The sequence below is a fragment of the Gobius niger genome (genome assembly GCF_951799975.1).
Source record: "Gobius niger genome assembly, chromosome: 22".
Classification (NCBI taxonomy): Eukaryota; Metazoa; Chordata; class Actinopteri; order Gobiiformes; family Gobiidae; genus Gobius; species Gobius niger.
The window spans coordinates 10,305,745-10,375,713 of NC_136873.1; the positions used below are offsets into that span (position 1 = coordinate 10,305,745).

General features: G+C 38.2%; 1 protein-coding gene across 2 annotated transcripts; it reads left to right on the plus strand.

Annotated features, from left to right (window-relative positions):
- Nucleotides 1-5,391: 5,391 nt before the first annotated feature.
- On the plus strand, nt 5,392-53,047 carry chst11 (carbohydrate (chondroitin 4) sulfotransferase 11; the record flags this gene model as incomplete). Of its 2 annotated transcripts, none has more annotated exons than XM_079581025.1 (4): nt 5,392-5,538; nt 35,799-35,884; nt 49,312-49,541; nt 52,420-53,047. In XM_079581025.1, exons 1-4 carry the CDS (start codon nt 5,421-5,423, stop codon nt 53,045-53,047), a joined length of 1,062 nt encoding a protein of 353 aa, XP_079437151.1. In that variant the 5' UTR covers nt 5,392-5,420. The 2 variants fall into 2 exon arrangements, with proteins under 2 accessions (XP_079437151.1, XP_079437152.1); XM_079581026.1 differs by having other exon boundaries at nt 5,392-5,523.
- Nucleotides 53,048-69,969: the final 16,922 nt, after the last annotated feature.

The following is a 69,969-nucleotide window of genomic DNA, read 5'->3' on the forward strand; positions in this document are numbered from 1 at the left end:
GGGACATAGACCAAGTCAGGACATGTTAAAACTGATATTATGGCCCCGCCCTTAACGCCACAGGAAGTCGGCCATCTTGGTCCTTGATCCCTGATCTGCGGGTTTTCAATCCAAAGCCTCACATTTCGGTCCAAATTTCAATCCCGCTGTTGTTTGATCTCAACTGTTGTCGTCAGTTGTTACTTTTTTATCTTATTTATTTTAATATTATTTATGCATGCAGCTTTAAGGCTCATTTTTACAAAAATCCTGTTGTATATGTTTTATGTTGCTCGTCTGCACTGAGAGAAATTCCAGGTTTGTGAACCTCAAACGATGGCAATAAAAACTATTCTGAACGTGATTTTCTCCATGAAACTTATTTTACTGACAATTAGTTTCTTCTTATCATCTTATTATCAGAGACAAAACGTTCCTGGTTTAGCCTGAAGCCGAAATAAATGACAGGAGCTGAATCTGCTGCTGCGGCTGTTAGCTTTACGTTAGCTTTATGTTAGCTCTCTGTTAGCTCTACTTCATCTCTCTGTTAGCTTTATGTTAGCTTTATGCCAGCTCTCTGTTAGCTTTACTTTAGTTTTACTTTAGCTCTCTGTTAGCTTTATGCTAGATCTCTGTTGGCTTGCTTTAGCTTCCTGCCAGCATTACTTTAGCTCTATGTTAGCTTTATGTTAGCTTTGCTTAAGCTCTCTGTTAGCTCTACTTTATCTCTCTGTTAGCTTTATGTTAGCTTTGCTTAAGCTCTCTGTTAGCTCTACTTTATCTCTCTGTTAGCTTTATGTTAGCTTTGCTTAAGCTCTCTGTTAGCTCTACTTTATCTCTCTGTTAGCTTTACATTAGTTTACTTCAACTGTTAGCTTTACATTAGCTTTGCTTTAGCTCTTTGTCAACTTTAGGTTAGCTTTACTTTAGCTCTCTGTTAGCTTTATGCTAGATCTCTGTTAGCTTGCTTTAGCTTCCTGCTAGCTTTACTTTAGCTCCATGTTAGCTTTATTTTAGCGCTCTGTTAGCTTTACCGTAGCTTTCTGTTAGCTTTCTGTGAGCTTTACGTTAGCTCTCTTTTAGCTTTACGTTAGCTTTCTGTTAGCTTTACTTTAGCTTTTTATGTTAGCTTTACTTTAGCTTTCTGTTAGCTTTACGTTAGCTCTCTTTTAGCTTTATGTTAGCTCTCTGTTAGCTTTACGTTAGCTCTCTGTTAGCTTTACGTTAGCTCTCTTAAGCTAACAGAGTACTGTTGTGCATTTTCATCCTCGTTTTCATCTCATTTTTGTTGCAACTTCTTTTCAAAAACCTTTAGATTTGGGTAAAGCCGCTCTGGTAAACATGTGCTCTGTTCAGGTGGGGGTTAAGGGGTGAAAGCACTTCTTCTCCTGATGCGACGTCAGTAGAAACATCTCACTCATCTGTCTGGAATCTCTATCATTACATGGATGCAATTACACAACTCCTCCACTAGAGGGAGGTGGCGCCTTTTATACCGTCTGGTGGCGCTTTCTTGAGTTACACATCACACTCATGCCCTTCATATTGAAATGTTTTTGTCACTTTTCCGTTGCTCATTTGTGGCTCATTTTTGATGCTATTTTGACACTTTTTTCAAGAAGCTTTTAGTTTTGGTTAAAGACAAACTGCAGAAAATGTGCTCGGTTCAGGCGGGGATTTAACCTCTTAACTCCCGCCTGAACCGAGAGGAGCTTTTTCCTCACGTCGTCAGATTATTTTTTTTTCCATCATTTTTTTGTTGGGCATTCAACTCATTTTTGTAAGTTTTTTGTCATTTTTTGTCACATTTTTGTCATTTTTTTGGTCGATTTTTAATCAAATTTTTGTTCTTTTTTTCATCAGTTTTTTATCAGATTTTTGTGAAATTTTTGTAATTTTTTTCGTCCATTTTTTATCACATTTTTGTCATTTTTTTGTCTTTTTTTGTCATTTTTTGTCAATTTTTTGTCCTTTTATTGTCAGTTTTTATTCCAATTTTAGTCCTTTTTTTGGTCATTTTTTAAATCAATTTTTTGACATTTTTTTTTCCTTTTGTGTCAATTTTTTTGCATTTGTTTGTCATTTTTTGTCATTTTTTGATCAAATTTTTGTTCTTTGTTTCATCAGTTTTTTATCACATTTTTGTCATTTTTTTGCCATTTTTTGTGAAATTTTGGTAATTTTTTTGTCACATTTTTGTCATTTTTTTGACACATTTCCATCATTGTTTTCGTCTCAGTTTTGTCTCTATTTTCTCACCTTTTCTCCAGAAGCTTTTGGACTGGGGTAAAGCCAAACTGCAGAAAATGTGCTCGGTTCAGGCGGGAGTTAAGGGGTTAAGAGGTTAATAATAGTCATAATAAAACACTTATCTCATACACAAACACTTTCACCTGTAATCTGTAAAAACTCTTCCTCCTCCTCCTCCTCCTCTTCAGATCAAAGTGTTTAACGTGAGTCTCCTTAAACCCATTCATCAGCGCCACATCTGGACTGAGCCACTCTCTGCTCTGCGCGGGGGGGGTTTTCTCTCTGAGCCCCCCCTCGTGTGCGGCGCGTAATGGTCCGCTCCGCTCCTGCCCGTGGACCTGCAGACCGGAGCCGCCGCACGTGCAGGCCCGCGCGCAGACGCCCGGCTCACCAGCATCTGTGGGGAACAGTGACGGCTGGTCCATTATGGGCTCCTATCAAATCTGCAAGTAAAAAAAATCACAAATAAAAAGTTTTGAGTTTAGCAAAATCATGACTGTCTGTACAGCTGTTTTACACTGAGGGAGGGGGGCGGAGGTGAAGTGGCGTGTCATTTTGTCTGCCTGGTTCATCTTGTTGTAACAGCATCATAAATGTGTAGTTTTGTGCTTGGGGCGGGAGGAACAGCGCCCACGAAATCTAACCAATGGCGCTCTGCTATGGTATAAAAACGTCACTGCATATCATTAATTCAACCAGGGGCGGACTGGGACTGAAAAACAGCCCTGGGCTCTGACCAGCCCCAAATGAGCGTAATTGACACTTCCACAAATACATATTTTAACCTCTGACACCCCGCCTTAACATTAACGAGTGCATTTTCCCCAGTTCGGCTTTTTATTATTATTTTTTGGATCGGCATCATCAGCAAAAAGAGCGGGAAAGGCGGTCGTAGAAACAGAAGCAAAATCATTCATATAAATAATAAATAATATTGGTCCCAAAATTGAACCTTGTGGTGCACCAGACTCCACGGAATTCCTTTTAAATTCAGGTTTTTTTATTCTGGGCTTTACCCAAAATTTGGGTAAAAGGAAAAAAGTGACAAAAAATGACAAAAAAAATACAAAAAATGTGATAAAAAATTGACGAAAAATGACAAAAACGTGACGAAAAAATCGCAAAAATGTGACAAAAAAAATTACAAAAATATAATTTTAGCCAATTTTTAATCCATTTTTTTGACAATTTTTTATCATTTTTTTTTTTTTTTTTTTTGTCATTTTTTGTCACATTTTTGCAATTTTTCGTCAATTTTTTGTCCATTTCTTTTCAATTTTTTCGTCACTTTTTTGTCACATTTTTGTGATCGGCTTCATCAGCAAAAAGAGCGGGAAAGGTGGTCGTAGAAACAGAAGCAACACCATTAATATAAATAATAAATAATATTGGTCCCAAAATTGAACCTTGTGGTGCACCATACTCCACGGAATTCCTTTTAGATTCATGTTGTACTGGGCTTTACCCAAATCTAAAAGCTTCTCGACTGGAGATCAACAATGTAACGCCTCAGTTGAAAGCTAAGACCTACAAAAGTGACGGAAACTTTTCGTCACGTCGCCACATTTTTGTCACATTTTTGTTGTTTTTAAAAAAAAAATTCTATCATTTTTTACTGGGTTTTTCTCACGTTTTTGTTGACTTTTCATCCTGTTTTTCTCGCTCTTTTGATGCTTTTCTGTTTAGCTTTTAGATTTGGGTAAAGCTCGGTTAAGGCGGGACTGGTGGCCCCTCTGTGCTCTTCCAGAACGGACACATGGCCAGTCCGCCCCTGAATTCAACCAATCAGAGACGTGCAATAACAAATCTCCGATGGGCGAAACTCATGGACTTGGGACTTTCTTCCGTCAGAAGTCACGTCTAAACTGACTTTCCTGGAGGTAGCATGACGATGCTAACTAGCTCGTCTGCTTTAGCTGCTGCTCGTTTATCTCACACTTTGGGACAAACCCTCGCTGACCTAGACACTCATGTCCCAGGACGTGGACATTTGATGGAGAGAAGATTCAGGACCATGAGGAGGAGCAACGACAGGAGATGCAGGAGAACGTCAACAGAGGAGGAGCTCCAGGTGCTACAGGAGGAGGAGGATTCTTGTCTATGCGTGAGCTGCACATTATTTCTGAGCGGATCATTTGTCTGACGGTTTATACAGGTTTAAACCTGTGGCTCTGAGGCTCATAATGAAACCACAGCAGGTCTGGGACTAAAACTGTCCATGAAATCAAAGAGGAAACACCTCCTGCCTTTGTTCTGGTTCTGTTGGTACAAAACACAAATATGTACAGTGACGATCTTTACACTTTTATTTCATTTAGTCAGAAAAAATATTTTCCAAAAGCATTAATTCATTCCTTGCTCCTTTTATTTTTTGTCTTTTTTTTTGTCACATTTTTTCACATTTTTTGTCACTTTTTGTCATTTTTTTTGTAATTTTTCGTCACTTTTTTGTGACATTTTGTGTCATTTTGTGTCTTTTTTGTGTCTTTTTTTGTGCATTTTTTCGTCTTTTTTGCTGGATTTTTGTCTTTTTTTTAATTTTATTTTTGACATTTTTTTGCTGGATTTTCGCCATTTTTTTTCTTTATTTTTGTCATTTTTTATTTTTATTTTTTTGTCATTTTTTGCTGTTTTTTTGTCATTTTTCCTGCTGAATTTTTGTCTTTTTTTTTGCTGGATTTTTGTCTTTTTTGTTGCGTTTACTTCCTCATTCTCTTCTCGTTTTTTATCTCTGTTTTCTAGAACCTTTCAGATTTGTAGAACTTGGAGAAAACACGTCCAGGCGGGAGGTAAGAGGTTAAAAAAAGCCCCTCCTCCTCTTATGGCACGCGGAGGTTTGCGTAAAACCTGCGTCCCTGAATCCGCAGCTGCTCCAGTCTGCAGCCCCTCCCTCTCCCCCCCCCCCTCTCTCTCTCTCTCTCTGACACGCGCGCGCACTCGCCACCGTATCCTCCTCCTCCTCCTCTTCCTCCGTCTGCTCCTCCACACTCCCTCCCCTCAGTCCCTCTCCTCTCCCCGGCCAGAGCCACTCACCAGCGGCGCCTCTCCACCTCACCTCCCGCCGCCTGCCGCCTGCTCTGCGCTCCCGGGGCCTCGGCTGTGAGCTCCTCCGCAGACCGCGCTCTCCTCCCCCCGCCCTGGACTCTGGACTTTACCCCCCCCTCCCCTCTCTGTCCCCGGACCCGCGGACCATGAAGCAGCCGCTGGCGGAGCTGATGAGGATGAGCCGGATTTGCCGCATGGTTCTCGCCACTTGCCTGGGGTCGTTCGTGCTCGTCATCTTTTACTTCCAAAGTATGTTCCAGCCAGGTAGGGTCTCGCGCTCCTCTTCCTCCTCCTCCTCCTCCTCCTCCTCCTCCTCTCCGCTTTGTTCTTGCGGGTGCCACGCTGACGCACTGGCACGCGGGCACGGACGGGGATGGAGCGGGGTCTTGTTGCGCTTTTGTGACGCGTGTGTTTCCCTCTGACTCTGGTGTTTGATGGAGGTTTGAGGCGCTGCAGGGGAAGTGAGGGATGTGGAGAATCAGTTAGAAACTTGTGCCGAACATTAGAGACAGAAATGTGTTGTGAGTTTTCATTTTTGTCTCATTTTGAGTTAGTTTTTGTGACATTTTTGTGACATTTTTGTCACTTTATGGTTCAGTTTTTTGTCACTTTTTGTTGAATTTTTGTTGAATTTTTGTCGAATTTTTGTTGAATTTTTGTCGAATTTTTGTTGAATTTTTGTTGATTTTTTGTTGAATTTTTGTTGAATTTTTGTTGAATTTTTGTCTTTTTTTTGTTGATTTTTTGTCACATTTTTGTTGAATTTTTGTCTTTTTTTGTCTTTTTTTGTCTTTTTTTGTCTTTTTTTGTTGAATTTTTGTTACATTTTGTTGATTTTTTGTTGATTTTTTGTTGAATTTTTGTTGATTTTTTGTTGGATTTTTGTTGAATTTTTGTTGAATTTTTGTTGAATTTTTGTTGATTTTTTGTTGAATTTTTGTCTTTTTTTTGTTGATTTTTTGTCACATTTTTGTTGAATTTTTGTCTTTTTTTGTCTTTTTTTGTCTTTTTTTGTCTTTTTTTGTTGAATTTTTGTTACATTTTGTTGATTTTTTGTTGATTTTTTGTTGAATTTTTGTTGATTTTTTGTTGGATTTTTGTTGAATTTTTGTTGAATTTTTGTTGAATTTTTGTTGATTTTTTGTTGAATTTTTGTCTTTTTTTTGTTGATTTTTTGTCACATTTTTGTTGAATTTTTGTCTTTTTTTTGTCTTTTTTTGTTGAATTTTTGTTGAATTTTTGTTGAATTTTTGTCTTTTTTTTGTTGATTTTTTGTCACATTTTTGTTGAATTTTTGTCTTTTTTTGTCTTTTTTTGTTGAATTTTTGTTGAATTTTTGTCATTTTTTTGTTGAATTTTTGTCACATTTTTTTGAATTTTTGTCATTTTTTTGTTGAATTTTTGTCTTTTTTTGTTGATTTTTTGTCGATTTTTTGTCACATTTTTGTCGAATTTTTGTCACATTTTCTTGATTTTTTGTCACATTTTGTCGAATTTTTGTCACATTTTGTTGATTTTCTGTCACATTTTGTTGGATGTGTGTGTTTCCCTCTGTCCCTCAGGTTTACACTGACTCTGGTTTTTCATGTCGGTGTGGAGGCGCTGCAGGTGAAGTGATGAATGCTGGGAAATCATTTAGAAACTTGTGCTGAACATTAGATACACATAAACATGAGACAGAAATGGCTTGTGTGAAGTCAGTCCCGCCAGAGTGTTCGACTCACTGCAAACTTCTGTCATGTTTTACCACTTCGTTTGAGGTTTTGATCATTGATTGGTCATTGGCTCAAGTCCTGGTCTGATCTTTGTTCAGGTCTTGGTCTGGTTCTTAGTTGTGGTCTTGGACCGGTCTTGGTTTGGGTCTTGGTCTTTGCTTAGTTTTAGTTTGGGTCATGGTTTGGGTCTTGGTTTTAGTCTGGTTTAGTCTTTATGATGAAGATGTGACAAAAACGTGAGAAAACTTAGACAAAAAAACTGACAAAAAATGGACAAATATATTTATGATGAAAAAGTGGCAAAAATTTGATAAAAAAATGACAAAAAAATTATGAAAAAATGACAAAAAATATGACAAAAATGGACAAAAAATATGACAAAAATGGACAAAGAAAATTATGAAAAAGTACCAAAAAATGTGACAAAAAATTACGAAAAGTTGATGAAAAAGTGGCAAAAATGTGACTATTTGACAAAAAATATACAAAAAAGTTACAGAAATGAGTTGAAAACCACCCAAAAAATGATGGGAAATAAATCTGATGACGTGAGAAAAAATATCCATTTAGATTCAAAGAGTCAAATGAGGCGTTACACTGGCCTACAGGATTTGGGTAAAGCTGAACTGGAGAAAATGTGCTCGGTTCAGGCGGGAGTTAAGGGGTTAAAGAGCCGTTTCAAAGATCTGACTCTTTTATTCAGCCTGTTCTTCACTGAGTCTGAGCTGGAGCTAACGGGCTCTGACTGTGGAAGGATAAAGAGAGCGCCGGTGTGAACGCAGGACTTTGAAGTTCTCAGCGTTAGATTAAAAGGCTTCGACTCGGAGCTGCTTTTACAAAGAGAATCTTTAATTTCTGACTCCAGACACGTCGAGCCGTTCAGAGTCAGAGCGAGAGAACGAACGTCACGGCCTTTTCCACAAACTCCGGACTCGTGGAAACATCGGCAATTTTAGACATTTTTCCATAGTTGTTTATTTGTTTATTTGAGCAGTAAAGACCCTTTCGCTGCTGACATCATCGGTGACATCATCTGGAGACAGGAAGTGATCAAGAGAAATAAGACTATAAAAAATAAAATAAAAAGATTTAAAAAAAAAAATAATAATAATAAGAATTAAAACAAAAATAAATAAAAAATAAATAAAAAAATCAATAAATAAAAAAAATAAAATAAAATAAAATAAAAATTCAATAAAAAATTCAATAAAAAATAAATAAATAAATTAAAAAATCAATAAAAAATCAATAAAAAAATAAAAAAATAAAAAAAAATAAAATAAAAAAAAAATCAATAAAAAAATCAATAAATTTTTTAAAAAATCAATAAAAAAAATAAAAAAATAAAAAAAATCAATACAAAATCAATTAAAAAATCAATAAAAAAATCAATACAAAAAAGAAAAAATCAATAAAAAATCAATAAAAAAATCAACAAAAAATCAATAAAAAAATCAACAAAAAATCAATAAAAAAATCAATACAAATCAATAAAAAATTAAATCAATAAAAAAATCAATAAAAAATTAAATTAAATAAAAAATCAATAAAAAGAAAAAAAATCAATAAAAAAAAAAAGAAGAAATAAGATTAAACTAAAACTAGCGATTATAAATGTAAAACTACAACTAAACACGTGGTCCTGTTGTGGCTTAAGGTGTCAGAACAAGAGGAATGACATTTGAGACGATAAAACAAAGTTCATCTGACGTTTCCAACAACGGTTAGACATTTGTTTATCGTTACTATGACAACAGCTACAATGGCAATAGATCGGACACTCGCTTCCCGCCTCCAGCCGAGCCCAGAACGTTTACAGATGAGTAAAATCGATACATTCTGCTCAGAAGCCGGTCTGAAGCAAGAAGCTCATGAACGCTGACGCCCAAACTCAATGCAATAAAAGGTTAAAGGTTACTGTACAGAGTAAATACGTTTTTGTTCATAAGGATCAGTGAGTTTGTCTTGAAGCTAAAGGCTAACACTCATTTCATGCATTATCCTCGATCCTACTGCTCCCCCTAGTGGCATCTCTTCTTCTCTGTACCTTTCAGAAATCTTTTGTTTGTATTGATGTTTAAACCAGTGGATGTCCCGGTCTGTTCTGAAGAGATAAGTGACTGAATGAAGGAGTTATTATCTCTAATGTGATCATGAGCTCGACCTCCTCAGAGCTCAGCGTCCCGGGTCTAAAGCGCAGGTTCCCGGGGGAGCGTTCAGCGTCTGTGGAGAGTTTAATCATTTATTACGGTGCAGAGTCGTATATACTCGGATAAATCGACCCACAGCTCCGAGCTCGGGGGAGTCGGGCTCCACACGCTCCACACGGGAGGGAACTGTTCATTTCCCTCTGTTTAGTTCATAAAATTGTTTCTGTTTTTATGACTCGATGCTTAGAGTGTAATACAGTTAATAAATGAGAGCAACATCCGGGAACTCTTTGCTGAGCAGCGCCCCCTTTTGGAGGAATGCAGAGTTATAAATTGCATTGCTGTGTATGTGGAAACCGGATCATTTCTCTTTCTCTGGGGATAAAATATTCCAAACCGGTGCCAGAACCTCCAGAACGTTCTTGATCACAGACACATAGACTCACTGTCAGAGGACGACTGGAAGCATCTGTCAGGGCTGAAGTATAAAAAAGACCAAACTCAGAGACAGTGGAAAATTTATGGATGAATACGAGTCAGGAAGGCGTCAAATTCATTTTCGTTTAGGAGATTTCTTACAAAAGCTGCATTTCTCCCATAGAGCTGTATTGGCCCCGCCCATAGAGCTGTATTGGCCCCGCCCATAGAGCTGTACTGGCCCCGCCCATAGAGCTGTACTGGCCCCGCCCATAGAGCTGTATTGGCCCCGCCCTCCACCTGACATTATGACATCATCACATTATAAATCGTGAACTCAACATAAATGTCCCAAAAGTAAATAAAAAAAATCAAACAATAAAAACAATAATAATAATAATGAATAAATAAAAATAAATACATAAATAAATAAATATGAATGAATGGATTAATGAATGAATAAATATATAAATAAACATAAATAAATATATAAAAATAAATAAATAGATGAATAAATGAATAAATAAATACATAAATAACAAAATAAAAAATAAAATAAATAAAAATAAACATATATAAAAATAAAAAAATAAAAATAAAAAAAAATAAACATAAATAAATAAACATAAAAAAATAAAAAATAAAAAATAAAAAATATAAATATATATATATATATAAATATAAATAAATCAATCAATAAAAATACATAAATTAATAAATAAAATAATATAATAATAACAAAATAAAAATAATAATAATAATAATAAAACAAAAAACAAAAAAACCATAAAAAACATGTTCCCCTGATCCTGATCGTATCCACATTACTCTGATCCTCCTGATCCTCCATGTTGACGGTTACCATAGTGACCACCCTGACTCTCCCCGTCGCCATGGGCTCTTTCTCAGGCTGATGATGGAAACTTTGAGCAGGTCTGGATCCGCTCACAGACTAAGTGTTTTAACAGGAGCTCACAGGCCCGTCTGCTTCTCAGGCTCCTCTGGATGTTTGTGGCTCAGAAAGCAGAGCCGGGGGGAGGAGGGGGGGGGGTTTATCCACAAACACTCTTACTCCAGTTCAGCTTTACCCAAATCTAAATCCAAATTTAGTTTGTATAATTTTTTAACACATTATCGTTATTATTTTTGTCATTTTTTGCTCACTTTTTCAACACTTTTTTTCTCACTTTTTTGTTTATTTTTCGTCGCTTTTTTGTCCATTTTTAACAATTTTTTGTCCCTTTTGTAAAACATTTTTGTTTAAATTTTGTCACTTTTTTGGGTAATTTTTTAACACATTTTTGTCACTTTTTTGGTCACTTTTTTAACACTTCTTTGTTGCTTTTTTGTCTTTTTTTTGGTCATTTTTTTGTTTATTTTTTGTCACTTTTTGACATATTTTTGTTATTTTTTTTTTTTTTTAATTGTTTAAATTTTGTCACTTTTTTTGTAATTTTTTGTCACTTTTTTTTAACACATTTTTGTCCCTTTTTGCCATATTGTTTTGCTCCGTTTACATCAGGACGATCTGAACCTTCCAAACCAGTGAAGAAGAAACAACCAGGAAGTGACGTCACCAACGGCTCATTCATAAAAACTATAAAACCTCACAATGAACAGAGATAACCAGATATAACCAGATATAACCAGATATAACCAGATATAACCAGATATAACCAGATAGAACCAGATAGAACCAGATAGAACCAGATAGAACCAGATAAAACCAGATAAAACCAGATAGAACCAGATAGAACCAGATAGAACCAGATAGAACCAGAGCACAGGAGTCAAGTCTTTGCAGAAGCTGAAACATGAACTCTGAGAAACTAAACGTTCACTTTCTTCCCCTCTGAGCCTCGTAATTACAGAGATCTGACCCACAAACCCACAGAGCTCCAGCCCCCCCCTCAGGCCCCCCCAGGCCCCCCCAGAATCAGCTGACTCTGTGGGGCAGGGAAGGCAAACAGAAAAGGTGGCGTGGAAGTGTGAGATATTTGGGCCGCGCCCCTTTGGCCGGCGTCATGGCGACCAGTGTGGCTTCAGTGAAGGAAAACTGACCACAGACGTTTGGACCGAGCCCGTTTTAGCCACGAGGAGGAGGAGCCTCTAAAGCCGAGGGAGGCGGAGTCTGAAACCTCACGACCTCGCCTCAGTTTCTCTAAAGCCGAGGGAGGCGGAGTCTCGAACCTCACGACCTCGCCTCAGTTTCTCTAAAGCCGAGGGAGGCGGAGTCTCAGACCTCACGACCTCGCCTCAGTTTCTCTAAAGCACACAGTGGAATCACACAGCTGTCGTCGGGAACACATTTTTCTCGAGTATTTTGTTAAAAAATGATACAAATCAAGCTAAAATTAAACAAAAAAGTGACAAAAAAGCGACAAAAATGTGTTAAAAAATGACCAAAAAATGACTAAAAAGTGTTTAAAAAATGACAAAAAATGACAAAAATATGTTAAAAAAAAAGTTAAAAAAATGACAAAAATATGTAGAAAAAATTACAAAAAGCAACAATCATGTGTTAAAAAAAGACAAAAATTTGTAAAAAAAAAAGCAAAAAAATGTTTAAAAAATGACCAAAAAAGCGACAAAAGTGTTGAAAAAGTGACAAAAAAATTACAAAAAAGTGACAAAATCTTTTTAAAAAATGACCAAAAAATAACAAAAATGTGTCAAAAAAAAGGCAAAAAAGTGACAAAAAATAAACAAAACAAAGTGACAAAATTGTGTTAAAAAATGATACAAATAAAAAAAAAAAAACAGGTTGTAGCTTTAGCCTCGGCGTGTTTAGTCCTGACTCTGGGAGCTCCACACGGCTCTGATGGCCGTGTATTGACCTGTGACCTCTGACCCCGGTGTGGTCGGTGACTCTGTTTGGCAGCTGTGTTTGAAATGCCTTTCCTGAGCCCAGGCATTCGGATCATCCATAAAGGAACGGAATCCTCTGTCCACACTGCATTTCACACATTCTAACATGGACTTAACCTCTTACCACCAAAACCAAATGCATTCTGTCTTTTTATTTCCCTTATGTGTTTTTGTCACTTTTTTATGGTACTTTTGTTGTTTTTTGCTGGATTATCGTCACTTTTTGTTGCTCTTTTGTCACTTTTTTCATTTTTTTGCTGGATTTTTGTCAATTTTTTGCTGGATTTTTGTCACTTTTTTGCTGGATTTTTGTCATTTTTTTGCTGGATTTTTGTCATTTTTTTTTACTGGATTTTTATCACTTTTTTGCTGGATTTTTATCACTTTTTTCCTGGATTTTTGTCTTTTTTTGCTGGATTTTTGTCACTTTTTTGCTGGATTTTTGTCACTTTTTTGCTGGATTTTTATCACTTTTTTATTGGATTTTTATCACTTTTTTGCTGGATTTTTATCACTTTTTTGCTGGATTTTTGTCACTTTATTATTGGATTTTTATCACTTTTTTGCTGGATTTTTATCACTTTTTTCCTGGATTTTTGTCACTTTTTTGCTGGATTTTTATCACTTTTTTATTGGATTTTTATCACTTTTTTGCTGGATTTTTATCACTTTTTTGCTGGATTTTTATCACTTTTTTGCTGGATTTTTATCACTTTTTTCCTGGATTTTTATCACTTTATTATTGGATTTTTATCACTTTTTTGCTGGATTTTTATCACTTTTTTCCTGGATTTTTGTCACTTTTTTGCTGGATTTTTGTCACTTTTTTATTGGATTTTTATCACTTTTTTGCTGGATTTTTATCACTTTTTTGCTGGATTTTTATCACTTTTTTACTGGATTTTTATCACTTTTTTGCTGGATTTTTATCACTTTTTTGCTGGATTTTTGTCACTTTTTTATTGGATTTTTATCACTTTTTTGCTGGATTTTTATCACTTTTTTGCTGGATTTTTATCACTTTTTTACTGGATTTTTATCACTTTTTTGATGGATTTTTGTCACTTTTTTTCTGGATTTTTATCACTTTTTTGCTGGATTTTTATCACTTTTTTACTGGATTTTTATCACTTTTTTGATGGATTTTTGTCACTTTTTTTCTGGATTTCTGTCACTTTTTTGAATAAACCTCCATATGGACCCGATTTAGCCTTGACTTTATTTATAGTTGATAAATAAGTTCATATTTCACCAGAAAACGACTAAAAAGAGTGAAAGATTGTGCTTCTCAAAATAGTTTTTTCAATGTTTTGGTCCATTCCTGTCCAATAAGGAAGTGACACAGACACAAGCTCCTGTATAACGGTGTCTAACGTGTGGTGTGAGCTTCAGGACGTGTGTGATTCCAGCGTTTCCTCCCGTTAGATCCACGTCTGTGTAATCATCCTCCGTCTGAGCGTGTCATTATCTCCGTCTGCTGCAGCTCCAGCGCCGGAAGCAAAACTCACACCACAAATATGATCAAGAGTCTTTCCTTCCACAGAGTTTCCCCGACTGCGGGACAGTCGGGTCTGTTTAGTTTGGTACATTGTGGATTTCATGAATAGAGGCTTTGACAAACATGTGCCTTTGGTTTAGTTCATGAACTCATCCTCAAGCAGCGTCACTTCAGCTCTTACCCCCCGCCTGAACCTCTTAACCCCCGCCTGAACCAAATGCATTCTGTCCTCTGTGGCTGTTATAGAGGCCTGTGAAAGCTAAGACCCACAAAACCGATCTTTTTCCCCCACATTGTTTTGTATGTTTTATTTTTTTATTTTTTTCATTTTTTTTGACATTTTTGTTGAATCAGTTTTTGGTTGAGCTTTTTGTCACTTTTTAGTTGAATTTTTGTTGAATTTTTGTTGAATTTTTGTCACTTTTTTGTTGAATTTTTGTTGATTTTTTGTTGAATTTTTGTCACTTTTTTGTTGAATTTTTGCCACATTTTTGTTATTTTTTTGGTGAATTTTTCTCATTTTTTCGTTGAATTTTTGTCACATTTTTGTTGAATTTTTGTCACTTTTTTGTTGAATTTTTGTCACATTTTTATTGATTTTTTGTCACGTTTTGTTGAATTTTTCTCATTTTTTTGTCACTTTTTGTTGATTTTTTGTTGAATTTTTGTCACTTTTTTGTTGAATTTTTGTTGATTTTTTGTTGATTTTTTGTCACGTTTTTGTTGAATTTTTCTCATTTTTTTGTCACTTTTTGTTGATTTTTTGTTGAATTTTTGTCACTTTTTGTTGAATTTTTGTTGAATTTTTGTCACATTTTTGTTGGATTTTTGTTGAATTTTTGTTGAATTTATCCCTTTTTTTGTTGATTTTTTCTCATTTTTTTTTGAATTTTTGTCACATTTTTGTTGCGTTTACATCCTTGTTTTCTTCTCATTTTTTGTGGCTGTTTTGGTGCAGCTTTTTGATTAGGGTAAAGCCAAACTGGAGAAAATGTTCAGGTGGGAGTGAAGAGGTTAAGCTGTATATGATAAGAAAAATGAACAAATAAATATCCTACACCACATTCACAGCCAAGGGATTAATCGATTAATCATAAAAATAGATACAAAATAATGGTTAGTTGCAGCTCTAGATATAGATACATATATATAGATACATATATATAGATACATATATATAGATACATATATATATAGTACATATCGCGATACACTTGAAGTAAAGAAGCGCGTCCTCCATGTGTTTTAAATGTAAACCTGACGCTCTGGAGGCGCCGGACGCGTTTGGTGTGAACGCAGCGATATAAATACACCGAATGGTTGTTTTGCTGTGGGCTAAAAGCATTAAAATACCAGGATGTGCCTCTGAATATGCACTTATTATATTCAGGGTGATTAACTGGAAACATAAATGAGTCCTGGTGTTCTGAATGTGACAGCTTGAGGACTCGGTTTTTTAACTTGTGTTGTTTGTGGCTCGATGTTGTCACGTGAAGACACAGATTTGGAAGTGTCTGACTCTCTAAACCTTTCCAAATCTGCTCCAATGCTTTTCCCTGGATTTGGTTCGAGGCATAGCTTTTTCATCGCTCTTTAGTCCAGGTTCTGTCACTTGTTTGTTGTGTTGTTGTTCATTTTGTCCTTTAGCCTCTTAACTCCCACCTGAACATGTTTTCTCCAAAGTCTCCAAATCTAAAATCTTCTACAAAGCATGGAGTAAAACACGTGGAGAAAATGAGGATGTAAACGCAACAAAAAGCGACAAAAATGTGACAGAAAAAAATTGCAAAAAAAACAGAAAAAAAGTGACAAAAATCCAGCAAAAAAATGACAAAAGTCCTGCAAAAATGTGGCAAAAATCCAGTAAAAAAAAGGAAAAAAGTGACAAAAATCCAGCAGAAAAATGACAAAAATCCAGTAAAAAAATGACAAAAATCCAGTAAAAAAATGACAAAAATCCAGCCAAAAAAAGAGGGAAAAAATGACAAAAATCCAGAAAAAAATGACAAAAATCCAGCAAAAAAATGACAAAAATCCACAAAAAAGTGACAAAAATCCACAAAAAAGTGACAAAAATCCCCCCCCCAAAAAAAAATCCAGCAAAAAAAAGAAAAAAAAGTGACAAAAATCCAACAAAAAAACGATAAAAAATCCAGTAAAAAAGTGAAAAAAAATCTGATAAAAAGATTAAAAAAAAGACAAAAATCCAGCAAAAAAAAGTGTCACAAATCCAGCAAAAAAAATTATAAAAATCCGACAAAAAAATGACAAAAATCAGACAAAAAAGTGAAAAAAATCAGACAAAAAAATGACAAAAATCCACCAAAAAAGTAATAAAAAAGTGACGAAAATACATAAGGGAAATAAAGGGTGACGACAAAGAGGAGAGAGTGCATTTGGTTGTGGCGGGTGGTGAGAGGTTAAGCTCTTCACCCCCACCTGAACCAAGCACATGAAAAACCTGACTCTGGCTCGACCCTGATGATTCAGCCTCACACTGACTGTAGGACCTCACGTCTGCTCTTCTCCCTGAGCCGTGACATCATGCTCACGCCTCACACCTGTTAAAGTCAGCAACAACGGCGCTCCGCGGTGTTTGAAGTAAAAATAGTCTGTGGCCGACGCCCACTCGCGGCTCCGCAGACGTTTAGTCACTGAAGGAAGAACCGCAGGTCTGTGTTTAGATCCACCTCCGTCTGCTCGAGTGGAAAACACTGAAGAGGAACCGAGGAAACGTTTACCTGCAGACTAAAATGCAGCAAAAAGTAACAAAAATAGAACAAAAAAGTAACAAAAATATGACAAAAATATGACAAAAATATGACAAGATAATGACAAAAATATGACAAAAATATGACAAAAATATGACAAAAATATGACAAGATAATGACAAAAATATGACAAAAATATGACAAAAATATGACAAAAATATGACAAGATAATGACAAAAATATGACAAAAATATGACAAAAATATGACAAAAATATGACAAAAATATGACAAAAAAGTAACAAAAATATGACAAAAAAGTAACAAAAATATGACAAAAAAGTCACAAAAAAGTAACTAAAATATGACAAAAAAGTAACAAAAATTGGACAAAAATTGGACAAAAATATAAAAAGAAAAACACAAAAATTGGACAAAAATTGGACAAAAAAGTCACAAAAATTGGACAAAAAAGTCACAAAAAATAAAAGAAAAAAAAACGTTTACCTTCAGACTAAAATGCACCAAAAAGTCGGCTGTGGCTGAGACAGAGCAGGTCAGTGAGGGCGTCTGGACCAGGTGAAATCATGTCTTTTTCCTAAAGCGGAGGAGCTTTTTTTAAACGCTTTTCTGCTTTAACGTTTTAGTTTTGAATCAGGTTTTGTCGCGTTTTTTGTTTCTTCACCTTCATTAAGAAAAAATAAACACAGTTGAATCATAAACGTTTTCATTATATTCCAGCATTTTAACACATTGAGCGCCAACAATCCAGACCATTTTCCATGATGTTTGTAGCACCGCAGTGTATTCTGTGTTACATCTGTGGACACAGGATGTGGCTGGTTTGAAAGCTGAGACTCTCAGCTCTACGTAGGTGGAAACAGTTTAGTTCTAAGTGCCTCGGTTCCTGAGAAATCTGAGCTAAACAGAGGTTTGGATCAAAGCACTGATACTGTGTTTAATGAAGGGCTCTCTTTTCTGAACTCCTCCCCTCTCCTCTCTTTAAGACTTTAACAGGATGTTTCTCAGTCGTCCTTGGACCGATTTAAACCATTTAAAAACTCAGAACAGAAGTCCCGGTTTAGTCTCTCCTCTGCCTCTTCTGCGGCTCTGACGTTTGCTTTAACGCAGGATCCGGAGATGCATCCTCTTCTCGTCGCCATGGAAACAGCATCCGTCGCCAAAAACCCCCGTCCCACGCGTGACGGGGGAGGAGGCGCCGGGACAGACGTGTTTGTGAGACTGAGATCTGTTTCTTACCTGAGCGTAGACGAGTTCATGTGTAACTGTGTGGTCTTCACGCGTGCGCTCAGTCACGATGTTCATTCAGCCTCTCCTCCTCCTCTGGGTGAAAGGGGACTATGTTGTGAGGCGGAGTCATGTTTTGTTTAAAATGGTGGTTTGTTCCTTTAAGAGAAAGGTGTGAAAATAGCAAGGAAAACGAGGAGGAAAACGGAACAAAAATGACGAAAAACGTTGTGAAAACATGACAAAAATGCAAGAAAAAAGTGGCAAAAGTAGAACAAAAATATGACAAAAATATAAAAAAAACACGAAAAAAGCAACAAAAAAGTGACAAAAATATGACAAAAAATGACAAAAATATGATAAAAATATGATAAAAATATGACTAAAATATAAGCAAAAAAGTAACAAAAATATGACAAATATATGACAAAAATATGACAAAAAAGTGACAAAAAAATGACAAGAAAATGACAAAAAAATGACAAAAAAAAATGACAAAAATATGATAAAAATATGACAAAAATATGACAAAAAAGTGACAAAAAAATGACAAAAAAATGACAAAAATATGACAAAAAAGTGACAAAAAAGTGACAAAAATATGACAAAAAAATGACAAAAAAGTGACAAAAATATGACAAAAAAGTGACAAAAATGCAGCAAAAAAATGACAAAAAAATGACAAAAATATGACAAAAAAGTGACAAAAAAGTGACCAAAAAGTGACAAAAAAGTGACAAAAAAATGACAAAAAAATGACAAAAATGTGACAAAAAAGTGACAAAAAAGTGACAAAAAAATGACAAAAAAATGACAAAAAAATGACAAAAATATGACAAAAAAGTCACAAAAATGCAAGAAAAAAGTGACTAAAGTGCAGCAAAAATGGGACAAAAACACCCATTTAAAACAAAACAACTGCCAACTATAAATATATTTAAAACATACATAGTTATTGTATTTCATTAAAATGCATCAACATTTACACAACTGCTTGATTTTTCAGTTTTCTCTAACGGAAAAAAAGAGTGTTAAACATCCAAATGATTTATAGTAGTAGTAGCAGTAGCAGTAGTAGTAGCAGTAGTAGTAAAAGTAGCAGTAGTAGTAGCAGTAGTAGTAGTATCTGGTCTGGAGCGTGGCTTGTGGAGCAGCTGTGGTGATCATGCTTTTACTTCTGCTCTGGCTGACTCGGCTTTTTCCCACCGCCCTGTGACAAACATCAACAAACGTTACGTAACTCTGGCTCCAGCATCACTGGTGCATTATGGGGGTTTTGCGAGGGTCAAAGGTTAAAGCGAGACGCTGCAGGTGAAAAACGACCAAACTCTCCCCATATATGTCAGAGGGAAAAATACTCCAAAACCTGACGGTGCTGTTTTTGTTTATCAGCCTGTCAATCAAGCCCGTGAGCGCAGGACGTCCCGCCTTTTTGCCCTTTTAAGGAACAGTAGGAGGAGACAGAGCGGCCATGAAGGTTCACACAGGACTCTGAATGAGACTCATTTTGTTTAATTTTTGTCACATTTTTGTTGAATTTTTATCATTTTTTGTTGAATTTTTGTCATTTTTTGTTGAATTTTTGTATAATTTTTATTGAATTTTTGTCACATTTTTGTTGAATTTTGATCATTTTTTTGTTGAATTTTGAACATTTTTTTGTTGAATTTTTATCATTTTTTGTTGAATTTTTATCATTTTTTTGTTGAATTTTTATCATTTTTTGTTGAATTTTTATCATTTTTTTGTTGAATTTGTATCATTTTTTTGTTGAATTTGTATCATTTTTTGTTGAATTTTTATCATTTTTTTGTTGAATTTTTATCATTTTTTGTTGAATTTTTATCATTTTTTTGTTGAATTTGTATCATTTTTTTGTTGAATTTGTATCATTTTTTGTTGAATTTTTATCATTTTTTTTGTTGAATTTTTATCAATTTTTTGTTGAATTTTTATCATTTTTTTGTTGAATTTTCGTCACATTTTTGTTGAATTTTCGTCACATTTTTGTTGAATTTTTTTCACATTTTTGTTGAATTTTTGTTGAATTTTTTTCACATTTTTGTTGAATTTTTGTTGAATTTTTTTCACATTTTTATTAAATTTTTGTTGAATTTTTTTCACATTTTTGTTGAATTTTTGTTGAATTTTTGTCACATTTTTATTAAATTTTTGTCACATTTTAATTGATTTTTTGTCACATTTTTATTAAATTTTTGTCACATTTTTATTGAATTTTTGTCACATTTTTATTAAATTTTTGTCACATTTTTATTGAATTTTTGTCACATTTTTATTACATTTTTGTCACATTTTTATTGAATTTTTATCATTTTTTTGTTGAATTTTCGTCACATTTTTATTGAATTTTTTTCACATTTTTGTCGAATTTTTGTCACATTTTTATAAAATTTTCGTCACATTTTTATTGAATTTTGTCACATTTTTATTGAATTTTTGTCACATTTTTTGTTGAATTATTTCAAAGTGCAGCAAAAAGAGTCAGAAATGTAGAAAAAAGTGAGAGAAACAGATCAGTTATGTTGGTCTTTACCCTGAAGGCTGTGAGCTTTAGGATTTGGGTAAAGCTGGAGGTCATGTGCTCAGTGAGATGTTCAAATGCCCTGCCTTTCACGATCCGACTCACGCTTCACCAGGAAAAGTTATTCCTGGACGTCTAAATCCGCACTTTCTAATAAAAGGCCAGATTCACTTTCCTGTGATTATCCGCCCAGAAACCGAGCGAGCGAGCGCCGGCGGGAGGGCTGGGCCTAAATTACAGGACGCCGCGGGTTTGTGGCGGCCATGTTGGAGCTGCCAGAGCGCCGGCGTCTGTCATTAGGGCGGGCAGAGGGCGGGGAACTGACCCACTGTTTAGGCCTGACAGATATTACAGGGGGAGGATTCAGGATGTGTGTGTTAACCAGCAGGGGGCAGCGCTACAGTTTTAACCACTAGGACCAAACACTGACACACAAATACACCTTTAACCTCTTAACTCCCACCTCAACATGTTTTCTCCTGTTCTCCAAATCTAAAAGCTTCTGCAAAACAGAGAAAAAAACGAGAAGAAATGAGGATGTAAACAAAAAAAGCGACAAAAATGACAAAAACTCAAGAAAAAATGACTAAAATCCAGCAAAAAAAAGACAAAAATCCACCAAAAAAAATATAAAAATCCACAAAAAAAAAAAAAAAAATCCACAAAAAGAAAGACAAAAATCCAGCGAAAAAAAGACAAAAATCCAGCGAAAAAATTATAAAAATCCACAAAAAAATGACTAAAATCCACAAAAAAAAAAAAAATCCACCAAAAAAAAAAAAAAATCCACAAAAAAAAGACAAAAATCCAGCGAAAAAGTGACAAAAATCCAGCAAAAAAATGACAAAAATCCAGCGAAATAATTATAAAAATCCACAAAAAAAATGACTAAAATCCAAAAAAAAAAAAAAAATCCACAAAAAAAAAAAGACAAAAATCCAGCGAAAAAGTGACAAAAATCCAGCAAAAAAAAGACAAAAATCCAGCAAAAAAAAGACAAAAATCCAGCAAAAAAAAGACAAAAATCGAGCAAAAAAGTGACAAAAATCCAGCAAAAAAGTGACAAAAATCCAGCAAAAAAAGATTAAAATCCAGCAAAAAAGTGACAAAAATCCAGCAAAAAAAGATTAAAATCCAGCAAAAAAGTGACAAAAATCCAGCAAAAAAGTGACAAAAATCCACCAAAAAATATATAAAAATCCAGCAAAAAAAAGACAAAAATCCAGCAAAAAAGTGACAAAAATGCAGCAAAAAAATATAAAAATCCAGCAAAAAAAGTGACAGAAGAGCAGCAAAAAAGTATTAAAAAAGTGACAAAAATACATAAAGGAAATAAAAAGTGACAACAATCGTTATTAGTTGTATTTCTAACCTTAGAATACAATGCTTTCAAAGCTGCTTCATAATAAAATGTACCTCTGGGCTCACAACACGTGAAAGCAAAATAGAAAACAAATGGTTTAGCATCAAAGTAAAAAAACAAAAAGCAGCGCAGTGCAGGCCGTGCGCTCGTTACGTGGTAGTTTCATTTTTAACGGAGTGAGGAAAATGGATTTGATCACGAGTTTATGAGCAGAAGCAAAGGCTGTGCAGGTTATGGATAATATAACGTAGTCATTGTGGCACTGATGAGCGAGTTCTTCTTTCCCTCATGTGTGTGTGTTGGGATAGTGTTGCTAGTTGTCATTGTGTTGCTAGTTGCTGTAGAGGTCGGCTCTATGGGAGGAGCTTCATCCTTCTCTATGGCTTCTCTAAATGAGATGTAAATGAGCCCCTCCCTCGGCAGAGAGCTGGGATCAAAACTTCACAATCTGTTCTCTCCACTTCCCTCTTCAGTTTCCCCCTGAGCGCTTCACTCTCAGGTCTGAGGAGGAACCCTGACTCTCCGACGAGGCGCGAGCCGCTCGATCGATGCCGTTTCTCTTTCTCCCCCGTCAGCTGTTTCAACACTCCATTCCAGAAAAACAATCGATCCAACAGTCGGTCCGAGCACATGTTCTCCAGTTTCTCAATAAAAGTGTCAAAAACGTCCGTAGGAGCGACTAAAGCGGAACAAAAACCCCAGAGAAAACCAGCCCTGGAGTTTTGTAGCAACACATTTCTCTTCTTCTGTACTGGCCGTCTCTCAGGAGGAACGTTACTTTTAAAAGTAACTCGTTAGTTCACTCGTTACTCCTTTGGGAAAGTAGTTTGGGCGGTTTTCAACTCATTTTTGTAACTTTTTTGTAATTTTTTTGTCAAATAGTACATTCTTTGGCACTTTTTGTCATATGTTCATCATTTTTTCATCATTTTTTTGTCAATTTATTGTGACATTTTTGCCACTTTTTCATCATTTTGAGGGACTATTCATGATGATGATGATGAAGTCGAAGCTGCTTCTCAGGTTTGAGTCAGTCCTGGGTCAGTGTTTACAGCAGGAACTCTTCTCGGCGCTGGGAACAAACAATAATAATAATAACAACTAGATAATTTTGCGGAATTGTAGGCTACTGCTGCAGAAATGGCAAAAATTGCAAAACATTGTGGAAAAAATTCATAATTGCGGAATAGTGCTTTTATTGTGAAAATCCCTATTTTGTTGCAGAATCTGTAAAAAGTGTTGAAATTGCAGAAACTCTTGACATTGTATAAAGTCTTAACATTGTATAAAGTGTTTAAATCACTCACAGACTTCACTGTATCAGAAATCCTATTCAAATGAATGGGCAGAATTCCCTATACAAATCAATGGCAGAATTCCCAAGCCTGTAGAAAAAAACTGGAAAACTGCAGAACTCTATTTTTTTCTGAAAACTGACAAGTTGTGGAACCTGAACAAGCACAAACTGCAGAAATTGCAAAAAAAAAAGGAAAATGTTGCGGAAAAACATCAATTTGCGGAAGCCCCATTATAAGTCAATGGGAAAAATCGGCTGCATTGAGTGTCCAGAAAAGCACTGTATAAAACCTGAACACATGCGCCCTCATCGTTTCCCGTGTTTAAAGCCCAGTGTCCACACGGCGCTGCCCTGAACCGGCCGTGGGTCAACACCGGGGCGGCGCCCGGACGTCACGAGCACAAAGAGCTCTTCATGGACGTGTTTGAGCAGAGCGGGAAGAGCCATGAGGGGGATGTGGAGACGAGCTGCAGAGATGTGGAGGAATAAAGACCTTATGTCATGATCAGCAACATCTGCAGTCACAGGTTCAACCTCTGTGTGTCTTGTGTGAACATTCCCCCTGTTTGGCTTCACTCAAATCTAGAAGCTTCTTTAAATAAAGCGTCAAAACAGCGACAAATCGAGGAGGAAATGCAAAAAGAAGTGAGAAAAAAGTGATGGCTTAGAGGAAGAAGGTCCTGCTGTACAGATGTGCCTCAGTGACTTTTCCGTCAGAGGAAACTGAAAAATCAAGCAGTTGTGTAAATGTTGATGCGCTTTAATTAAATAAATATGTATGTTTTAAATATATTGATAGTTGGCAGTTTTTTTTTTTTTAATGGGTGTTTTTGTCCCATTTGTGCTGCACTTTAGTCACTTCTTTCTTGCATTTTTGTGATTTTTTGGTCATATTTTTGTTACTTTTTTGTCATATTTTTGTTACTTTTTTGTCATATTTTTGTCACTTTTTAGTCATATTTTTGTCACTTTTTTGTCATATTTTTGTCACTTTTTAGTCATATTTTTGTCACTTTTTTGTCATATTTTTGTCACTTTTTTGTCATATTTTTGTAACTTTTTTGTCATATTTTTGTCACTTTTTTGTCATATTTTTGTTTGTTGAATTTTTGTCACATTTTTGTTGAGTTTTTGTCACATTTTTGTCACATTTTTTGTTCTGGTTCTGTCACGTTTTTGTGGCCTTTTCGTGGCTTTATTGTTGTGTTTTTGTTGCCTTTTCATCACATTTTTTGTCACTTTTTTAACGCTTTTTCCGGCACATTTTTGTTTTGTTTTCATCCTCTTTTCTTGTTGCTATTTTGATGCTTTTCTTTTTAGCTTTTTAGATTTGGGTAAAGCTCGGTTGAGGCGGGACCGGTGGCCCTTATCTCATTGGCAATATTACTTTCTTATTTCAAAGGAGATGTGCTAATGTAGCGATAGAGAATACCATCTGACACTTCCTGCTGGATTTATGTGAATAAACGGGTCTGTGCCTCCTCTAGTTTTGCTGTAATATATTCCAGTTATGTTAAATTCTTTATTAAAAATACTTTGTACGAATAACAACGGGCCTGATTTCCTGGAGGTTTTATTATTCTCTCCGGAGCGAAGTCTTGTGTGGTTGTACGGCAGCAGAGGCTTCAGAGAACGCAGAATAAAACATGAGGGTTCATGTTCAATAAAGAAGGAGCCGGAGCAGAGGCGGCTTTGGAGAGACTGGACTTTAGAGAGACTGGACTTTAGAGAGACTGGACTTTAGAGAGACTGGACTTTAGAGAGACTGGACTTTAGAGAGACTGGACTTTAGAGAGACTGGACTTTGAGAGACTGTAAAGTGTTTTCTTTGTCCTTTTGTTGTTAAAGGAAGTTTCTTTGTCGTTTCTCCTCAAACAAATGATATAAATGAAAAATAAAAGGAAGGAAAAGGAACATTATGAGTCTGTTTGTGGTTCTAGATGACACATTTTAGTAAAGGTTTTGAAAACCAGCATCCTTTTGTTACGGGACCTGGCACTAACTGGAACAGTAACCAATAAACTAACTCAAGAATCTCATTTTTCCCAAATCAAAAAGCTTCTTGAATAAAGTGAATTGAAATGTGACAAAAGCTAAATAAAACAGTCATCAGTTTTTTTTTTGTGACACATTTTTTATCAATTTTTTGTCAATTTTGTCACATTTTTCATCACATTTTTTTTTACATTTTTTGTCATTTTTTTCACATTTTTTTCACATTTTTTTCACATTTTTATCATTTTTTTGGTCACATTTTTTGTCATTTTTTATCAATTTTTAGTCATTTTTTTCACATTATTTGTCATTTTTTGTCACATTTTTTGTCACATTTTTTTGTCAATTTTTTTATCTTTTTTGTCATTTTTTCGTCACTTTTTTGTCACATCTTCATCATTGTTTTCGTCTCAGTTTTGTCGCTATTTTCTCACCTTTTTCCAGAAGCTTTTGGATTGGGGTAAAGCCAAACTGGAGAAAATGTGCTCAGTTCAGGTGGGAGTTAAGGGGTTAAGGAAACACTGTTGTTGCTAACTGTCCAGCGCTAACTGGAACATACAGTAACCAATAAACCAATTCAAGAATCTAATTTTTCCCAAATCAAAAAGCTTCTTGAAAAAAAAAAGCAATAGAAATGTGACAAAATCTAAATAAAACAGTGCCTGAGATGTTAATAAAGAGTGTTCCCTTTAAACAGTCCCTCCCTTTAATTGAAAGTATCTGGAGCTGATGTAGCGATTAGCGACGGGCGCTAACGGCTCCATTAAAGCTAACTTTAGCGCCGGTTCTCGTGAGGGTAATTGGAAAGGACATAAAACGAGATTGCAGCGTTTTTTACGAGCCTCGTGTCGGATCGAAGTCGAAAATAAATAAATAAACAAACACAGGAAGCAAAACAATTAGCGAAGTCGATGCTACGGTGGCGAGAGGAGCAAATAAAAGCTATAGGCGGTTAGAGGAGTACCTGAGAGTGATCTACTTTTGTACCGTGGTTAATACTAACTCTCTCCCATTCATTCTCAATGGTAAATATGGATGCAGTACGCTGTTTGGCCACCAGCGTCAAATTGGGGCGCTGTTTCACTCCTTTCGCAGAGTTAACCTCTTAACTCCCGCCTGAACCGAGAGCATTTTCTCCAGTTTAGCTTTGCACAAATCCTGTAGGCCAGTGTAACGCCTCATTTGAAAGCTAAGATCTACAAAACTCATCTGAATGTCACATTTTTGTCACTTTTTTGTCACTTTTTTGGTCAATTTTTTATCAAATTTTGTCATTTTTTTGTCATTTTTTGTCACATTTCTGTCATTTTTTTGTACATTTTTTATCAAATTTTTGTCATATTTTGTAATTTTTTTGTCACATTTTTAATCAATTTTTTGTCAATTTTTTTTGTCATTTTTTGTCATTTTTTTGTTTCTTTTTTTGTCATTTTTTGTCACATTTTTTGTCTTTTTTTAATCAATTTTTTGTCATTTTTTGCTACATTTTTTGTTTCATTTTTTGTCATTTTTTCTCACATGTTTTGTCATTTTTTTGTGTCATTTTTGTCATTTTTTGTGTCATTTTTTCGTCATTTTTTTGTCATTTTTTCCTAATTTTTTTGTCTTTTTTAATCATTTTTTGGTCATTTTTTGTCACTTTTTTGTTTCATTTTTTGCCATTTTTTCGTCCCTTTTATTCAAAGTTTTCTCACTTTTTTCTCACATTTCCATCATTGTTTTCGTCTCAGTTTTGTTGCTATTTTCTCACCTTTTTCCAGAAGCTTTTGGATTGGGGTAAAGCCAAACTGGAGAAAATGTGCTCGGTTCAGGTGGGAGTTAAGGGGTTAAGGAAACACTGTTGTTGTTTTACGTTTTGCACTGTATTGCTACAATAGTTGATTTTTTATTACTGAAACTAGACTTTTACCATAGTTAATGTCAGTTGTAGTGTGATTTTTGCATAGGTAGAATCAAATACAAATGTTTATAGAAAGATAGAATAAAGTAAGTATTGTTATTTTGTAGCTTTTTTGTCATTTTTTGTGTCACATTTTTGTCAAACTTTTTGTCTTTTTTTTAATTTTATTTATTTTTTTGGTCACATTTTTGTCACATTTTTTGTCTTTTGTTTATCAATTTTTTGTCATTTTTCGTCAGATTTTTCATCACTTTTTTGTCATTTTTTTGTCACATTTTTGTCATTTTTTCGTCACTTTTTTGTCATTTTTTTGTCACATTTTTATCAATTTCTTGTCATTTTTTGTCACATTTTTGTCATTTTTTCATCACTTTTTTGTCACATTTTTATCAATTTTCTTGTCATTTTGTGTCACATTTTTTGTCTTTTTTAATCAATTTTTTGTCATTTTTTTCATATTTTTTCATCACTTTTTTGTCAAAGTTTTCTCACTTTTTTGTCACATCTTCATCACTGTTTTCATCTCTGATTTTGTTTTTACCATAGTTAGTGTCTGTTGTAGTGTGATTTTTGCACAGGTAGAATCAAATACAAATGTTTACCCAAAGATAGAATAAAGTAAGTATTGTTATTTTGTAGCTTTTTTGTCATTTTTTTAAATCAATTTTTTGTCATTTTTTTGTCACATTTTTGTCAAAGTTTTAGTCTTTTTTTTTTGTCATTTTTCGTCACTTTTTTGTCATTTTTTGTCACATTTTTATCAATTTCTTGTCATTTGTTTGTCACATTTTTTGTCTTTTGTTTATCAATTTTTTGTCATTTTTCGTCAGATTTTTTGTCACTTTTTTGTCCATTTTTTATCTTTTTTTGTCATTTTTTGTCAAATTTTTTGTCAATTTCTTGTCATTTTTTCATCACTTTTTTGTCATTTTTTGTCACATTATTTGTCTTTTTTTAATCAATTTTTTGTAATTTTTTTCATATTTTTTGTCACATTTTTGTCATTTTTTCGTCACTTTTTTGTCAATGATTACCTGCAGTTACATGTGCTGCAGTGTCGTGTCTGAACCTTTAAGCCTGACTCTGTGTGTATAAAGTGTGTGTATAAAGTGTGTGTGTATAAAGTGTGTGTGTATAAAGTGTGTGTGCTTCGAGGGCCTGATTGAGCGCATTCAAACGGAGGCTGGTCCTTTGATATTTCGTAGGAGTCTCTGGAGGATGTTCTGTCACTGTTCCCTGGAGCGCTGGAGCTGCCGGGGCGGAGGCGGAGGAGTTTTTTATTCTGTCAAGACGATAAAGGCGACAATAGTTTCAAAATGCAGGCAGTGTTTGCCTACGGGGCCGACTTTCAGCAAAGCAGAGCGACGCGATGGAGCCAGGTTTAAAGTGACAGTAAATGATTGTGAAAGGTTTGTTTCAGAGGGATTTGGGATCTGATCAGACACTTTTCCTCCATGTTCTTTAACCCCTTAACTCCCACTTGGACCGAGAGCATTTTCTACAGAGTGGCTTTACCCCAATGCAAAAGCTTCTGGAAAAAAGGTGGGGAAATAGAGACAGAACTGAGACGAAAACGATGATGGAAATGTGAGAAAAAAGTGAGAAAACATTGACAAAAAATGACAAAAAATCTGACAAAAAAGTGACAAAAAATTGATGAAAAAGTGGCAAAAATGTGACAAAAATTTGATAAAAACTTGACAAAAAAAATACTAAAATGTGACAAAAAATGACAAAAATGTGATAAAAAAAATGACAAAAAATGTGACAAAAAATGTGACAAAAAAGTGACGAAAAATTGATGAAAAAGTGGCAAAAATGTCACAAAAATGTCACAAGAAATTGACACAAAAGTGTCGAAAAAATGACAAAAAAATGACAAAAAAATGACAAAAAAATGACAAAAAAAGGACAAAAAAAGGACAAAAAAAGGACAAAAATGTCACAAAAATTTGACCAAAAAATTACAAAAATGTGATAAAAAAATGACAAAAAATGTGACAAAAAAGTGACAAAAATGTGAGAAAAAATTGACGATTTAAAAAAAAAAAAATTGACAAAAAATGATTTAAAAAAATGACAAAAATGTGACGATAAATTGATGAAAAAGTGGCAAAAATGTCATAAAAATGTCACAAGAAATTGACAAAAAATTGACGGAAAAAATTAAAAAATGTGACAAAAAAATGACAAAAATGAGTTGAATACCCTAAAAAAAAAATGATGGAAAAAAAATCTGATGACGTGAGGAAAAAGATCCTCTCGGTTCAGGCGGGAGTTAAGAGGTTAATAACTCCGTTCACAGCCTTGTTGATCCTCCACATGTAGCGTGTATGGTTATGTCGGCTCTCAGTCGTACAGGAGTTGTCCATCTTCAGTGAAGCTGTAGATCACATCCGGCCCGCGAGATGATTCAGTCCGGCCCACAACTTGTAGAGTATAAATTCCTGAGAATGTCAAAAAAAAATTGACAAAAATCCAGCAAAAAAATAACAAAAATCCAGGAAAAAAATAACAAAAATCCAGGAAAAAAGACAAAAATCCAGCAAAAAAAAAAAAGACCAAAATCCAGGAAAAAAATGTCAAAAAGCCAGAAGAAAAAAAAGAAAAAAATCCAGAAAAAAAGTGACAAAAATCCAGAAAATCTAGAATCTTCATATTCTAGATTTTAGTTTATTTTGATGTAAACTTCCTGCAGTAGAAGCAGGTTGTTGATCTGATAAACGGTCTTTGAGTTAGTTGATTTTTGTCACTTTTTTTCTGAATTTTTGTCACTTTTCTGCTGGATTTTTGTCACTTTTTTTGCTGGATTTTTGTCGTTTTTTTCTGGATTTTTGCCACTTTTAAGATGGATTTTTGCCATTTTTGCTGGATTTTTGTCACTTTGTGCTGGATTTTTGTCACTTTTTTTGCTGGATTTTTGTCGCTTTTTTCTGGATTTTTGCCACTTTTAAGATGGATTTTTGCCATTTTTGCTGGATTTTTGTCACTTTTTGCTGGATTTTTGTCATTTTCTTGGTAGATTTTTGTAAAAAAGAAATCTGGATATTTGTCATTTTTTGGCTGGATAATTTTTTTTTTGAGTTTTAGATTTTCCCCCCCAAAATGTCCGGGGCTCTAGAAAACAAGTGTATTGACAGATCATCTACATATTCTAGACTTGAGTTTATCATGATAAAACCTCACTGCAGTAGAAGCAGGATGTCGATCTGATAAACGGTCTTTGAGTTACAGCTTCACGAAGACGGTCCAACTCAGAGAAGCTGAAAAATGGCCCACGCAATGTTAACCTAAAATGACAGAAACCTGGCTTCATGTTCCTCATAGTCCTCGATCTACAGCAGGAGTTTCAGATCCATGTCAGTACATTCCTCCCCCTCCTCCGCCTCCTCAGAGGATATCGACACGAGGCGCGAGGCGGACTAATGTTTACACACATTCATCTCGCCCCGGCCTTGACGCTCGACCCGGACCTGTCGGCTGGTCGTATTTCAGAGTCCACGATGCGGGACAGGAAGCAGGACAGATCTGAGCTCAATATTTCATCACAACATCAGTATTTCCTCTGCTCAGGCCCCTCCCACCACCACTATCACCCAGGTGTTTCCAAACAGCACAGAGACAAGACTCAGCTGTTGAGGAGACTTTTTTCAATAATGAATAATAATGAGCCTGACAGGACTGGAGCCAATGTGTTGTTTGTTTCCTGATCTCTCATTATGTCAGTGCCCTCTGCTGGACACCTGTGGAATTATCTCCTTTTATTTTTATTTAACCTCTTACCACCCGCCAAAACCAAATGCAGTCTCTCCTCTTTGCCATTGTCGTCCCTTATGTGTTTTTGTCACTTTTTTTTATGGCACTTTTGTTACTTTTTTGCTGGATTTTTGTCACTTTTTTGTTGGATTTTTGTCACTTTTTTGTTGGATTTTTGTCACTTTTTTGTTGGATTTTTGTCATTTTTTTGTTGGATTTTTGTCACTTTTTTGTTGGATTTTTGTCACTTTTTTGTTGGATTTTTGTCACTTTTTTGCTGGATTTTTGTCACTTTTTTGTCACTTTTTTGTTGGATTTTTGTCACTTTTTTGTCACTTTTTTGTTGGATTTTTGTCACTTTTTTGTTGGATTTTTGTCACTTTTTTGTTGGATTTTTGTCACTTTTTTCCTGGATTTTTTGTCAATTTTTTTCTTTGCTCCTCCCCATGTCTTTGTATCTTTATTTAGCATAAACTATATTCACAATTCAGCGTTTGTTAAAGTAGTTTTTGAATAATTAGAGAAAGTTTAGATTTTTCTCCAAACTGTTTTCAAACATGACCATATATGGGCGATTCCAGAGATGCGTCTGTATCTATAAACACATAAATAACAGAGAATGCTAACGTGATGCTACATATTAGCACGACTGCCGTTTTTTTCACTCGAGTTCATTCCCGTAACGAGGTCTGCGAGTGTGGATCGATGGCGGCTCCTCTCGCTCTTCGCTCGTCTCATCTCGCACTTCAAAGAGCAGCTTCCTGGTTAAAAATGGAGGAGCTCAGGGCGGCGAGCGGAGCCAGAATCTATCCCGACGTGTGTGAGGCGTGTGTGAGGCGCGAGGACGAGGAAACCGCGGTAACGAGGCCGAGGACGCTCAGGGGGAGGAGGGAGTTCAGGGTCATGTATATGTAGTTTTATAAAGGAGCAACTGGAAAGAAATGTAGCAGCTGTTTATTCACTCTCTGAGGCTGTTCGTCAATTACATTAAACAAAAAGAAAAGTGAAAGACTAGTTGAAAAATAATTGCCAAAAAAAAGGGGAAAAAATGTAGGTAAATTTTGGGAAAAATTGAGAATTGTTTTTTTTTTCAAAAAATGAGGAAAAAAAAGAGAAAAAATGAGGAAAATGGGAAAAACAAGAGGAAAAGGGTAGGTACATTTTGGGGAAAATTAGAAAAAATGGAAATATATGAAAACATTTAGAAAAAACGAGAAAAAAAATTGGTAAATTTGAGGGGAAAAAATGTATTTTTTGGGAAAAAACATGTTAAAAAAATGCAAAATTTGGGGTGAAATTGAGAAAAATATCAAAATATGAAAAAGAAAAAAAAAAAAAAAAGAAGAAATTGGTTAATTTGGAGAAAAATGTAGAAAGAAATCGAAAAATATTTAAAAAGTAGCAAAAATTGTTTTTTTTTGTAAATTTGGGGGGATAAAAAAAATGGTGGATTTTTTTTTAATATGCTAAAATTTGGGGAAAGACATATTTTTTTGGGAAAAAAACGTAAAAAAAAATTGAAATTGAGAAAAAAAAACCCCAAAAAATTGAAAAACAAGTGAAAAAATTGGGGTAAATTTGGGAAAAATTAAGAAAAAAATGGAAATATATGAAAAAAAATTGAAAAAACGAGAAAAAAAATTGAAAAACGAGAAAAAATGTAGGTAAATTTGAGGGAAAAAATGAAAACATTTAGAGAAAAAGTGTGTAAAACAAGAGGGGAAAAAATGAGGTAAATTTGTGAAGAAGAAAAAAGTATTTTTTGGGAAAAAACATGTAAAAAAATGGAACATTTGGGGTGAAAAAAAATCAAAATATGGAAAAAAACGTCAAAAGGGTGAAAAAAAGAATTAAAAAAAGGTTAATTTGGGGAAAAATGAAGAAAGAAATTGAAAAATATTTAAAAAGTGGGGAAAATGTTTTTTTTTGTAAATTTGGGGGGGGATAAAAATTGTGGATTTTTTTTAATATGCTAAAATTTGTGGGGAATTGAATTTTTTTTAAAAAGGCGAAATTGAGAAAAAAAACTGAAAAAATGCAGAAAACAAGTGAAAAAATTGGGGTAAATTTGGGGGGAAAATGTAAAATGTTGAAAAAAAAAAAGACAATTTGTGGATTTTTTAAAATATATGTTCAAATATCTATATTTTTTTATATTAAAAAATTAGAAAAGTTGGGGGTTTAGAGGTTAAACCTGGCTTTATCCATTATTTAGATTTTATCACAGAAAATGTCAGTAATTTTGGCAGAGAGAGAGAGAGAGAAATGACCTTCCGGGGGGGATATGACGAGAAATAATGACATGATGAAACAAGCGCCACACACTTTTCTGTGACGAGTCCTGGATCCAAACCCCTAAAGTAAAACAGTTCTTTATTTATTAGATTTGGGTAAAGTGGCCCAGGCTGGAGCTCCTCCTGCCGCGCCCGCTCGCCTCCTCGCGAGTATTGATTGTAAAGTTTACTTCCTGGCGTCCGCTGGTCGTCCTGACACCGTGCCAGATGCCCTCCCTCCGAGCCAAAGCCATTATAGACTCTGGCCTCCCCCCCCCCTCCTCCCTCTGCCTCCCCCTCCCTCTGCCCCCCCCCTCCCCCCCCAGCGGTTGTTCTTAAATGATGGATTCAGACGCCGTATCGTCCTTGGTGCTGCTGATGTTTTTCCGAGAGAGACAAACGTGCTGCAGTTTTTAAACAGTTTTCCTTTGCCTTTATCTCCTGCACAAACCAGAACCCAGTCTGGCTTTACCCAAATCTGAAAGCTGCTTGAAGAACGAGAGAAAAGCGAGGGAAGAAAACAACAGAAAGTGGCAAAACAGAAACAAAAAGGAACAAGTCAGGCGTTTAAATCGGATTTCTATTAGAATATCATAAACTGGCAACAAATCTGTGCATTGTCCTGTTTTACTTCCACCGTAATATAAGTAAGGATTAAACACCTCAGAGCTGCATTAGTCGGTTCTAACGCCCGACACAGTGTTGTTCCTCCTGCATTCTAACGTCTAACGCGGCTCCTCGTTGTTTAATCCGCTTATACCAGGGTCCCACAAACCTAACATTTATAATAAATGTGTTTTTCATTGACTAAAGTCACTAAATGTGCCAGACTACGGGACTATTTTGTGTGGGTTATTAGCCGGTCACTGAAGGCTGGTCTCAGAGCGAGTCATTCTCCGCAGCTATTACGAGGATCTCAGTCAGGCTCAACGACACAACATCAGCACAGAATCACAACACAACAGGACTAACCCGGAAACACTTTTATGTGAAAAAATGACCAAAAAAAACGACAAAAAAATGACCAAAACATGACAAAAAAGTGACCAAAAAACCGACCAAAAAACGACCAAAAAATGACAAAAAAATGACAAAAAAAAGACAAAAAATGACCAAAAAACGACAAAAAAATGACAAAAAATGACAAAAAAAAGACAAAAAATGACCAAAAAACGACCAAAAAACGAACAAAAAATGACCAAAAAACGACAAAAAATGACTAAAAAATGACTAAAAAACGACCAAAAAATGACAAAAAACGACCAAAAAATGAACAAAAAATGACCAAAAAACGACAAAAAAATAACTAAAAAATGACCAAAAAAATGACAAAAAATGACAAAAAATGACAAAAAAAACGACCAAAAAATGACCAAAAAACGACAAAAAAATGACCAAAAAACGACAAAAAAATGACAAAAAATGACAAAAAAATGACCAAAAAACGACAAAAAATGACTAAAAAATGACAAAAAATGACTAAAAAACGACCAAAAAATGACCAAAAAATGACAAAAAAATGACAAAAAACGACAAAAAAAACGACCAAAAAAATGACTAAAAATGACAAAAAATGACAAAAAAAAACGCCAAAAAAACGATAAAAAAATGACAAAAAATGACAAAAAATGACCAAAAAACGACAAAAAAATGACAAAAAATGACAAAAAAAAAGACAAAAAATGACCAAAAAATGACCAAAAAACGACCAAAAAACGAACAAAAAATGACCAAAAAACGACAAAAAAATTACCAAAAAATGACAAAAAATTACCAAAAAATGACAAAAAATAACTAAAAAACGACCAAAAAACGACAAAAAAAAGACAAAAAAAAATGACAAATGACAAAAAATTACAAACAAATTACAAAAAAAATTACAAAAAATTACTAAACAATTAGCCAGCTCAACTGTTTATGGAAACAGCTGCGGTGGAGTCGCTCACACCTGGGCCCCCCCAACTCAAACTAACATGTTTGACTTTACTAATCCAGACAAAGATGCTTCAATGCAGGATCATTTTATGTACGCCTGAAAATGATGAATAGCCTTAACCGTTTCCAATAGAAATGTAAAGCTCATATGTTATTAACAGTAGCTAACCTAGCTGCTCACTCTCCTCTACAAACATTTAGCAAACACTAAATCCATCTCACACGTTCCTGTCAGTCACTAATTACGCCTTTATCTGATTCAGCTGTGTCAGGCGTTGCTATGGCGACGCCACAGCGGAGTGACATCCCAGTGATTTAACTACCGGACTACGTGTGCGGTTACACCAAAATAATGCACCAGCCAATCAGAATCCAGTATTCACCCAGACCATGGGATAAAGATTCATAATGCTTGTTTTCACGGGGTCAATGTGAGCTGTTTGCTGCTAAGCGGCTAGCATAGAAAGACTTATTTCTTAGCTCTGGGAGAAAACAGATCGACTACGGCCCGTTGTAGATAAAATGTGAGATGGGTTTTAATTGACTTAATTTGTGCATATTTCTCGTTTTCACATCGATTGGCCTGTGGGGTTTACAGCTTATTGTTTTGTCAATGAAAATTCCCTCATGGTTCAATAAAGTTAGTCTTTTTTTTATATTTTTAGTATTTTTCATAGTCTGAGCTGCGACTCATAGTTTCTTCAGATACAGATGGTTCAGGTTCACAGTTTGAATATCTACTGAAAGAGTCTGATCGGTGCGTTGTTGTTTCCCCGTGTTTGACTCTGTTTCCTGTTTGACTCGCCATCGTTCTGTGTTGTTTGTTCCATGTTGACGGTTTCCTCGTCTCTGTTCCAGTCATGAGGAGGGACCCGTTTGTGGCGGACGGCTGCTGCAGGAAAGGCTCGGGAAACGCCCTCCAGGAGCTGTACAACCCCTCACAGGTAAGAACGTCACCAGAGCTTCATTAACTCGGGAATGTTTGATAGATCTGGGAAGATGATCCCTTTAAAGACTTCAAACCCACTGGACACAAACAGCGGGAACCACATGCTTACATACACTTGATAAAAAAGACACATCTGCATTTTTTTCTCACTGTCTGACATGAAACCAGAATGAACGTTAACATTTTTAGGTCAATTAGAATTTTCTAAATTATTTCTGTTTGCTAAATGGCAGAAGAATGAGAGATGGAATTTTCTACATGGGTTTATGTTACTTTTTACCTTTAACCTGAATGAATGCATTTTTTTTGTTGGGTATTCAACTCATTTTGATCACTTTTTTGTCATTTTTTTTGTCCATTTTTGGTAATTTTTTGGTCAAATTTTTATCACATTTTTGTCATTTTTTTGTCACAATTTTGTCATTTTTTTTATCACATTTTTGTCATTTTTTGTCACATTTTTGTAACATTTTTGGAATTTTTTCGTCAATTTTTTGTCACTTTTTTGTAATTTTTTGTCACAATTTTATCTCATTTTTGGAATTTTTTAGCCAATTTTTTGTAATTTCTTGTGACATTTTTGCCACTTTTTCATCAATTTTTCGACACTTTTTCGTCACTTTTTTGTCACATTTCCATCATTGTTTTCGTTTCAGTTTTGTTGCTATTTTCTCACCTTCTTTCCAGAAGCTTTTGGATTGGGGTAAAGCCAAGCTGGAGAAACTGTGCTCGGTTCAGGCGGGAGTTAAGGGGTTACGAAAAAATGTGACAAAAAATGTGACAAATAATTGATAAAAAAGGTCAAAACATTGATGAAAAAATGATGAAAAAGTGACGAAAAATGGACAAAAAATTGACGAAAAAAAAATTATAAAAAAATTGACAAAAAAATGTACAAAAAATGACAAAAATGCGACAAATAATTGACAAAAAAGGACAAAAAATTGAAGAAAAATTGATAAAAATGGACAAAAAATTATGAAAAATTATGAAAAAGTGGGAAAAAAATGACAAAAAGTGCCAAAAAATTGACAAAAAAGGACAAATGTGACAAAAAGTGACAAAAAACAATTTGACCAAAAATTAACAAAAAAGTTACAAAAATGATTCGAAAACCCCCCCAAAAAAGATGGAAAACAAATGTGATGACGTGAGGAAAAAGATCCATTCAGATGAGTTTTGTAGATCTTCCAAATGAGGCGTTTCTCTGGAAAATGCTCTCAGTTCAGGCGGGAGTTCAGAGGTTAAAGTCTTTCTCCTTGTGTTTATTTTGGAGTCAGAGCTTCTCCCTCTCAGCCCATGTCGGTCCAGCAGAACCCGCCTTCTTTCTGACTGGATGGGGGACGTTCATGAGTTCGTGTCCGGGTCAGACGTTTGTATAACCGAGCCTTCAAGGACCTGAAACAAACGGGTGATTTAACGGATCGACTTCTCTCTCCCGAGTCAGCGTTTGTTCGTCGTTTTCGCCTCCGAGCTTGTTTTTATTCCCCATCATTTTTCAAAAACAATAAAAGCTAATGAATAGGACTGGGCCGGGGCCAGCGCTGCACTGAGGTGCACTCAGTCCGAGCTCAGGCCAAGGCGGGCGGAGCCTCCAGAGAGTCTGGGAGGGTTCACTGTGGAGCAGGTCATCCTTTAGGGACGAGTCTCCCAGAGCAGCTTCATCTGGCATTTATTTAAGCTCTGAACTCCCACCTGAACGGATCCCGTTTTCTGCAGTTTGGCTTTACCCGAATCAAAAAGAAGCAACGAAACAGACACAACAAATGAGAAGAAAACAAGGATGTAAACGCGACAAAAATGTGACAAAAACTCAACAAAAATTCAACAAAAAAGTGACAAAAAAGTGACAAAAATTCAACAAAAAAGTGACAAAAAAGTGACAAAAATTCAACAAAAAAGTGACAAAAATTCAACAAAAAAGTGACAAAAATTCAACAAAAAAGTGACAAAAAAGTGACAAAAATTCAACAAAAAAGCGACAAAAATTCAACAAAAAAGTGACAAAAAAGAGACAAAAATTCAACAAAAAAGTGACAAAAATTCAACAAAAAAGTGACAAAAATTCAACAAAAAAGTGACAAAAAAGTGACAAAAATTCAACAAAAAAGTGACAAAAAAGAGACAAAAATTCAACAAAAAAGTGACAAAAATTCAACAAAAAAGTGACAAAAAAGTGACAAAAATTCAACAAAAAAGTGACAAAAAAGAGACAAAAATTCAACAAAAAAGTGACAAAAAATCAACAAAAAATGTGACAAAAAAGTGACAAAAATTCAACAAAAAAGTGACAAAAATTCAACAAAAAAGTGACAAAAATTCAACAAAAAAGTGACAAAAAAGTGACAAAAATTCAACAAAAAAGCGACAAAAATTCAACAAAAAAATGACAAAAAAGTGACAAAAATTCAACAAAAAAGTGACAAAAAAGAGACAAAAATTCAACAAAAAAGTGACAAAAATTCAACAAAAAAGTGACAAAAATTCAACAAAAAAGTGACAAAAATTCAACAAAAAAGTGACAAAAATTCAACAAAAAAGTGACAAAAAAGTGACAAAAATTCAACAAAAAAGTGACAAAAATTCAACAAAAAAGTGACAAAAAAGTGACAAAAATTTAACAAAAAAGTGACAAAAAATCAACAAAAAATGTGACAAAAAAGTGACAAAAATTCAACAAAAAGTGACAAAAATGTGACAAAAATGTGACAAAAATTCAACAAAAATTCAACAAAAATGTGACAAAAAAATTCAACAAAAATGTGACAAAAATTCAACAAAAAAATGACAAAAATTAAACAAAAAAATGACAAAAATTAAACAAAAAAATGACCAAAACTCAACGGGCGGATCTGTGCACCAGCAGGGGTGAAAAACCAACAAACAAACAAATGATTTCACTTTGGCTCTATTTTATATGTGTACGGCCACATCCCACCCCAACGCTCGAGCGTAAAACCCGTTGAACACAAAACAACGCACTACGGCGCGTGAAAATAAAAGGTTTATACTCCAAAATAAAGTCCATAAAAACAGGTCCAGACCAGGAAGCCTTGAATCCCACCGCACGACAAAATAAACGCGGTTATAGCAACGGGTAGCCGGCTATGTGGCCATCGGCAGCCAAGTTACTCACAACCCGAAGTCGGACCAGACTCTCCCAGAAGCTCCGCGAAGCGTCGGTCCACCTCCGTCCTGGATGGTTAGTTCCAAAAAACTTGCATACATCCACAAAAGGTTAGCTCCCGACAACGCAACACCACGTCTTTCATTGTTACATCCAGCAGAAGTGTAATGTTCTAAAGCAGAAGCTCCGTGACTTCCTTCTTCACTTCTCAGAGGAACACCAGGAGGAACCGTTTTTTCATACTGAGATCTGTTCTTACCTGAGCTTAGACGAGTTGATGTGCACCTGTCGTACCATGTTGTTAGCATTTAGCCTCTTCCAATGAGGAGTATCAGGGAGCGCCGCCATGTTGGAAATCTCAAAACATTAGAGAATAAACATCGTAAAGAGAGAGTTAAAGCTAAGATGTTAAGGATTAAACCAGCTCCAGACCTCCACACACGGGGCTGTTTGGACGGTTTGGTTTTCTCCGCGTGGATCTCTCTCCTCTCCGTCCGGAGGGTGTTTTCTCCGTCCGTCCTTGAACGCGGCGCGCTGTGTTCGGGGGTAATGGTGTGTTTTCTCTTCCTGAAGGAGCAGATGCACCGCGGCCTCGCTGATGGATCCACATGTGTTCAGCGAGCGCGGCTGCAGGTGCACGGCCTCCACGTGCACGGCCTCCACGTGCACGGCCTCCACGTGCACGGCCTCCACGTGCACGGCCTCCACGCCGCTCATAACTCACCCAGAACCGCTCACAGCAGGAGTTATGGTTTAAACGCGGAGGGGGGAGGGAGGGCGCCGCCGCTAACACCACCGCTAACGCCACCGCTAACGGGTCTGAGTCAGTGCGCCAGAATCAGAGAAGAAGGTTTAGGTTCTACTCTATATTAAATCTTTATATTCACGTTCTGATGCTGCAGGGGTTGAGAAAAGCCTCTGAAGTGGCGCCTCCGGTGTGTGGTGAATAGAGCTGGAAACCGTCAGGGCCGGACTGGGACTGAAAAACAGCCCTGGACTCTGACCAGCCTGGTCCAAATTACCCCCCGCCTCAATGGAGCGCATTTTCTCCAGTTCGGCTTTACCCAAATCTAAAAGCTTCTCGGCTGGAGAGCAACAATGGAACGCCTCATTTGAAAGCTGAGAACTACAAAGTGATGGAAACTTTTTGTTAAGTCGCCGCATTTTTTGTCACTTTTTTGTTGAATTTTTGTTGAATTTTTGTCACTTTTTTGTCACTTTTTTGTTGAATTTTTGTCACTTTTTTGTTGAATTTTTGTCACTTTTTGTTGAATTTTTTAAATTATTTTTGTAGAATTTTTGTCATTTTTTTGTAGAATTTTTTTCATTTTTTTGTTGAATTTTTGTCATTTTTGTTGAGTTTTTGTTGAATTTTTGTTGATTTTTTGTCACTTTTTGTTGATTTTTTGTTGAATTTTTGTTAAAAAAAAATTGATTTTTTGTAATTTTTTTGTTGAATTTTTGTCACTTTTTTGTTGAATTTTTGTTGAATTTTTGGCACTTTTTTGTTGAATTTTTGTCACTTTTTGTTGAATTTTTTAAATTATTTTTGTAGAATTTTTGTCATTTTTTTGTTGAATTTTTGTCATTTTTTTGTTGAATTTTTTTCATTATTTTTGTTGAGTTTTTGTTGAATTTTTGTTGATTTTTTGTCACTTTTTGTTGATTTTTTGTTGAATTTTTGTAAAAAAAAAAATGATTTTTTGTAATTTTTTTGTTGAATTTTTGTCACTTTTTTGTTGAGTTTTTGTCACATTTTTGTCAAATTTTTTCTATCATTTTTTTGTTCTGGTTCCGTCACGTTTTTGTGGCCTTTTTGTTGCTTTGTTGTCGTGTTTTTGTTGACTCTTCAGCACATTTTTGTCATTTTTTTGTAATTTTTTTGTCGCATTTTTGTCATTTTTTTGTCATTTTTTTGTCATTTTTTGTCATTTTTTTGTCATTTTTCGTCAATTTTTTGTCAATTTGACAGTTTTATTGCTATTTTCTCACCTTTTTTCCAGAAGCTTTTGGATTGGGGTAAAGCCAAACTGGAGAAAACGTGCTCGGTTCAGGCGGGAGGTAAGGGGGTTAAATGATCCAAGAGTAGCTTTGAGGCCTGACCCCCCCACAGACCCCCCCCGCCCTCCCCCCTCGTCACCTCAGGTCAGGCCTAATATCCATATCACAGAATAAGCTTAACATACATTTAAATCATGAATGCATAAAGAATGAAAGGCTCGACCTGCGGGAACACGAACCTCTGACCGCGACGCAGGGTCATTTTAAATCAGCCGTTCATTAATGCGAGAGGGCGGGGCTTAGACTCCCCAAGGGCAGCCGTCCTGTTCAGCTCTTCACCCCCACAGTCTCTCCCGTTTCGACTGGACCCAAATCTGAAAACACCACATGCTTCATCACTCAGGGTACTTTTACTTTACTTCATTCTGGGCCTGGATCTGCACTTTGAGTTTAGTAAGAATCCTGAGTAATATCTGAGTCCGTAATAACTGCTTTCATGGCAGAATCCCGGACTTTTATCCTTTCATCATTTAAATGAGGCTCTGGGTCTGCGGTAAAACCTCTCGCTCTGAGGCGCACGGACACAGGGGGCGCCGTGGAGCACGCTGAGTCATGTAGAACAGGGGTAGGCAAGTTGTCTTGGCGGAGGGCCGAAATGTTGAATTTGAGTCGGATTGAACTAATTCAAGATACAAATGCTATAGCGCCAATGGAACAAGAATAAAACCCACTTGGAATCAGAGAAATAATTGTTTTTCACTTGAGCAAATCAACTCAAACGTTAGATTTAATCTCTGTCTTCAAGGAGATTTATGTCATTTCTTCCTTAAAACGATTATTCTTTTCCCAGTGAACTTCCTTCAAATGCCACTGTTATGACCTAATTGGGTGCATTGACAGTATTTCTATTTATTGTTCTCACATTTAGCCCCACTAATGTTAAAAGTACTGTGTGATTTGTGTAATAGTGTTTCTCAAAATCATCTTGAGGGCCAGAGGTGCTGTAGCGGAGGGCCGGGTTTGGCCCCCGGGCCTGACGTTGCCTACCCCTGCTGTAGAAGACAATCCAAGTGAAGCAGAGTGTTTATAAACTCTTAACCCCCCCCAGTCTGAGTTACAGCGTCAGGTTAGCACACGGTGGGCCAGATCTTGTGACTCTAAACGCAACGTGGGGCACGCGCGATCTTGTAAGGCGGCGCCGCTATAGGGAGGGGGCGTTATTTAAGAAGAAGAGGCGACTGAGGCTGGTTCATTATGAGCAGCACGATTGAAAACAAAAGCGAAATTGCCTTGAAAAGTCTGTCTGAGCGTCGGTTACGCACGGGTTTACTTTGATACAGTAGATGAACACTCACACCCCTAACACCAAAACAACAACAGTTTTCCACAAATAAACCACAAGTGCCTCAACACCAGGTCTGATCTGTGTTTTAAGGAGACATTTCCATCGTGTGTCAGTCTTTACCTCCTGATGATGCTCCGTGTGCAGCCACAGCTCAGTCCAAAAGAAAGAAGCACATTTCACAGGGGGCAGAGCAAAATTCAGCCGCTCCAAGAATCCTGCAGCTGTAGCAAATGTTCTAATACGCTACAGTTTTCTTGCAGCTGCTGCATAACTCTGTAACTCCTCCACAGCCGATATGACAGTTTCTGATCAATTAAATCCTGTACATTTCGTAACTTTGCGCATTTGAACGGAGTCCAGGCGAGGCTGCTGCCTCTCTGTCCCGCCCGCCAGCGGAGGGACACTTTTATTTCTTTAATCTTTATTGAACACTGCGCTGCATCAGCATGTTACACGTTTACAGGAGAACCCCCCTCGCAAACCACCGCCTTCAGGTCTGGGAAAGCATGGGGAGGGGGCGGCACCACAACATCACAATGTGAGTCTGTCCCCCCTCCTGTCCTGCCCACTTTTTGCGCCAGGTCTGACACTGAAGATTGCAAGGAGCGCCACCGTCTGCGCAGTCCTCTGCTCTACAGCCTGCGCTAAGAACCATTTTTCATGATATTTGTAGCACCGCAGTGTATGCTTTGTTATATCTGTGGACACGTGATGTGGCTCGTTTGAAAGCTAAGACTCTCAGCTCTCCGTAGGTGAACACGGTTTAATTCCACGTGTCTCGGTTCCTGAGAAACGTGAACTAAACAGAGGCTCGTTTGGAGATGATGGTGATGTGTGTGATTAAAGGGAAAGTGCTCCGAGCTCAGACAGAGACGGGATAATGACAGACTCTTCAGGGAGAGGATCATCGGCGTCAGGGCCTGAGGCGAAGCACGGGAGGCGGAGCACAGGAGGCGGAGCACAGGAGGCGAGGCACAGGAGGAGAAGCATGTGGGACATAGAAACAGTTTGAAGAAAAAGGCACAAACCTAAACTAATAACAAGTTCACAGGCCTCAAATGAATATCTAACTTCGATACCACTTTTAGTATTGATATATATATATTAAATGTGGTGTTTTGTCCCAGCCCTAGTGGTTAGTAGCGATAAAGAATGTGGATCCATCTAAACCTTCTTGTTTTACCCTTGGCCCCGTCTCCTCCAGACTCGAGCCGCGATCACGTTCACCTTTTTTGTTATTTTTTTGTCATATTTTTGGCCATATTTTTGTTTTGTTTTTGTCAATTTTTTGTAAAAAAAATTGTCAAATTTTTATCACATTTTTGTATTTTTTCGTAACATTTAGTCACATTTTTTTCATTTTTTTGTCAATTTTTTCTCATTTCTTTTAATCATATTTTGTAAATTTTAGGCATTTTTTTGTGTCTTTTTTTGGAAATGTTTTTTAATTTTTTTGGCAAATTTTTATCGCATTTTTGTATTTTTTTGTAACTTTTTGTCACATTTTTTTCATTTTTTTGTCAATTTTTTATCATTTCTTTTAATCATATTTTGTAATTTTTTGGCATTTTTTTGTCTTTTTTTGTCAATTTGTTTTTTTTTTTTTTTTTGGCAAATTTTTATCACATTTTTGTATTTTTTTGTAACTTTTTGTCACATTTTTATCATTTTTTTTGTCAATTTTTTATCTTTTCTTTTAATCACATTTTGTAAATTTTTGGCATTTTTTTCGTCTTTTTTTGGAATTTTTTTTCCAATTATTTTTGGCAAATTTTTATCACATTTTTGTATTTTTTTGTAACTTTTTGTCACATTTTTTTCATTTTTTTGTCAATTTTGTATAATTTCTTTTAATCATATTTTGTAAATTTTTGGCATTTTTATTCGTCTTTTTTTTGATTATTTTTTGGATTTTTTTTGGCAAATTTTTATCACATTTTTGTATTTTTTTGTAACATTTAGTCCCATTTTTTTTTCATTTTTTTGTCAATTTTGTATCATTTCTTTTAATCATATTTTGTAAATTTTTGGCATTTTTTTTGGTCTTTTTTTGGAATTTTTTTTAAATTATTTTTTGCAAATTTTTATCACATTTTTGTATTTTTTTGTAACTTTTTGTCACATCTGTCATTTTTTTTGCCACATTTTTGCCACTTTTTCATCAATTTTTTAATGTTTTCGTCACTTTTTTGTCACATTTCTTCCATTGTTGTTTTTTGTTTGTTTTTTTAATCTAAATGTTTCCAATTTTTCCCCCAAAAACCATTTCTAGACTTTTTAAAAATGTTGTTAAAAACTTCTCCAGACTGTCTCCCACAAAGGAAATGTCCATATATGGATTACAGCGTCATCTCGGTCTCAGCCTTTCCTGCTACACGTGGATACCAAACAGTATTTGTGAATGAATGAGTGTGGGAAAGACCAGGGAGCCACACAGACATGTTGGAGTCACTTCCTGGATAAATCTACCTCTCGTGAACAGATAAAGGGACGGATTGATCTTTTTTTGAGGAAAAGGGAGAGACTTCTTCAGTGTCGGTGGTGATACAGAGACGTCAGTGGAGATTAAAGAATGTGGATCCGTCTGAACCTTCTTGTTTGACCCTCGGCCTCGTCTCCTCCAGACTCGAGCGAGATCACAAGAGATTTCATTCACCGAATCCCAGACGTATTTCCACGTTTATCCAGCGTGACGGGTTCCTGAACACGATCCTCCTCACGGGAGAGAAACGCCTCCTTTGTTTCACTCAGAATCCATTTTTTTCTCTCTTCTTCTCCTGGACGAGTCTGTGTAATCCGTGCTGCCTTCATGCGCCGTCGTAATTACAGTAAACACCAGGTGCCGAGTGGGTGCTTGAACGCCCCCTCGTCTGGGAAAGTGATGATGATGCTGTTTTCATTGCCGTTTCTCAGAGGTTTGTTTAACCCCTTAACTCCCGCCTGAACCGAGAGCATTTTCTCCAGTTTTTCTCAACATTGATGAGAAAGTGGCAAAAATGTCACAAAAATGTCACAAGAAATGTACAAAAAAAAATGACAAAAATGTGACAAAAAATGTATGAAAAAATTACAAAAATCTATGGAAGCCCGTTTCCGGCTTTTTTGAGTTTTTGAGATCTGTAATCATAGACGTCAGCCCTGTTTTACTTTGAAAACCCGGATGTTGTTGCCGTTCTCTTTCCTGTCTGATGCGTCTGAACTGTGGAGCCGGATCTTGGAATCGTATCATGCCTGAAAAACAACTGCTATTTTGGGGCAAACTCGTGCCTCTTTGCCTCTGCCATGTCCTATGGGTGCCCCCTGCCTATGGTCTCCCCCAGGATAAAAGGGCGATGCCGGTGGACAATGGCTAGTCTAGGTTAGCCCGGTTAGCATGTGCAACCCAGCTCATTGTTGATTAAAAAAAGTCTGTAATTAACCAACAATGCGTCAATCCCGACCCAGTGTGTGATAATCTTCAAGGCTGCTTTATGTGTTTACGGCTTTGCTAATGCTACGATCGTAGCATTAGCTTTGGGAATGCCCTGCATCATCGAGGCATAAACACATTCCTCTCGTGGATACAGACATTTTTAATAACTTTTCTTGTCACTGCTTTTAATCCTGGTGTTGAGGTCAAATAAACACTTCTGTGTCTTTGCAAAAGTCCCAGAGTTGCTGTAGCTCCGGTTCACAACACGATGAAGCTAATCCTCCATGACTGTTTGTTTACATCTGCACCTGTGGTTCCGCTGTCCCGCCGTACAGACGTCTATGATCACGGATCTGAAAAACTCGTAATTCCGAGTTTAAATCTCGAAATTCCGAGTTTTAAAAGTCGTAATTTCGAGATTTAAACTCGTAATTTCGAGATTTAATATCGATACCAAAGTATCAATATTAAATCTCGTAATTTCGAGATTTAAACTCGAAATTTCGAGATTTAAACTCGTAGTATGAGTTTAAATCTTGAAATTTCGACTTCCTGTTGGGCTTTTATTTTTTTAACATGGCAGAAACAGGCTTCCATAAAAATGTGACAAAAAATGTGACAAAAATTTTACAAAAAATTGATGAAAAAATGACAAAAATGTGACAAAAATGTGACAAAATGTGATAAAATAATTACAAAAAAGTGATCAAAAATGGACGGAAATCAAAAATGACAAAAAATTGACAAATTACAAAAAATTTACAAAAAATTACCAAAAATTTACAAAAATGTGACAAAAATATGACAAAAATGTGACAAAAATGTGACAAAAAATGTATAATAAATGACAAAAATATGACAAAAAATGTAAAAAAAAATGACAAAAATGTGATCAAAAATGGACGGGAAAACAACAAAAAAATTACACAAAAATTACACAAAAATTACAAAAATGTGACAAAAAATGACCAAAAAAAATGACAATAAACTTATAAAAATGAGTTGAACACCCAACAAACAAATGCTGAAAAATAAATCTGATGACATAAGGAAAAAGATCCTCTCGGTTCAGGCGGGAGTTAAGAGGTTAAACAGCAGTGACTCATCAGCCATCTTCACTTTCTGGACTGTTTTAGCTAATGCTTGTCTATGAAACAGGTATGCCAGTATCCATGGTAACACAAGACTCTTCTGATTTTGAAGCGCAGACGTTCCGCAGATGCTTCACATTTTTAACTCTTCCCCTCACAGCGCCTCCCGTTGTCTCATTTAAAAAGCTCCGGGTTTCCAGGCGGGACAGCGAGGCGCTCTCCTCCCGCTGAGGTATTTCAGCTCAAAGAGGCGCTTGTGGAGAGTCTGAAACCGCCGTGAGATGAGGTTTTTTTAATCCCCGGGAGGCAGAGAGGGCGAAGAACCACAGCGAAAACAACCCCACGGGAGGGAAGCACATTCCTGGAGCTCAGAGGCACATTCTCTGCCAAAACTTAGAGGAGAGAAAAGTGAGAGGAAGATGCATCGTCATCAGTAGCAGGTTAGATAAGGTTTAACACGACGCCTGAGCCGAGCACATTGTCTCCAGCTTTACCCCAGTCCAAAAGCTTCTGGAAAAAAGCTGTGAAAAGAGACAGAACTGAGACGAAAACAATGATGGAAATGTGACAAAAAAGTGAGAAAACAATGACAAAAAAGTGACAAAAAAGTGAGAGAACATTGGCAAAAAATTGACGAAAAATCGATGAAAAAGTGGCAAAAATGGGACCAAAAAATGACAAAAAAAATGACAAAAATGTGACAAAATGTGACAAAAAAATGACAAAAATGTGACAAAAAAATGACTAAAATATGATTTAAAAAAATGACAAAAATTTGACAAAAAAAATCACAAAAATTTGACAAAAAAATGACAAAAAGTGACAAAAAAGTGAGAGAACATTGGCAAAAAAGTGACAAAAAATGGATGAAAAAGTGGCAAAAAAATGACAAAAAAAATGACAAAAAATATGACAAAAAGTGACAAGGGCACCCCTGCTATAAAGACTCGTCTACAGCATTTCACCCATAAAAAGTCAGTGTAATCAGTTTACACTTTTACTTACTCTTTTATGTTCAAATTGCCTCTCCTAAACCGTGCAGAATAATAAAACAGACTGGTTTTCACTCGGAGTCCACATGTTTTGTAGAAATGTGTACCGCTGACCCAGCGCCCCCCGCGGGTCGTCAGGGGCAGTGCATTGGAAGCTGGCCTCACCCCGGGCCTTTGAAAGGTCCTATATCATGCAAAATCGACTTTTTAGAGCTTTTAGTTATGTTGTTTTGCTCGCCGTCTTAATTCTATGCTTATGGCCTTATTTTAAAAAGCTTAAACAGCTTTTTCATTATTTCTGTCGTAAGAGAGAAACAAAAAGGATGTGCCCGAGGTGCTTCCAGGTCAGCTGGGATTTCTCTCTCTCTACAATGAGGATCAATGACTGTTGTTGTAACTTCTTAAACATATACTAGCTTAAAAAATGAAAGAGTTTAACATAATGACGCCAATTTGAGCTTGGCCCTTGCAGAGGAACCTTTGCTACCGCCTGACTGGTGGGGGGGGGCACATTTAAAAGGGGGGTCGGGGTCCTCCCACAGAGAGCTTTTTTACATTAACCTCTTAACTCCCGCCTGAACCGAGAGGATCTTTTTTCTCACGTCATCAGATTTTTTTTTCCATCATTTATTGTTGGGTATTCAACTCATTTTTGTAACTTTTTTGACATTTTTTTTATCAATTTTTGTCATTTTTAGGTCCAGTTTTTATCATATTTTTGTCTAATTTTTTGTCAATTTTTTATCATTTTTTTAATCAATTTTTTTTGTCGTTTTTTTGTCCATTTTTATCATTTTTTTGTCATTTTTGTGTCATTTTTTGTTAAATTTTTTTGTCGATTTTTTATATTTTTTTTGTCAATTTTTTATCATTTTTTTGTCAATTTTTTTGTCAAATTTTTAGTCACATTTTTATACATTTTATGTCATTTATTTGTCCTTTTTTGTTATTTTTTTGTCATTTTTTAATCAATTTTTTGTCAATTTTTTAGTCAAATTTTTATCAATTGTTTGTCATTTTTTATCCATTTTTTTTTTCATTTTTTTGTCAATTTTTGTCAAATTTTTTGTCAATTTTTTGTCATTTTTTTGTCGTTTTTTTGTCCATCAATTTCTTGTGACATTTTTGTGACATTTTTGCCACTTTTTCCATCAATTTTTCGTCACTTTTGTCACATTTCCATCATTGTTTTCGTCTTTTGGATTGGGGTAAAGCCAAACTGGAGAAAATGTGCTCGGTTCAGGTGGGAGTTAAGGGGTTAATTAGTCATTTTGATGCTTTTTATTTATTTATTTTTAACCAAAAAGACCAAAAGGTACATATTTTTTGCCGCGTCAACTCAATGAAAATGGCTCAGGCCTTGTTTAGACCTGGTTTAGACCCGGATTAGTCTTGGTTTCCTTCTGCTCTGTCTGAATAAAACCCTGAAGTACCCGGTGTCTCCCCTGTCGCAGCCGGAGTGGTCGGGAGCCGCCGTCCTGCACGAGGCTCGCCGGGAGCAGGTGGCCGAGGCGTGCCGGCTCCACAGCGCCGCCAGCAGGAAGAGGAGGGTGCTGACGCCGGCCGACCTCAAGCACCTGGTGGTGGACGAGGAGCACGAGCTCATCTACTGCTACGTGCCCAAAGTGGCCTGCACCAACTGGAAGCGCGTCATGATGGTGCTGACGGGCCGCGGGAAGTACAGGTGAGGGCGCTCTTCTGAGGGCGGGGAGGGTAGACAGGTGAGGCCGCTCTTCTGAGGGCGGGGAGGGTGAAGGGTGATCACAGGTGAGGCCGCTCTTCTGAGGGCGGGGAGGGTAAACAGGTGAGCCCACTCTTCTGAGGGCGGGGAGGGTAAACAGGTGAGTCCACTCTTCTGAGGGCGGGGAGGGTAGACAGGTGAGTCCACTCTTCTGAGGGCGGGGAGGGTAAACAGGTGAGTCCACTCTTCTGAGGGCGGGGAGGGTAAACAGGTGAGTCCGCTCTTCTGAGGGCGGGGGGGGTAAACAGGTGAGAGCGCTCTTCTGAGGGCGGGGAGGGTAGACAGGTGAGTCCACTCTTCTGAGGGCGGGGAGGGTAGACAGGTGAGTCCACTCTTCTGAGGGCGGGGAGGGTAAACAGGTGAGTCCACTCTTCTGAGGGCGGGGAGGGTAAACAGGTGAGTCCGCTCTTCTGAGGGCGGGGGGGGTAAACAGGTGAGAGCGCTCTTCTGAGGGCGGGGAGGGTAGACAGGTGAGTCCACTCTTCTGAGGGCGGGGAGGGTAAACAGGTGAGTCCGCTCTTCTGAGGGCGGGGGGGGTAAACAGGTGAGAGCGCTCTTCTGAGGGCGGGGAGGGTAAACAGGTGAGGCCGCTCTTCTGAGGGCGGGGAGGGTAAACAGGTGAGTCCGCTCTTCTGAGGGCGGGGAGGGTAAACAGGTGAGTCCGCTCTTCTGAGGGCGGGGGGGGTAGACAGGTGAGTCCACTCTTCTGAGGGCGGGGAGGGTGAAGAGTGACCACAGGTGAGGGCGCTCTTCTGAGGGCGGGGGGTAGACAGGTGAGTCCACTCTTCTGAGGGCGGGGAGGGTAAACAGGTGAGGCCGCTCTTCTGAGGGCGGGGAGGGTAAACAGGTGAGTCCGCTCTTCTGAGGGCGGGGGGGGTAGACAGGTGAGTCCACTCTTCTGAGGGCGGGGAGGGTGAAGAGTGACCACAGGTGAGGGCGCTCTTCTGAGGGCGGGGGGTAGACAGGTGAGTCCACTCTTCTGAGGGCGGGGAGGGTAGACAGGTGAGTCCACTCTTCTGAGGGCGGGGAGGGTAGACAGGTGAGTCCACTCTTCTGAGGGCGGGGAGGGTAGACAGGTGAGTCCGCTCTTCTGAGGGCGGGTAGGGTAGACAGGTGAGTCCACTCTTCTGAGGGCGGGTAGGGTAGACAGGTGAGTCCACTCTTCTGAGGGCGGGGAGGGTAGACAGGTGAGTCCACTCTTCTGAGGGCGGGGAGGGTAGACAGGTGAGTCCACTCTTCTGAGGGCGGGGAGGGTAGACAGGTGAGTCCGCTCTTCTGAGGGCGAGTAAACAGATTTTTTTTTCCATCATTTTTTTGTTGGGTATTCAACTCATTTTTGTAACTTTTTTGTCAATTTTTTGTCATTTTTTTCTCTCATTTTTATCTTTTTTTCTTTTCTTTTTTTTGTAAATTTTTTGTAATTTTTTCTTCAATTTTTTATCAAATGTTTGTCATTTTTTTGTCATTTTAAAAAAAAATGTTTTTAAATTTTGTCATTATTTGAATTATTTTTTTTCAAATTTTTGTAATTTTTTTGACACTTTTTTGTCATTATATCGTAATTTTTTTAATCATTTTTTTGTCAAATTTGTATCAATTTTTTGTCATTTTTTGTCATTTTATCGTAAATTTTTTATAATTTTTTTGTCAAATTTTGTCATTTTTTTGTCACTTTTTTGTCATTTTTTTGTCATTTTTTTGTCAATTTTTTATAAATTTTTTGTCAGATTTTTGTAATTTTTTTGTCGCATTTTTGTCATTTTTTTGTCAGATTTTTGTAATTTTTTTGTCCATTTTTTTATTTTTTGTGGGTAAAGGAAGTACAGGTGAGTCCACACTTCTGAGGGTGCAGTGGGTAAAGGGCGACCACAGGAAGTACAGTTAACAATTTCAGCACAAGGAAGGAAGATTCAAGTATCCCCAAAAGGCTTTAACCCCTTAACTCCCACCCGAACCGAGCACATTTTCTCCAGTTTGGCTTTAGCCCAATGACAAAAAAGTGACGAAAAATGCATGAAAAAGTGGCAAAAATGTCACAAAAATGTCACAAGAAATTGACAAAAAATTTACAAAAAAATGTGACAAAAAATGACAAAAATATGACAAAAAATTGATACAAATTTGACTAAAAAAATGACAAAAAAACGACAAAAATGAGTTGAAAAATGTATGAAAAAGTGTCAAAAATGTCACAAAAAAATGACAATAATCTGACAAAAATGTGATAAAAAATGGACTAAAAAATGACAAAAATGTGATAAAAAAATTATGAAAAATGTACAAAAAATGACGAAAAAATTACAAAAAAATTTAAAAAAATGACGAAGATGAGTTGAAAAATTTATGAAAAAGTGGCAAAAATGTGACAAAAAAATGACAAAAAATGGAAGAAAAAATGACAAAAAATGTGACAAAAATGTGATAAAAATGTGACTAAAAAAAAGTATGAAAAAATGACAAAAAATGGAAGAAAAAATGACAGAAAAAATGACAAAAAATGTGACAAAAATGTGATAAAAATGTGACTAAAAAAAAGTATGAAAAAATGACAAAAAATGGAAGAAAAAATGACAAAAAAAATGACAAAAAAGTTGCAAAAATGAGTTGAATACACAACAAAAAAATTGATGGAAAAGAATTCTGTTGACGTGAGGAAAAAGATCCTTCGCTTCAGGTGGAGGTTAAGAGGTTAAAGTGCCGTAACTCGGCCCTAAACCTAATCAGTTTCTTTTTAAAATGGCGCAGATGGAAAAAGAGACAGAAGTTGAGTCCAGGCTAACCCTCCCTGACCCCTGACCCTGTGGCTGTTTCTCTCTCCCAGCGACCCCATGGAGATCCCGTCGAACGAGGCCCACGTCCCGTCCAACCTGAAGACCCTGAACCAGTACAGCATCGCGGAGATCAACCACCGCCTCAAGACCTACTTCAAGTTCCTGTTCGTGCGCGAGCCCTTCGAGCGCCTGGTGTCGGCGTACCGCAACAAGTTCACCCTCAAGTACAACGCCTCCTTCCACAAGCGCTTCGGCACGCGCATCGTCCGCCGCTACCGCAAGAACGCCACGCGGGAGGCCCTGGCCGGCGGCGACGACGTGGCGTTCCGCGAGTTCGTGGAGTACCTGGTGGACCCGGGCACGCGGCGCAGCGACGGCCCGCCCAACGAGCACTGGCAGACGGCGAGCCAGCTGTGCCACCCGTGCCACATCCGCTACGACCTGGTGGGGAAGTACGAGAGCCTGGAGGACGACGCCAACTACGTCCTGCGGCTGATCGGCGTGGGCGGCGCGCTGAGGTTCCCGAGCTACGCCAAGTCCACGCGCACCACGGACGCCATGGCGGCGCAGTTTTTTAGCAACATTAGCGGGCAGCGGCAGGCGGAGCTTTACCGGCTGTACGAGCTGGACTTTGTGATGTTCAACTACACCACGCCGAGTTACCTGAAGCTGGAGTAGGGAAGGAACCGCTCGGCGATGGGGTGCTGTGGGTTCACTGTTGCCATGGGAACCCGCCATGTTTCTGGTACGAAAAACTAAATCCGAATAATCAGCAGGGAGTAAAAACATTTGCCTCGTGTCATTTCATCGCCAAAGGTCTGCGCTTGGTCCATGTGGGAGAACCATAGGTGCAACATCATGGTAATGGTCACATGGTTTTGTCAAACTAACATGGCTGCTCAATCTCCTCCTACAGAGCATGTTCCTTTAACCTCTTAACTCCCGCCTGAACCGAGAGGATCTTTTTCCTCGCGTCATCAGATTTGTTTTTCTATAATTTTTTTGTTGGGTATTCAACTCATTTTTGTAACTTTATTGTCATTTTTGCGTCAATTTTTCATCACATTTTTTGGGTCATTTTTTTGTCACATTTTTTTCATTTATTCATAATTTTTTTTATCAATTTTTTGTCATTTTTTTGGTCATTTTTTTGTAATTTTTTGCCAACATTTTTGTTATTTTTTTGTCAAATTTTTATCACATTTTTGTTATCTTTTAATCTTTTTTTTTTCATTTTTTGTCAATTTTTTTTATTTTTTCATACATTTTTTATCAAATTTTTGTCATTTCTTTGTCAATGTTTTCTCACTTTTTTGTCACTTTTTTGTCACTTTTTTTGTCACTTTTTTGTCACTTTTTTATTGAATTTTTGTCATATTTTTGTAATTTTTTGTCCATTTTAAAAAATATATTTTTTTAAATTTGATCACATTTTTGTTATTTTTTGGCACATTTTTTTCATTTTTCCATCAATTTTTTTACCAAATTTTTGTCATTTTTTTGTAACATTTTCATCACATTTTCCTCATTTTTTGGTCATTTTTTGTGACATTTTTGCCACTTTTTCATCAATTTTCCATCACTTTTTTGTCAATATTTTCTAATTTTTTTGTCACATTTCCATCATTGTTTTCGTCAGTTTTGTCACTATTTTCACAGCTTTTTCCAGAAGCTTTTGGATTGGGGTAAAGCCAAACTGGAGAAAATGTGCTCGGTTCAGGCGGGAGTTAAGGGGTTAAGTGATCTGTAACATCTCGTTTGCAAGAAAAGAGAGAACTGAACCATTCACCCACAACAGCCACTTTTAAAAGCCTCCTGGTATCGGTTAATATCGGATATCGGCCGATACTCAAACCCCCAGTATCGGGTATCAGGAGCTAAAAAGCTGGATCGGTGCATCTCTAATATGGACCATCCAGGACCTGAGGCTTAGATGTTTGTTCGTCCTTCATTTTGATAATCGTAAGTTCAGTTGTACAAGATGAATAAAAGCGGGGACAGGACACACCCTTGCGGAGAGCCCAGTGCACCATGGGGGATTTCCGTGGTAACAGTGAACGTACAACATCCCATCCCTGATTCTATCCAAAGCCTCGGCGTCCGACTCGATCGCCGGGTGACTTTCGAAGCGCCGACACCGATCGAGGACAAACCTTTGAGATTTTTTTTTGTTTTTTTTTTCCCAGGCTGAAGCAGGTCTTCAACGCGTTTCAACGGGGAAGATTCTCTCGCGACTTTTTACCCCCCGAAAGATTGTTTTTTCCCGGATTACGAGGCGAGCACGTTGCCCCGTTAGCTTGCTTCGATTAGCTGCTGTATTTCTCCATCGCGAAAACCTTCTCATTCCGCTCGTGCTTTTGGGACTCTTCTTAAAAGGCACGGCGCGCGGGGCGGAGTCGGGAAGTAACGGGAGATTCTGCTGTATTTGTGTGGGGAAAGTCACTGGATACGTGGTCGCCGGGGCGTCTTTAAGCGGCGGCCATGTTGGGATGGTCAAAAGCAGCACAAAGACGATCCTGGTACTCAGAAGTTCACTCCATGTTGCGTTGAAGAGTCCCCGATCGGGCTGGGCACCGTCAAACCAGGTTTAGGTGCTACTGGTACGGAAAACGTGTAAGAAAAATGTTTATGTTCAAGTTTTTGTGCCAAGAACAAACACAAGGTAAGAAAGAAAGTGGGGAAAAGAGCAAAAATCTAACTCTAATCTAAACACAAATGAAAACTTACAGCCTATAGGCCAGTGTTGTGCCTCATTTGAAAGCTAAGCCAATTTTTTCGGCTTTTCCAAAAAAATGACAAACTGTGACAAAAATGTCATAAAAAATTGACAAAAAAAATGACAAAAATGTGACAAAAAATGACAAAAAATTACAAAAAATGTGACAAAAATGTGACAAAAAATGTCAAAATTTGACATAAAGTGATAAAAATTTGTCAAAAATTTGACAAAAATGTGATAAAAAATGGATGAAAAAAAGGACAAAAATGTGACAAAAAATTGATAAAAATTTGACAAAAAATGACAAAAAATTGACAAAAAAATGTGACAAAAATGTGACAAAAAAATGACACAAATTTGATTAAAAAAATTACGAAAAAATGACAAAATGTGACAAAAAGTTATATAAATTTGACAAAAAATGTGACAAAAATTGATGAAAAAAATGACAAAAATGTGACAAAAATTTGATTAAAATTTGTCAAAAAATTACAATGACAAAGAAAAAATTGTCACATTTTTGTCATTATTTTGTCACATTTGTCACATTTTTGTCAAATTTTTATCTTAGCTTTCAAATGTGGCGTTACTCTCAGTGTTGGGGAAAGTACTTTGAAATTGTAGTTACTGAATACTTGCCTTAAAATGCAATATGTAATGTATTCCGTTACTTTGTCTAATCAGAGTACTGTATTCTGAATACTTTTAACCCCTTAACTCCCACCTGACCCAACTGTTTTCAAACATGACCATATATGGGCGAGTCCAGAGATGCGTCTGTATCTATGGTCTGGGTGAAAACTTGATCCTGATTGGCTGGATCGTTACAGGAAGTGTCACCTCAAATAAATGACACAAATGTAAAAGAAATGAAATAAATAATGGTGGGAGTATCTTTGAGGTGTCAGTATGAAAAAACAAACGGTCCCGGCCCCGTCGTTCAGGCTCGTCCTCTGATTTTTACTCTATCGATCGACGTCTGATGAAGTTTTGCTGCGAGCGGCAATGATGAACGTTTATTTAAATAGGTTTGTGAATTAAAAGTGTTTTTCCGGTTTTGGTTCCCGCCGTCCGCACATTCACACACGCTCCCTTACACTCGGAGGGAAGAGACGACGGAATCCCCCCGACAACGCTCAGCCAAGGCCGTGGGAACCCAGGGTGCTGAGGGCGCTGCAGCACCCCCTGGTGGATGGTTTGTGAACTGCAGGCAATATCAACCCCTTAACTCCCACCTGAACCGAGCACATTTTCTCCAGTTTGGCTTTACCCCAATCCAAAAGCTTCTGGGGAAAAGGTGAGAAAATAGAGACAAAACTGAGACGAAAACAATGATGGAAATGTGAAAAAAGTGATAAGAATTTGACAAAAAAAATGAGAAAAAATAGACGAAAAAGTGATAAGAATTTGACAAAAAAATGTGAATAATTTGACAAAAAAAGTGACAAAAAATGACAAAAATTGAAAAAAAAAATGGACAAAAAAGTGACGAAAATTTGAGCAAAAAATGCGAATACTTTGACGAAAAAAGTGACAAAAAATTTACAAAAAATAACAAAAATGGAAAAAAATTGAGGAAAAAATGGACGAAAAAGTGATAAGAATTTGACAAAAAAATGTGAATAATTTGACAAAAAAAGTGACAAAAAATGACAAAAATTGAAAAAAAAAATGGACAAAAAAGTGACGAAAATTTGAGCAAAAAATGCGAATACTTTGACAAAAAAAGTGACAAAAAATTTACAAAAAATAACAAAAATGGAAAAAAATTGAGGAAAAAATGGACGAAAAAGTGATAAGAATTTGACAAAAAAATGCGAATACTTTGACGAAAAAAGTGACAAAAAATTTACAAAAAATGACAAAAATGGAAAAAAATTGAGGAAAAAATGGACGAAAAAGTGATAAGAATTTGACAAAAAAATGCGAATACTTTGACGAAAAAAGTGACAAAAAATTTACAAAAAATGACAAAAATGGAAAAAAAAATTAGAAAAAATGGACGAAAAAGTGATAAGAATTTGACGAAAAAATGTGAATAATTCGACGAAAAAAGTGACAAAAAGTTGACAAAAAAATACAAAAATTTAAAAAAAAAAATTACAAAAAAGTGAGAAAAATTTGACAAAAAATGCAAAGAATTTGACGAAAAAAGTGACAAAAAATTAACAAAAAATGACATAAATTGAAAAAAAAATGGACAAAAAAGTGAGAAAAAATTGACAAAAAAAGGCGAAAAAATGGACAAAAAATTGATAAGAATTTGACAAAAAAAAAGTCACGAAAATTTGACAAAAATGAGACGACTGCCCAACAAAAAAAGTGATGCGTCACACTGGCCTACAGGATTTGGGTAAAGCTGAACTGGAGAAAATGCTCTCGGTTCAGGCGGGAGTTAAGGTTAATACATAGGATTTATGCACAGAAAAGGTGTTTTGGGGGTACATTTTGTCCCTCAGAGATGTCAATGTGGAGCTTCTGCTGATTTTAAAGGGATGGTCTGTAAGTTTGCAAAGTGAGGAGAGATGGAGTGAAATTTGAAAGTAAACAATCAGCCATTACTGTTCTTTCAAGACCCACAGAAAATGTAGGTCTAGGTCTATGTCAACAAAAACCCGGCAACAGAAAGATTAGACTCTGTTCTTTCATCTACAAAAAAAAGTTTGTTTGTACCTCTTTCCATTCTTTCGTAATCGTCCGTAGAAAACAGGTGAAATCGCCCAAAATGCTGAAAAAAGAGAGAAAACGAGCTTACACTGACTATGATTGTACCCAAGGAGCAATGCTGCCACCTAGTGACTCAATAAAAGAACTACAACTAAGATTTTAACACCAGACGTGCTCAAGGCTTTGCTGCGGCCGTTCCCATTGAAAAACCGAATTGACATCTATAGACGTCATTGGCAGTTGATGAGTTAACCAGAAGAGAAGGGAAGAACAGAAACCGGATTTTCAAAGGTGAACGATCAAGCCCCTCCCCCTCCCTCCTGATTGGACCTGACAGGCCGGTTCGCAGGAAAAACTCATCTCATTGGTCGACGCGGGAGGATGCTCGATTCTGATTAGTTGCTGAGATCATGGAAGGAAAAAATAACATTCATATTTTTACTTTATTTACATCGAAAGGCAAGACCAGGTGGTTGATTTAGCACTTTGTTATAACATGTGTAATACATTTAGACTTCCAGACCATCCCTTTAATAGTGGTGATCCTGGAGGGAGTGTGGACAGCCTGAAGTTTGAGCGTTTCCCTCTTCACTGCAGCGTCTTCAGTCTCCCTTGCCCCCCCTGTGCCCCCCCCCCCCGTGTCCCCGTATAGACCTCGTTATATCCCATTATCCGCACACAGCCTCCACCTACAGCTCATTTAGCCTGAGTTACAGCGACTCCCCGAGCGCAGAGTCTTTAAATCACACAGACTCCCATAACATAAAGATCATTACCAAGCGTGCCGTTATCCAGACGTGAGGTGATGTTGGGACTCTTCCTCTCTGAGTGCAGCGGAGCCTGTGTGACCGTACATCACCGGACTGATGAAATGTAACTTTGTTTTTTTGCCGTCCAGCCTGGTTAGACGCACGTTTGTCCCCGACATTCAAAATCTGATTTTTCATCCAGAGCAATGTCTTTGTTTCTGATCAGACCACAGAGGAAGTGAAACACTGAGGCGAGACGCTGCGGGAGGAAACATGGCCGTCAGTGGGGTTTAAAGTTATATTATTTATTTTTTTATTTAATAATTCAAATACAAACAAAAAGGTAGAGAGTAAATACCTCACTATGTTCAGTGCACATCTTGAAGAAAATAAATAAAAAGAACATGGGGCAGGTTATATATTGTATAAATGGCATCTCATTCTATAAGATTGTCTATAAAAGAAGCCAGTTTTTCTGCCTTTTGGGGGTTTTAAAGTCAGAGGATAAAAAAGAACAAACTCTTTATGATGTTTATTCTCTGAGATTTATCCAGGAAGTGACTCCAACATGTCTGTGTGGCTCCCTGGTTTTTCCCACACTTATTCATTCACAAATGCTGTTGGCATCCACGTGAGTCACTTAAAAAAATAAAATAAAATAAAATAATTAATTTTGAAAAATAAGGAAACATTTTTTTTAAATTCTGAAATAAAAAATATTTTTTCTTTTATTTATTTTTTTATTTGGGATTTTTTTTGACAATTGAAAGATTAGTTGATTAATTGATTTAATTAATAAAGCTCTAAAAAATTGTAAACGTTTTGGAAAATGTTCCCATAGAAAAGATTGCAATTATTATTATTATTTACTTATATTTTTTAAATTAAAAAAAAAATAATAATAATAAAAAAATTGGACGAAAGGCTGTGACTGAGATGATGCTGTAATCCAAATATGGTCATTTCCTTTGTAGGATGGAGTTTGGAAAAATAAAAAATAAATAAATGCAAATGTTAAAAAAAAGGACAATTATTTAAAGAGATTGATTTTTTTTTTTTAAATGGAAAAATAAATTGGAAAATGTTTGATTTTTTTTTTTTTTAAGTGTTAGAAAATTTGAAATATATTTCTTCTGTATTTTTTTTATTTTATTTAATTGAAAAATGTATTAATTGATAAAGCTTTAAAACAATATTGAAACGTTTTGGGAAATGTACCCCCAGCAAAGATTGGAATTATTATGATTTATTTATTTATTGTTTGAATTTTTTACACAAAAAAAAAAAAGTTGAACATTTTAGAAAAAACTGGACGAAAGGCTATGACCGAGATTTTTCTTTTTTTTTTTTTTTTATTTATTTAATATGGACATAGCAATAGCAATTGGACGAACCAGATGCATTGTTTAAAGTGTTATAGCACATGTGCTAATTTTCAACACCTGTCCATAGGGACATGTGGAGATGACACTGTAATCCAAATATGGTCATTTCCTTTGAATGCATTTTATTTTTGAAAGCACAATTATTTAAAGAGATTGATTTTTTTTTTTAATTGAAAAAGAAATTGGAAAATGTTTTATTTATTTATTTTTTGAAAAGAATTTTTTGAAAAAGTTTTGAAAATATTTTTATTTTTTAAATTTTATATATGTATATATTTATTTATTTTGGAGAAAATTGACAAATTTCTTTTGAAAATGTAGAATTTGTTTTAGAACGTTTGAATAAGTTTTGAACCATTTCTAAAATGTCCTCCATCATGTCTAGTCTTTCCCACGCTTACTCATTCACAAAAACTGACATGTTTGGCATCCACGTGTAGCAGGAAAAGCTGTGATCCAAATATGGTCATTTCCTTTGTGGGAGACGGCAGAGGGACAAATACACAGGGGACATATATGTGCAGACAAATGGACTAAACTTTAGGGCCGTTTTCTCCGAGTTTTGATTTGATTTCTCTACGTTTAGTCTTTTCCTTTTCCCCCTGCAGCTTCTCGCCTCAGACACCAGATGTGTTGTTATGAACGTGTTGCCAGCGATTCTCCACCAGCAAACGCCCCGATCCGAACCCCCCGATCCGAACCCCCCGGTCCGAACCCCCCGGGGGGAAGCCGCGTCGCTAACCAGGCTCCGGCCACACCTCCTCCTCTCGTATTTATTTGTATTTATTTATTCTGGAAAACTCCTCCTCTTCTGTCTCGGCATCAGCTCCTGGAAAAGGCCGCTCCACATCTGTGCTCATTTCATCCTTTCACAATAAAAGCACTCTCAATCTCCCTGTTGTGTCTTATTTTGACATCCTATTATTACCTATTATTGTGTACAATTACTCGTACATAAAGATACGAGACATTATGGATTTAAACATTAGGGCAGGACGATATATAAACTTCTTTTCATGTTGTGTCAGTCCCTCCAGTGCTTCTCAGATCGACTCATGTATTTTTGAATCATCTCCTGCAGACGTTTTCCTGCTGTTTCGCCGGAGGGGACGAGGCTCCGCCCACGTTCTGCTCCTCAGCTCAGCCCACGGGACAGACTGAGCTTTCAACTTATCTATGTTTAATACTTTTGTATGAAACCCCGGCTTATGTTGTCTGTACTGATAATATATACGCATAAAGACGAAGAAATTTAAATAACAACGAGATCATGACCTGAGCTACAAACACAGAAACTGACAGGACAATCTGTTTTTTTTTCCTGTTTTATTTGCATTAAGAGTTTACTATGGGATAGTATGGGATATTTGTAGTTTAAAATATCCCACCCACCCACCCATCCATCCATCCATCCACACCTTTAAAGTGCATCAAACGCCCCAATGTCAACCAATGATCATGTCCCCAGTATTTCTACCATGTTTTGTCTAATTCCAACATTGTTTCGGGTCCACGTCAATAAGAAAGATCTGCTTTATGAAGCATCTGCGATGTTCATTTAGCTGAATGTTATGTGCTGTTGATCTCTTTACTTATTTCATATTTTACAATGGTTTTGAGTTGATAAAATAACTATTCTTTGCTTATTTATTCAAGTTGTTTGTGAAGTCTGCAATCTGTGAAAGTGAGTTTATACAAAATATTTTGTATTAAACCTTCACAAACTGTTCTTACAGGGCTGTTGAGCGCCAACAATCCAGACCATGTTTTGATCTCTGAAGCTGAGCAGGTCAGGCCTGGTTAGTGCTTGGATTGGAGACGCCTGAGAACAGCAGGTGCTATAAGCTTTTACCTCCTGTCCAGGCCGGGGCGAAGACCTCCAGTCCTAACAGCTCCAGGCAGGGTCTGATACCTCGGGCCAGGTACTAACAGCCTCAGGAGGGGTCTGAGACCTCCATCCCTCTCCCGACAGTTCCAGGCTGGGTCTGAGACCTCCAACACTCCCATCAGCTCCAGGCCGGGTCTAAGACCTCCAACACTCCAATCAGCTCCAGGCCGGGTCTAAGACCTCCAACACTCCCATCAGCTCCAGGCTGGGTCTAAGACCTCCAACACTCCCGACAGCTCCGGGCTGGGTCTGAGACCTCCAACACTCCCATCAGCTCCAAGCTGGGTCTGAGACCTCGGGCCAGGTCCTAACAACCTCAGGACGGGTCTGAGACCTCCAACCCGCTCATGACAGCTCCGGGCCGGGTCTGAGACGTCCAGCCTGGACCTAGCAGCCTCAGGACGGGGCTGAGACCTCCACCCCGTCCCAAGACCTCCAGCCAGGCCCCAACACCACCCCCCCTCTCATCCACTAACCCTACCCCGGTCAGGGCACCCCCAAACCCGCCTACCTGCACACACTCAGCCCCCTGGCTCCTCCAGGGACTCCCTGCCCCCCCTCGGACACAGTGACCCACTCTTAAGCACCTTTCCTCAGACCAGACCCTCACTGGAACAACTGGAAACATGCGCTACATGGCTAATTTTCAATATTTGAATGGTCGACCTAAATGTGCTTCAAACTTCACTGAACTTTGCCATACCCATCCACCCACCCACCCTGACACATGATGTCCCCAGTATTAAAACATTCCTTTGGTCAATAAAAGTATTTCTACCATGTTTTGTCTAATTCCAGCATTGTTTAAGGTTCACCTCAATAAGTAAGATCTGCTTTATGAAGCATATGCGATATTCATTCAGCTGAATGTTTTGTGCTGTTGATCTCTTTACTTATTTCATATTTTACAATGGTTTTGAGTCGAGACAAAGCTCTCGATTTACCGATCGATCTACGTTCCCGCCCTCACCTATGGTCATGAGATTTGGGTCATGACCGAAAGGACGAGATCGCGAATACAAGCGGCCGAAATGAGTTTCCTTCGCAGGGTGGCTGGGGGTGAGGAGCTCAGTTACCCGGGAGGAGCTCGGAGTAGAGTCGCTGCTCCTTCACGTCGAAAGGAGCAGCTGAGGTGGCTCGGGCATCTGTTTCGGATGCCTCCTGGTCGCCTCCCGCGGGAGGTGTTCCAGGCATGTCCTAGTGGGACAAGGCCTCGTGGACCCAGGACACGGTGGTGGGACTATGTCTCCGAGCTGGCCTGGTGTGGCCTCGGGGTCAGAACAGCTGGAGGAGGTGTGGCCTCGGGGTCAGAACAGCTGGAGGAGGTGTGGCCTCGGGGTCAGAACAGCTGGAGGAGGTGTGGCCTCGGGGTCAGAACAGCTGGAGGAGGTGTGGCCTCGGGGTCAGAACAGCTGGAGGAGGTGTGTGTGGATCGGGAAGTTTGGGCATCTCTGCTGAGACGCTGCCCCCGCGACCCGGCCCCGGATAAAGCGGAAGAAAATGGATGGATGGATGGAGAATGTTATTGAATTTGATAAAATAACTATTCTTTGCTTGTTTATTCAAGTTGTTTGTGAAGTCTGCAATCTTTGAAAGTGAGTTTTTACAAAATATTTTGTATTAAACCTTCACAAACTGTTCTTACAGGGCTGTTGAGTCCAGACAATCCAGACCATGTTTTGATCTTGGAAGCTGAGCAGGTCAGGCCTGGTTAGTGCTTGGATTGGAGACGCCTGAGAACAGCAGGTGCTATAAGCTTTTACCTCCTGTCCAGGCCGGGGCGAAGACCTCCAGTCCTAACAGCTCCAAGCCGGGTCTGATGCCTCGGGCCTGGTCCTAACAGCCTCAGGAAGAGTCTGAGACCTCCAGCCCGCTCATGACAGCTCCAGGCTGGGTCTAAGACCTCCAACACTCCCGACAGCTCCAGGCTGGGTCTGAGACCTCGGGCCAGGTCCTAACAGCCTCAGGAAGGGGCTGAGACCTCCAGCCTGCTCCCGACAGCTCCAGGCTGGGGCAGAGACCACGGGCCCGCTCATGACAGCTCCGGGCCGGGTCTAAGACCTCCAGCCCGGCCCTAACAGCCTCAAGACTGGGGTTAAGGCCTTCAGCCTGACAATAACAGCCTCAGGCCGGGTCTGAGACCTCCAGCCCCGTCCCAAGACCTCCAGCCAGGCCCCAACACCCACCACAACCCCCCCCTCTCATCCACTAACCCTACCCCGGTCAGGGCACCCCAAAACCCGGCTACCTGCATACACTCAGCCCCCTGGCTGCTCCGGACCTCCAGGGACACCCTGCCCCCCTCGGACACGGTGACCCACTCTTAAGCACCTTTCCTCAGACTACACCCTCACTGGAACAACTGGAAACATGAGCTACATGGCTAATTTTCCATATTTTGACAAAACATTCATTTGAATGGTCGACCTAAATGTGCTTCAAACTTCACCAAACTTTGTCATTTTCTTTTTTTATATGTAAAGAAACTAGACTAGGGACAAAATGATCCATTGAAGTTAAAATAAATATGTGGCGTATGATGCACCCTAACACCCACCCACCACCCATCCATCCATCCACCCATCCATCCACCCATCCATCCATCCATCCATCCATCCATCCATCCATCCATCCATCCATCCATCCACCCATCCATCCACCCATCCATCCATCCATCCATCCATCCACCCATCCATCCATCCATCCATCCATCCATCCATCCATCCATCCATCCACCCACCCACCCATCCATCCACCCATCCATCCATCCATCCACCCACCCACCCATCCACCCACCCACCCATCCATCCACCCATCCATCCATCCATCCACCCACCCATCCATCCACCCACCCACCCATCCATCCACCCATCCATCCATCCATCCATCCATCCACCCACCCATCCATCCATCCATCCATCCATCCACCCATCCATCCATCCATCCATCCACCCATCCATCCACCCATCCATCCACCCATCCATCCATCCATCCACCCATCCATCCATCCATCCATCCATCCATCCATCCATCCATCCATCCATCCATCCATCCATCCATCCACCCATCCATCCATCCATCCATCCATCCATCCATCCATCCATCCATCCATCCATCCATCCATCCATCCATCCACCCACCCATCCACCCATCCATCCATCCATCCATCCATCCATCCACCCATCCATCCATCCATCCATCCATCCATCCATCCATCCATCCATCCATCCATCCATCCACCCACCCATCCATCCATCCATCCATCCATCCATCCATCCATCCATCCATCCATCCATCCATCCATCCATCCACCCATCCATCCATCCACGGATGTTGAAATCTTCACCTTTTCCTGTTTCAGCCGTACATTCGTTTAGATCTTTTCACGTCAAAAGCGTTTGTGGAAGGAAGTCGACTTTCAGCATCTAAGTTTTACACATTTTGAGGGATTGAACACAAAACCGCTGGAGTCTTATTCCACGAGCATCTAAACACCTTCTGTAAGACGGTTTGTGAGAGCTGGAAACCTATTTGAGCAGAATCTAAGAGTCTTAAGATCACCCGTCTATCCGGGTAGATCTAAACTAACCTCATGCGCTCTTCAGTTCAGCGCATGATGTTAGCAAAATCTCCTTAATCCACCCACTGTCGCCCCCACCTGGACTGGAGTCACACACACACGATGCACGACCTTTCCAAACGGTGGCCACTTGATGAAAAGGAGATCGTCAGGTATTGGAAGGCGCAATGGGCCACAGCGTCCACACGAGGTTTCTCCCTGGACAGTGAGGTCGGTGTCGCTCTTCATCCCAAAGGAGGAAGGACAGCGCCGATCTTTGCCGTCCAGGTGGAAATCACGTGGGGTCGCTGAGAACATCGCCCATCGCTGCTCACAGGCTTTTGTCATTTCGTACATTGCGTTTCTAGCATAACTTTCAGAGTTGATTCAGTCGGACACAAGGGTTCGGGATGTTGTTTCTGTCAGGATCCATATCGTGGCTCTCCCCCTCCCTTCTGTGTGGGTTCTTTTCCTCCTACCTGGGCTTGGCTTTCCTCATCCATCCTCGTCAACCTGCAGTAGAAGAAGCCTGGTTCTTCAGCCGCTCCTCGCCAGCTCGGTGTCTCCACCATCCAGTTAGTAACGCTCGGCTCCTTCATTGTGAAATCTATATTTTTTGTAACTTGTTTTTTGTGCTCAGGTAACAGCAGCCATCTTGTCTACTCACTTACCTGGCAGCCCATCTTGTCTACTCACTTACCTGGCAGCCATCTTGTCTACTCACTTACCTGGCAGCCATCTTGTCTACTCACTTACCTGGCAGCCATCTTGTCTACTCACTTACCTGGCAGCCATCTTGTCTACTCACTTACCTGGCAGCCATCTTGTCTACTCACTTACCTGGCAGCCATCTTGTCTACTCACTTACCTGGCAGCCCATCCTGTCTACTCACTTACCTGGGAGCCATCCTGTCTACTCACTTACCTGGGAGCCATCCTGTCTACTCACTTACCTGGCAGCCATCTTGTCTACTCACTCACCTGGCAGCCCATCTTGTCTACTCACTTACCTGGCAGCCATCTTGTCTACTCAGCAGGAGGAACCAGGCAGGTAGGTGAGTAGACAAGATGGCTGACAGGTAAGTGAGTAGACAAGATGGCTGCCAGGTAAGTGTGTAGACAAGATGGCTGACAGGTAAGTGAGTAGACAAGATGGCTCCCAGGTGGGTGAGTAGACAAGATGGCTGCCAGGTAAGTGAGTAGACAAGATGGCTGCCAGGTGGGTGAGTAGACAAGATGGCTGCCAGGTGGGTGAGTAGACAAGATGGCTGCTGTTACCTGAGCACAAAAAACTGAGCTGGCGAGGAGCGGCTGAAGAACCAGGCTTCTTCTACTGCAGGTTGACGAGACATGTGAAGGCAAAGACTTCCCTAATCCTCGTGTCCGACTGAATGAACTCTGAAAGTTACACCGACTAAAACTGGACTTCATTAACACAGCTGCTAAAAGCCGTTTTCCCCGCGAAGAGTTTGATTTCGATCAGTTCGGAATCCGCCCGTGGACCTTAAAGGCGTACAGGCAGGTGAAAGAGGGATTCCCGTGGTTGCTTTCCACCACCAGCTTGACGTATTCGAAGGTTTCCTCGACGCGATCGTGGATTTCGAACGTCTGCATCGAATCCCCGTCGTTATCGTACTCGAACGTCCCTAACCTGGCCTCCTCTCCGTCGGCGTCTTTGAGCCCGTAGACCGTGAACCTCTTGGGGGCGGAGGGCGTTTCTCCCACCGGGCTCTGCTCTTTCCCGATGTGACCCAGACTGACGTGCGTGACGTGGATCTCGCGAGCCAGAGCGACGAACAGCTGACCCGACTCCCCCTCGAGCGGCCAGCAGTGCCCGGGGGTCAGCGGGAGAGTCTGGCCTCGGATGACGCCGCAGGGAGTCTTTAGTTTCAGCCACGGCGCGTTCGCTCTGCCCTTCGCCGCTTCCTGAAAGGCCGGGTAGGTCCTGGAGCTCAAGTCCGCTACGATATAACCCCCGTGAGCGTCGAGGGCGAAATCAGGGAGCGAATACGCTTGAGGGTTGGTCTTGCGCTCCAGTTCATCCAGTTTGTTTTGCGCTTTTGTTTCCACGCGACTCAAATTCATCCTTAGACAGTTGAGCGCTAACACCCCGAAGCTGATCACGACGGCGAGAAACAGCTGGAAGCAGATTAAACGGAGGCAGCATTTCTCGTCGACGATCTGGACGGCGATGTAGACGCTGTTGTGCCTCGAGCGACTCCTTGGACCCGTGTTTTCAGCAGCGCAGGCCTGGGTCCTGCTTGTTTCGCGCTGGCTAACGATAGCCTTGTCATCAGCAGGAGAGCGGTCGGAAGCTCCGCCTTTGCGCCGGCGTCTCCTTTTGAAAACAGACACGAGTGTTTCGCGGTACGAGATCGTGCGGTTCCCCTGCTCGTCGTAGTACCCGTTCTCGCGGAGCCGCTCGCTCCGACGGACCTCGTTTTGTGTCGCGATCGTATCCATGGTTGAGTCTTACGCGTGTTACGTACGGTGAGGTCAAAGTACGATCGTTTTTTGAGATGTAACTCGCAAAGTGACGCTCGGCGAGACTCAGACAGCTCACTTTGACCCCAGGCAAAGTGAATGGAATGAAGTGAGGGGAACAGATGCTGGTAGAATGTTGGCGATGACATCACTCCGTCTGCCCTTATAAGGCAAGTCATGTGATCACGCTTCCATTCCGTGGCGTTTCCGTGACGACCCGCTCAAAAACTCCAAAGCAGTATAGATACAGACGGCATCTCTGGAATCGCCCATATATGGTCATGTTTGAAAACAGTTAAGGGGGAAAACCATTTGGAGAAAAATCTAAACTTTCTCTAATTATTCAAAAACTACTTTAACAAACGCTGAATTGTGAATATAGTTTCTACTAAATAATGATACAAAGACATGGAGAGGAGCAAAGTGGTTCAACGGCCCATGAATACATAAATAACGGAGAATGCTAACTTGATGCTACATGTTAGCATCGGGCTAATGCTAACGGTTAGCTAGCGCGAGCTACAACTGCCGTTTTTTCCACTTCTACTGAACAATCTGCTGTGAGAAAATATCCATATGGGCCCGATTTACACCTGACTTTATTCACGTGTGATAAATAAATTCATATTCCACCAGAAAATGGCAAAAAAAGAGTGAACAATTGTTTCCCAAAAGATTCTATTTTCCCCCTCGGTGAAGCCACGCCCCCTTCTATGACGAGATGCCGTCTGTATCTAGTCCCTAACCCCTCATTCACTACACATGCCCGCACTATATTCACTATATAGTCACTGATTCTGTTGGCGATTCGGACACAAGCCACGACTTTCTCCGCGCTGCGGCTGCATAGTGCTGATAGCTGATATGTTTTTTGTTTTTTTATCTGAATATTTATTTATTCAATCAATCAATCAATCAATCAATCAATCAATCAATCAAAGTTTATTTGTATAGCACCTTACAACAACACAAGGAAGACCAAAGTGCTTCACAGAAAGATAAAACAATATTAAAAAATCAATCAAATAAGTGCGATCTAAGTCTTAAAAGCTAGTTTGAAGAGATGTGTCTTCGATCTAGACTTAAAGAGGGGCAGCTCTGTGAGAACACGCAGACTGAGGTACGGCTCAGTGAGAACACGCAGACTGAGAACACGCAGACTGAGGGACGGCTCAGTGAGAACACGCAGACTGAGAACACGCAGACTGAGAACACGCAGACTGAGAACACGCAGACTGAGGGGCGGCTGTTCCACAGTTTAGGCGCAACAACCCTGAAAGAACCATCGCCCCACTGTTTGTACCGGGACCTGGGCACGTCCAGAACCATCTGATCAGAGACCGGAGACTCTGCTGGGGCGATGTACGGTCACCAACTCAGTCAGATATAACGGAGCGAGACCATGGAGGGCTTTAAAAACAAACATTAACATTTTGAAATCAATCCGAAAACAGATCGGAAGCCAGTGCAGGGAGGAGAGGACGGGAGTGATGTGGCTGAGTCTGGATGAACCGGTGAGAAGACAGGCTTATTGTTACAAACATTTATTTTATGAAACAGAACGACAGTTTTGGCACTTTTAATTAAAAAAATGTAATAAAAAGAAATTAATTAAAAAAAATAAAAATGAAAACTGTCATCACAAAAAAAAAAAAAGTCACCCCAGCGTGAGCTCAGAGACGCCGAGAGTCGGTCAGAGCCCGGTGTCCGAACACCAGCAGATTGAGCGACGACATCTGATAAAAGTTCAATAAACTCCGGGAATAAAGTATTTCTGTGATAAAAAAACAAACTCAGAGACAGTGGTATATTTATGGATTAATACGAGTACCGTAAATTCTCTAATCCTGGCCTGTATTCCATTAGAGGCCGGGTCTCCGACAGGGGCCGGGCTTTTATTAGAAACTATAGCAGTAGAAATATTCCCCATGTTAGGAATTTGTCTCATACTGGTGTAAAGGAAAATTCACGTGCAGGAAGTAACAAACGGGAACCACTCTTTTTTGTCATTTTTTTTGTCATATTTTTGTCAATTTTTTGTCAAATTTTTATCACATTTTTGTCATTTTTTTGTCATTTTTTTGTCATTTTTTTGTCACATTTTTGTCCTTTTTTTGTCATTTTTTTGTCACTTTTTTGTCAGATTTTT